Here is a 72,089-nt window from a genome sequence, read left to right as displayed (position 1 = left end):
ACAAAAAGAGACCAGTGAGGTAAACATACTGCTCAAAACAAGGCAATATGAGACAAAAAGTTTTCCAAATAGAACACGGAGTTCATTTTGTTTTGGCCATCTACTTTGTGCATGGGCCCCCCCTTAAGGGTAAATATCCAGTGAGACTCTATTGGGGAAAACTAATTCTTTCTTTTGCAAGCTGCTATCAATTGGAGGTAGGTTCTTGGTTAGGGGTGGAAATCAGTGTCCACATCCCCCCTCTCAGGGCTGGGTCCCATCTAGCTTGGACCAATGGATATGATGCCACAGTCTGAGTTCATATTGCATCAGTCATGTTGTGTCTAGAAGACACCATTTCCTTGGTGTCATCCATCCCCTCTGACTCTGACAATCTTTCCACCCCATCTTCTTCATAGATCCCTGAGGTATGAGCAGAGGTGTTTGATGAAGACAATTATCTTCATAGCACCATTGGTAGAACTGAGGATCAAGGTCATCTGTTCTTAAGGTCACTTTGAAACATTGGCACACTTATGAAAGACATCTTTTTTACATTGAGAAAGTATTTCATAGACTGAAATATCTTTGCTTGACTCTACTTAGAGTGAAGACATGACCCCAATTATGACCTAATTATTTGAGGAAACAGGAAGGATAATGTCTGACAATGTCACACTTCCTTGATAAACCCAAAGGCTGACAGAAGTAGCAGGGAGCATTCTCTTGTATCCTTCACTGGCCAAAACTACTGGAGGCTCACAAACCCCAGTGGACCTAGTCTTGATAAGAGCAGCTCAAGGGTCAGACCATTTCTACATCCCACCCCACAAACAGGTTTGACCAATAGTTCTGAACACAGCCATCACTCCAAGTCTGCCTAGAGACTCATGTTAAAAATGTTCTAGATCTAATATCTGCTCTAGCAGCCAGTTCCATACTTCTGAGCACTGTTGGTCCAAACTCTGGATTGAGCATGGCAGGCCCACCATTTCCACATCATGGAGACAGAACTGACTTTACAATCCTATTTTGACAAGACAATGAACCTTTTCTTGGTGAAATGTGAGCAAATGGATACAAATCATGACCAAAACTATCCCTAGGTATTTGAAAACAAGAGAGTAAATATCGATTACATTAAACAAGAGAAGCTTCTAGTTTGGTGTTCTATTTTTAGCTCATTACTTCATGAATGAATTTCCATCTCACCATATGCCTCTGAGAAACAAATCAGATACCTATGTCCCGAGGAGGACAATCTGCTTCTGGCAGGTACACCAGGACTCAAGATAATCTGATGTGCTCAGCAGGCCAGGGGAGGGAAGGGACTCAAAGAAAAAGACCTATGGGGATGCAGGCTGCATCATCATCACCAAGACCTCCAGGGGTTCCACAGGATGAACACACAAAGCCCACTGACACATGCTGCCAGGGATCCCACTGCTCTTCTGTCAATAGTGCCTCAGAAAACTTGAGTGAAGCCTAGACCATGCACAGAGCAGAAGCACTGTGTTTTCAATCATTAAATTCTTCCTCAGTTCAAGGCCTCAGGGTTTCTAAGGAAAAGAAATACTACTCCCAGGCCAGGCCCTCAAAGGAGTCAAGGCCACCCCAGAGAATGCTCCAGTTTTCTGCTATGGAAACCAAGCAATACTGTTGCAGTGAGACACATCCTTTCCATGTTTCTTTAAGGAATCCTCAAAGCATGGCATCTTCTGGAGAGGAAAGGTAGTGGGGGAGGGTGAGGGATTCCATGACATCTCCTGGACTCCCTTGCTATAGGCACCACTGTGGAGGATAGCATACATTTCCACTGACCATCTCCTCCAGACACCTTCCTCCAATATCAAAGACACTATTTTCGAGATTCTCCAAAGTGTTCAAAGGCAGCCAACCTCAGGCATGAAGGCATCTCTCAGCGTGTAGAAAGTAGATTATCATAAGTGAGGCCTTGAGGGGATGGAGTAGTTGTCAATTCTTGGACTCTGTTTCCTTTGAGATATATCCTGAGACATCTTCTGTACCCTTCTGATGTTCCAATGGGACCACTCCATATACAGGCTTAGTTGACCACCTCAAGGCCCAGACTCTCCCCTCACCCTACCCTTCCACAGCCATTTCCATCCTCTGAGGTTCTGGGACTTGATTCTCAGAACACCATCTGCACAAACACAGGTCTCTGCCTTTATGGTTTTTTTTAGTTCAAGAAATAATGACACTCAGGTTGTATTTAATGTGTCAAATGCTAATATTTAAGTATTATTAGGAGGAGTGACCAGTTTCTAAAAGGGCAATTCCAAGCCAGCCAGAGGTGGCTCACACCTTTTATATCAGCAGATAGGAAAGACAGAGGCTGTCAGATGTGGATTCAATGCCAGCCTAGTCTACAGACTGAGTTCTGGCACAGCCGGGACTGCACAGAGATCTTGTCTCAACAAAAGGATATATATATAATAGCATATATATGCAGTTCCCTAACCTGGGTAAGTATTTTTGTTAAAGTTCCTAATAAGCTATGTGTTCAAATTCCAAAACGTCCAGGCATGTGTTTAATAAAAAACTTAGCCACTTTAAACAAAGACACAGTGTGTAGATGTACAGGTTGATATGACTCCAGAATCGTCAATGTTCAAGGCCAGATACTATTCTCAAACTTTGTAGTAAAGCAACATTCAGACTCTTACAACAGAATAAAAATTGGTGAAATTTCCCTTTTCTTACTGATAGGAAATGATGAGAAAATAGAGCAGCACATCCTGTCCATTAAAGGGACACTGTTAGCTGGTGTGATGGCTCAGTAGCCACCTTGCTTGATCAGAATTTAATCCCTGGGATCCCACATGCTAGAAAAGAGAAAAATCCTGCAAAGTTTCCCTCAAGAGCCACATTTGCCCTGTAGTTCCCTTCTTCCCTAACCCCCACATAAAGAGAAACAGTAGCAGCCTCCAATTGAGCCTATGACCTTCCCAGGCACAAGCTTCTGACTGGGTTTAGAGTACAAGATGCAAATTCCCTCCCCTGGAGCAGACCTGAAATACAAGAGAAAAGTAGTTGCTTGTACTCCTATTATTCATGCCAACGCTACAAGCAGTGGGCACTTACTGGCTTGCTACTATTGCTTGAGGATCCATACATAGACTGTTAATTCTTCCCCCAAAGCTATATAATACTTTCTGGAACTATGAAAGCTATCCAACAGAAAGAAGCTTCCAGTTTAGTTCCAGGTTGATTTTTTGCCATGTCTTCAAACAAAAGTATGTGTCTTCAACATGAGGGTCTTATCACCTCGTTCTGGCTGGCAGCCAACAGCCAAGGCAATAGACCGCGTGGTTTACTGGGTCTTCAGGCCTCCCATACTCAACCTGTGGTTTTCATTTAATAACCCATGAATCTGGGATTATTTTATGCCCATTCAGGCTACGCCTTTGCACAGGCTTTGTAATCCTTGTTTTACAAAAAGCACAAGCTGCTGAAGGATTTTCTTGCTCCCTTTTCATCATCTATCTTATGGCTTTGCTTGGACCTGTACACTAGTTAGCAATTTCCCATCCTCACTTAGTTGTACTTTCATGTCATCTAGATGCCTTTCTATGTCTGTAAAATACTCAGGCTAGCATTAGATCCATAAAACAAACCTTTGCAAATGATGCAAGAATCTCTGAAGGCTTTCCAACATGCTAAGCAATTGCAAGATCTTTTGAGGAATCAACTCTGAATGGGATACTGAAGGAAAATTTCAAAGTCCAACATAGAATCCAATAAATTCCACTGTGTCCAATATTTCCTTTTAAAAAAATCTATGTTGTGTACAGAGGTATGAGTGGCAGGTCCCACCTAAAATAGCTCTATAAAATTCATAATCATTCTCTCATCTCCTCACTCTGGGTGTGCTGCCACAGGGCTGTCATGTTTCTGCCCAACCTCCAGATTCAGGGTTAAGGCTGCTCACCTTGCTCTGAATTGACTAGTCCAGCTCTAAGGAAGAGGGTAGTGTGACTGTACTTTCTCAACAGCTGTGCCTGGAGAGGCTTCCTGAGTCATCCAGTCTCTTTAGGCGGAGTGGCGGCTAACTGCTACCTCTCCATCAGTCATAACCTGGCTGCTAACAGGGCTCTGGACTTGGTGAACACATTCAGCCCCAGGATGCTTTCTTGTAGGAAAGAAAACACAGCCTATTCTAGGGATGACAGCCTACTCCCAGGGAAAGAAGAGTCTTCCCTGTGCTTGGCTCTGTGATGTATACTGCCAGTGAATACTTGCTCAGGCTTCAAACCTTCCAGAGGCTCAACGACTTAATTTTCTTAGAAATTGTGGCTTAATGCAATGTCTGCATATTCTGTTCTTCCTATTCTTTGAATAGACTTTCAAATGATTCAATGCGAGGTGGGTAAGGCTGAAAGCATTGGATCATGCCTTAAGCAAGCAAAGAGATGTGACATGCACAGAGAGCACTCTGGCTAGAACAAACTTGACCCACAAACTCCAAACTGGAAGGTGATGATGTACAGCCCCAGAACCAACCAAGAAATCTCACAGTAGCTAGAAGCAAAGCCTGCCAAACAGCACTCACATAAAAACCTCAGTCCTTCATTCAGTAAAGGAGAGATTGCAAGCTTCCCAGAGTCTGTGTCATTGATTCTTCGTCTACCCATCCACTGCCCATTGGATCAGGGACAGCAAGACACCAGCTGCAGAGCCAGCAACATTCTGGCCCCCAACATAGGTTGCTTTTCTTTTAGTGCTGGCCTACTTGCTGTCCCAATCCCAGAATCAATATAGCACGTTAAGATGCCCCCTTTGGTGTTCTCCCATTTTCAATGAGTAGACCCCTCTTCTCAGTTTTCTGTTTTCCTACCCCAAGCAGTGAGTATTGGGGTCTTTTTTTCTCCCTATCTTTTCATTCTCCTCCTCCATTTGTTTTGCTTTTAGGGCACACCTTGTTAAATATTATCTAGGAAAAAGGAAGTGCAGGAAGAGAAAATCTCCCATGCAGCCATTGTCCCGATACTTTTGGGAATCATAGCTTGTATAAAATCAGGTACTACAGAGGAAGTCATCTGGTCTTTTAATGAACATTGTGAGGAACAAAAATCCTCCTCACTCTCACAACCCACATGATCATTATTGCTAGGGTTGTGGTCAGAAAGTTTACTTTCACAGAGATTGTCCTAAAGTTCAACTCAATGCCAGATGCCTCAAATGCCAAAAAAGTTTTCATTGGTCACATGATTGCATAAGCTCTCCCCAACTGTCTTTTAACATAAAGAGGGGAAAACCTCAGCCCAGAAAGTTAGAGGAGGATCCTCCAAACCCAGACTGTTCTGGACCTTTCCCTATTCCCCCATTCTCCCATGAAGGCCATACACCTGGATGACAGATCCACCAAGGGACTGGTGGATACAAGGACAGAAGCCACTGTAATATCATTTAATGATGCCCAGGCCTTTCCACATTGGAAACTTAAATATGACTCAACCATTACTGGAGTAGGAGGGGATAAGCCTTCTAAAGCAACCCTTCACCCAGTTCACTGGAAGGACCTTGACAGCAATCGGGTGATTATAGCTGATACACCCCCATACTCTTTGGGGTTGTGATTTATTAGAGGAAATGGAGGCTATGCTTGCCACAGATAAGACCTTTTATGAGGATAGTAACACATGAAATGGCCAGTCAATCTGGTAGAAATTCTAGACTTCACCCCCAATTCTAAGGGCCATAGAACCCGCACATATAAATATTCCAAGGCCAATACCATTACATTGGACATTGCATTAGCCTGTGTGGGTGTACCAGTGGCCTATTATAGAACTCAAAGAGCAATTGTCATTAGGCCATATTGATCCTTTCTGCAGTACATTTAACACCACTATTTTCATAATTAATTAAACGTCAGGAAAATTTTACCTCCTTAAGACTTAAGACAAATCAATGCACAAATGGAAAAAATGGGCTCACTTCAGGCAGGGATTCCACACCCAGCTGCTGTTCAACCAGGGTGGCATATTCTTGTAACAGATGTTAAAGATTGTTTTTTTTCAATACCACTGGCTCCAGAGGACAGACAGCATTTCACATTCACTTTCTGTTCAAACACCTTTTTCCCATTATCACTGGGTATTACAACAAAGTATGAAAAACAGTCCAATCATCTGCCGGTTTTAAGTTCAACAGGCCTTAGTTAGGGTCCCTGGTGAGATATTAATGATTCACTATATGGATGATATCCTGTTGGCTCTTCCAAGTAGAGAGACTTCAGGAGTTACCACCCCAGCTCCTTGAGGATTTAGGAGCTCTTCAACTCAAGGTGGCCCCAGAAAAGATACAATGGCTACCCTCATTTGCCTTCTTGGGTTGCCAAATTGGCAGAGGCGTCCTACCCCTTAATGCCTCTATTATAATACAAGAGTTCTATGCCCTTATAGGAACTCAGTGGCATGATTAATTGGCTCAAAGAATTTCTCTGAATTCCTGATGACGACATGAGACAACGGTTCTCCTTTCTTGGGGGGCATTCCTCCCCCTCCAAAAAAATAGAGTTGGCAGAGGGGGCCTGGAATCTCTCAAAGAGAGCTAGTAAATTTGCCTGTAATGTGTCCCTGAAGAAACATGATCCAAATGTTCCCCTGACATCCCTAGTCCTTTGGACTAAGGGCAGTGTATTGGAAGCACTGGGGCAATCAGGCCCCCTAATCTGGATTCATCTATCACATTCTGAGCTATCCCATGTCACCTCCAAGTTTGATATTGCTTTTGAGATAGGCATTAAAGCAAGAGCCACTGCCAGGGCAATCATGGGCCATGAACCAGACAAGATTGTTCTCTTTTTCTCCCTCCAAAATATCCAGCCCTTATGGGCAGACTTTTTCCATTCCAAAAAAAAAAAAAAAAAAAATGATGATGGGTTTTCCAGGGACCTTAAAGCACTTTCCCTGTGGAGCGTTTACCCACCACCCCCACAGTTCCCCAGAGTTTTCTTGAGTGTGAGCAGCAGGAAATATTACATAGAAGGATTTATCGTGTAGAATATTGTGGAGATAAACAGATAGAAAATAAAGGATAGCCTCGAGAGGGCCTGGAACCTATTCCAACAGGCCCCAACTGTCTCTGCCCCAGGGTTTTTATGGAGATGCCAAGGGGTGGAGCAAATGACCTCCTGCCCCAGCACAGTCAAGTGCAGACCATCTCAGACACCTGCACTTAGGCCCGTGGTCCCAATCATCCTCCATGTAGACCTGCTGGGTAAAGCCACAAGGAACCCAAAAACGGGCTCCCACTATTCCCAAGATGAACATTAGTCAGTCTTGTCACTCCTTGAGTTAACCTTAAGCCCGGGTGCTAATCCCTCAAATGTCGCTCTCCCTCAAGAGGCTATAGTCTTTATAGATGCCAATAAAATGAACTTTGGCCTAATGATCACAATGCCCAATTGCAAAGAAATAACTCACATTCAACTCAACCCAGGCTCTGACCAAATGGGAGAACTCCTAGCCATCCTTAAATTCCTAGAGTTGAGCCAGTTAGTGCCATAAACATTTTTTTTTTCAGACAGTCAGTATCCGACCCAGGTATGCAAGCTGTTGTCCTTTGCTAAGCTAAAAACCCTTAGAGATCCCATCTCCGTCACCATCAAAGTGATACAAGACATGCCAGACATTAGGAGGCATCCCTGGTCTATAACCCATATCTGATCTCATTTGGGCTGCAAGGAATGCTTGATTCAGGTAATGATAGGGTTGACAAGCTCATCATAACAGTAAATGTGCCCCGATTGGAAATGGCTCGACTACTGCAACAATTTCTTTTGTCCCCTCATAACGTGCACAAAAGTTGCGGCCTAACTGCCTATAGCACAATGCAAACATCTAACCCAGATCTGCACCACCTGAGCCTCCAATAGGACCACTAAATAGAGCAGGAGTCAACCCTAGGGCCCTAGTGTTGCTGGAGGGCTTCTTTCCAGGTTCCCCAAGCCCCGAAGTCCCACAATCCACTTATAAAATAATCACTCAGACACTTATATCACTTATAAACTGTATGACTGTGGCAGGCTTCTTGCTAACTGTTCTTTTATCTTAAATTAACCCATTTTTATAAATCTATACCTTGCCACATGGCTGGTGGCTTACCAGAGTCTTTACCTGCTGCTTGTCCTGGCGGTGGATGCAGTGTCTCCCTCTCCTTCTTTCTGTTTCCCCAATTCTCATTTCTCTTTGTCCCGCCTATACTTTTTACCTGGTCACTGGCCATCAGTGTTTTATTTATATAGAGTGATATCCACAGCACCCTAGTGTCCAATATGCTCTGGCAAATGGATATTACCCATCACCCCTGCTTTGGCAACTTAAACTGTATACATATTATAGTACGTACATACTCCTCATTTACCTTTGCTCTAGCAGACTGGGGAAAAGGCCACCCAGCCAATCAAGGCCTTAAAAACTGCTATGATGATCATGGGAGTGCCTTGGAGCAAAAATACAGATAATGGCCCAGCATACACCTCTCAACAATTTAAGGATTTCCTCAGGCAATTAAAAATAGAACACACCACAGGTATTTATATAATAGGCAAGCCATTGTAGAAAGAACAAACCTCTCACTAAAGGATGATTTATGAAAAAACACCCAAGGAATTGAAGAGGGATCCACACTTGGCCCTGGTGGAAGATCTGTTGAAGAGGAATGTCTTGTCATTTGATGATAAATGCCAGACTCCAGCCTATAAGCATTGGGCCTCTCTCCCCAGAGAAACACCACTCCCTCTAGTCAGATGGAGAGACCCTTTATCTAATCTCGGGCAATCTCCTGCCACCTTATTAACATGTGGGCGAGGATATGCTTGGGTGTTTCCACAGGGTCAAGCTAAGCCAATATGGATGCCAATCAGAGACATAGAGCCTGCTACAGATCAAGAACATCTCAAGGAGGACCTCTCCCTTTGCTGATAGTTCTGCTACTGATCCTACCAATGATTATTAAGGCCAAAGATCTTTGGACACTTGTCCCAGCCCCTCCTATACCAATGCTGGTTTCAGTAACTGCCCCTGCCTTTCCCAGTATATATCCAACCAATAGAATCTTGGGCCTCCCATTTAGCTCGCTGCTTAAGGCAGTGAGTGAATTACACTGCTGGACCTGTAAACCTGGTAGAAGCCATCTCTTTTGATGTGTGCCCCAATAATACAGGCTGCATTCCCCTTTATTCCTACTCCACAGGGGATTTTAAAGGAAATGGAACTACAGGAACTGTGCAAGGCCTCAATTTAACAGCGCCCGCCATTACAAATTCACATACAAAGGGCACACATGCCACTAAACAGCCCCTTGACACCTTTTGTCAAAAAATGCAAGACTACCCCACTGATGCCTAGTTGCCAACCCACTGGGACCCTTGTCTCTCTGCCTCTCTGCCCTACAAAGGGAAAGGGGAAAAGGACCTACGGATCTGGCTCTGAGCACCATGGGCCAATGATACACTGGGCCCCTTTAATTTCTGTCCCAATACCTAGAGTTGCCATTAGGCCTATGTTTGGCAATTGGTCACTATGGGGACCCAATGCTTGCTTACATATGAGAGCATTCCTATTTTTAAGTGGGGGGTGTTATTTTAATGGATCCGTTACTGCTAATGAATCAGTTGAGTCCTCCATTTCTATTAAACAACAAAAGAATTTTACCTTCAAGGGCACCCCCATCTGTGTAAGGACCCTCTTTTTCTTTATATTAACCAATTCTTCACAGCCTGAGCTGAATTGCACAGACAATATTCTGTCTCCGTACCTGCTGGAGTAGGAACGAGGTCACACACTGTTGCTATGTATTCCTGCTTCATTTGGATATCACTAATGTAACACACTATCATAGAGTGGAACAGAGGGAGCAGACTAGAAGAAAAAGAGACTTTAAAGAACACCAGCCCTAATGACCACCATCTGCTAGCTGTGGCACGTGGGGTGGCGGACACAGCCTTCCTGATCCAAATGGGCCACCGCCTCTACACTTAATGCTCAGGCTGATTCTTCTACGGCCATATTAAGTACTCAATGGCTGATCAATGCCCATTTTCGTTCTGCTATGCTTAATTTACAACAAATAGACTTATTGGATGAAGAAATCCAGACATTAAGATGGCTGGTAAGAGGAAACTTTGATCCCCTATTCTTTTATTTAACTGCTTATCGGGTATGGAATATAAAACAAGCCAGGAGTTGGTGAAGGGAAATCATTATTGGGACCATGGAACAAAGAGTTCTTAAACCTTATAGTACAACTCTCTAAGGAAATCTTAAGGCTGTACTCCACACACGTGAAACCACTGGAGGTGTCTACTAAAATCTTTGCTAAAATTTGGGATCACATAAAATCAATCTTTGACCCTTCAAAAATTATAGCATGGGGAATGAGGGGGGATGGTCCTCTTGATAATTCTGTTATTTAAGTATTTCCTACAGTACGAGTGAGACCCTGGACTCAGGCTGTGCAGAGTCAACTACTAGAAGAAAGCATCTTGTGGTGGTGACAAACCAGAGTATATATGTCAGACCCATAAGCTCTTGCGTTCCACTTCTCACAGCCTCCTATAAGAACCTCTGAGCCATTTCCCCAGAACCAACACACACAGAATCATCCCTAAGGGCAGAGCTGACAGTCTCTTCTTATAGATTATTGTAATGGAATCAGTCTCTTATGCTTCATACCATAGCACCACAAGGGCCCAAAATTCCTCATGTCACTTAGGTATGACCTGATTGCCCATAGTAGATACAGGTATCGACAGTGATGGTGACATTACCTCACCTGTTTGACACAATAATTTTATATGGAAAGCCACAGAGGTTTCCTAGTGAAAACTTACTCAAGGTCCAACAATCTGAGCTTGCTTTACCCAGCAGGGCTGCATAAGAGGATGATTTGACCACAGGTGTGGTTATGAGGTGTTTGGAAGGATCTACACTTGGCTGTGCAGTGTGCTTTGATCAAGCAAGGGGGAGGTCTTTAGCCCTACCCCTTGACATTGTTATGAAAAGCCCTTTTAAATAAATGGAAAAGGCCTTTGGATTTTGACCCTGGTCTTCCTGAAGCTATCCCTGTGTTTCTTTCTTCTTGAAAACTAGGTATTTCCAATATTTCTTATCCCTCTCTCCTCAAAAGAGCTGAAGGATGCTCACACTCAGAGCCTACAATGCAAGAGGTAGCATCAGCATCATAAAGCCTCTTGCCTGATGAGAGAGGATGGAGCAGATTTCTATATAAGTTACAGAAGAAAACAACCCTAGGATTCCCTTAATTTGGGCTTCTGTTCAAGACAGATTTCTGTTCTTCAGGCCACTCAGGTTTGGAGTTATTTGGTTATGGTTACCCTTGTCAACCAACATTCCTTATTCCTATGCAGACCTACAACACAGTTCCCCTTTCACATAGAATACTTAGCTCACAGGGAAGCAGATCAGAGTTCCTCTTAGCAGCAGGCAGAGCTCAGATGAAAATTAACTATACTTATGCCTCCCCCTAGGCAATCTATGGGGCAGAGTTCCCTCCTCTTTTTAGGAAACAAGAGGAGTAGAGAAGCCTGGAGTGGATGGATACTCCAGCTCATCAGCATCCCTTCTCCGTGGGAGCTAAGGCCCCCCTATAGATGTGCTTTGGGAAGGAACAGGCCTGGGGAGAGAGGACAGAACAGATTTCTCTATTTGTTTCTTCCATTGCTGCTCCCGTCAGTTGCTGGTCTATTTTCTACTGTTCTCAGTTCCATTGGAGTTTTAGTTCTGTTGAGCTTCTGGACCCATTAGTCTTGATCAAGCTAAAAGAATATGCACATCACCAAGGGACACAAGAGGAGAGCATCCAAATAGATAACATGTGTCCAGTAGCCTCATTGGTGTCTAGAGTTGCAGCAACTGGCTAGACAAATGACTGAAAATACTCCTTCCATTTCAAAAGAAGTTAACAACCTCACAACCAGAAAACTAGGCAAACACTGAGGCCTGTTACTGACCCTGCATTGAAAGCCACAATCAAAACAGGAAAATTAAAATACTGGAAGACCCTGGTATTAAATCCAAACACAGGACCAGATCAAGAACTTTAGAGCAGGGATAAAGCATCATAAAACTTCAGACATCCATCAGGGGATGAGCTCTGTCCTTCTTGGAGTCATTGAAGAGCACAGTGCAGTGGTCAGGTAGTTTAGGGAGCAGAAGCTGAATATGTGAAGGCCTGAATGGGACTGTTAGCACGAGCTAGACATGTCAGGGACCAAAGCCTCAGTCTCACTGAAAAATAGCAACACCCCATCCTCACCCCGCACAACAGGGATGAGACTGATGGATGGAAAATATCTCCTCTGGTCTGTGTATAAACATTGACAGCATGTACAGAAAAAGTACATCCTATCATTGTCTCCTGGATATTTAGGGCTGAAGACGGCTCCCTATAGAGATTGTTCCTATGGAGATTAGCTCAATTTACTTTCCTGGTTCATATGTTTATAACAAATACCCTGAGCTTCCATTGAGATTCTGACGCTTCTCCATCAGAGAACCCAGTCCATCCCATCTTTTCTGCCTTGTGGATGTCTTCTCTCCATTTCTTGCCACCCCACTCGGGTTCATCCCTGGAGTTGTGCTGACTGTGGCAAGAAGTATTCATCTTAATGCAAGAAGTACTCCTCTTTTGATGAAGAAACACAGGCAAAAGGCTACATTAATAGCAAAACAGTTCCTGTTCAGATCCCATATTTTAAAGAAACTTCTTCACTCAAATGCACACACCAAATTTCTCAAAATGGAGCTTACTGAGAGCCAAACAGACTTGTGCAGCATACTTGATTGTTGTTCCCAACAAAGGGCCTATGAAAAAATTTTGGCTTTTTAGGTGGGTGGTTTTCCCAGCTGAACAAAGAACCCATGGAATCCTTTGAAAGTCTCTTCAAAGAACAGTATGATACCATCCATCACTTGGAAACAAATTGAGGAATGTTGCTCAGATGTGTGCTCACCTTTTCTAAACAGACTCACTTCCATGGATGTAGTGGGTGGCTGTCTGAGCCATGCCCTGATGCATAGCTTCTAGTGAGGTGGTAGGTGACTACACCTGCCTATGACCTGGAAGTACTTGCTCCATGGTGCATGGCCGCAGTGGAGAGGGGATCCTTAAGACCTGGGATGATAAACTATCAACTCCCCAGTGACAAGCCTCCAAACCTATGAGCCTGTGGGGGTCATTCTCATGCAAACCACCACCCTGAGACTGCTCAGATTCAGAAGAAATGAATGTAGTTTTAGAAGCCTGCATAAGCAAGGAGTGCGTCCAATATGGAGGGGAAACAAAGGCCTCAGGGGACTTCAGTGTCAACCCCAGAACAGAGGTGTGTGACACTGGTGAAAACACACGTCAGAAGCCTGGCCCCTGAGCTGACACCCCATCTCAGTGCACACTTGAGCTGAAAGCTTCTAGGCACTGCTTCCTTCCAAGCTCCCCTGTGAGTTGAGGCAGAACTAATTACAGTCTTCAGACAATAGGGACTCTTCTTGGTGTCGGAACATGAAGAAAAGTTCTCAATGTACAGCAATTTTGAGATAGTGTTTCCACATGTAGCCCAGGTTGGCCTCTACATTCTGGCTATCCTTCTGCTAATCGAGTGTGGAGATTCCAGGTATGAGTTCACATGCCCAGCTTCAACTTTGAGCTTCTCTTGGCATATAAACTGTTGTAATGGTCACCTATTTTGACATTTGAAATTTTCCTTTTTATTTAAAGATTTTAATACAAAGAAAATTTCTAAAATATGTTTAAAACCAGTTATTTTCATATGTTATATTCCAACCATGGTTTCCCCTTAATCATTTCTTTAAAACTTACCCATAATTACAATTACACTGCTTAAGAGGGGTTTAAAGACAAAAAAAAAAGCAGCTCTGAACTAGCTGCTTCCAGATTTCCCATTTCAAAGTCTGAACCATCCCATTCTGGATGGTATTTCTTGGAAGCAGAAGGGAGAAAACACCTAAAGAAAATGCACTACCTGAAGAGCATCAACACAAGGTGGATACTGGGGATTTGGGGATGTATTAGGTGTCCATCACTCTTCCCCCAAGGATGCTCACATTTCAGAGACCATGATGCAAGAGGTTGTATCAGCATCATGACTGCCCCTCAAACCCACCCTCATAGCAATTTCCTCTTTTTCAGGCCTCTGATGGCCTCCCATCCACTGGACCACTTCAGTGGCCACTTCACATGGCCACTCAGCCTCAGGCACAAAGCACTTTCTTCTGAACCAGGGCAGACACCATATGTTCACAGGGGTAAATTTCAGAAACAAGCCCCACCACTGAAAATGGCCCAGCTCACAGTTCTGAGGAAGGGTGAGTCTCAGAATGAGGAGGCAGATTCAGTCCTTCACTGTCATTGCAGTGTGCTAACCTGCCATGTGTGTAACCCTCTGATGAAGCCGGTCCTGTTTGAGGTCCCTTGACCCCTCCCTGTGGGACTTTAGGCTCAGCATTTCAGGCTTCTCCCTGAAGTCTAGAACATGTTCTATACCCAGTGGTTGCATTGAACACAGCTCCAGTGTATGAATTAAGCCTGTGAGTGGTAGCTATGATGGGGACTGATGCCAGGGTCCCATGTGGAGACATATCAGATACCCTAAGTGCATGTGCCAATGTTGATTGTGATGGGCACAGTAATCAGCCTCTTGGAGTCTAAGAAAGCAAAGCCTTATAAAGCTTCTTCCACTAGAGGGCAGCACAGATTCTGCTTTAATATACCACAGTTTTGCTAGGGCCAATATTTCAGAGGATCAGTCTCTCTCTTCCCACACTACCCTAGGAATTTTTAAATGGACCAACCAACAGAACTACCACGGATCCCTGACCCTTTCAGGCACTGAAGTAGAACATTAATGAAGTGGAGGCTAGCACAGGCAGGTTTCATAAGAAAAAGGGATGGCCAATTTCATTTGCCATGACCACAGATTCAAGGCTGCTACTAGCCTTGCTAGCACTTCAGATGATTTAACTCCTGTACAGTCATCAGTGGCAAGCTCAGAAAATAGTTCTCCATTTCTCTACATGGCTGCACTGGCCATTTGTAGAAAAACTTGGCTGCACCGGATTTTTGCAACCCAAGCAGAACCAGGGCTTAGTTTTAACCTGACCCATGCATCCTAGTAAATATCCTCGGCTCAGAAGCTTCACCTCCTTCTAATTACTTAGAACATTCAAACCCAAAACACAGCTCCCATGCAGGATGAGACAAGACATCCAATTGAGTGGAAAAATCACAGGAATGATCAATAACCATGGAATCTACACATCCCCTGCCTCAACCTCAAGGCAGAATGCTCTATATACTTTGAATTCTGGAGGAGTAGATAGTTTATTACCAGTTATTTTAGGTCCCCCTAAGTAAACCCAGGACTATCCCAAAACCTTTCTACCTCCTTTTTGAATGCATATAATGTAACATCCTTGTGCTTTGCAGTAACTTTGGTGACCACAGTAACACATCTAGAACTCTGGGACAAAGAGCCTTCCTCACTGGTAACCTGACTTGCATAATCATTCCACATTATCTTATTGTGATTCACTATCACTTGAAATATAGCCTGAAAAGTTTAACTTGACATATATAACAGGCTTGCAGAGGAGAAAATGCATCAGATTCCTCCCTTCAAGGAATTTATTCTTTCAACTGTGGGAATGCTGTCAGCAGGTAGGGATGGTCTCAGCTGGAGAATACCACCTCCCCTGGGTAAAGTCTTCCCAAGAGCATTCCATGCCTGGTGACAGAAACAGACTATCATGTTGCTTTTAAAAAGACAAAAGAGTCATGCAATAAGCAGTTTCAATTGGGATGGGAAAAGAGTCTTTCTCAACTACACCTGACCTGAAAAAGTTCAGGACAAAAACCAGGAACTCATCCCTGGGGCACAAATGGTTTTGTAATTCTAAAGATAAAATAATGCCACCTAGCTGGACATGGTTTTTCTTTTGGGTGGGGGACAGAGGATGTAGAGGAAAGAAGGAAGTTGTTATCCCTGCCATCCAATATGTGGTGCCCAGTTTCAGAGAAACCCCAAGGATCCAGAAGTTTCCACAGAAAACTTATTTGCAAACACCGGAAATAAACTTGGTCAAAATGAGAGATCCCTTTAGCAACAGTACTTGCTATGAAGGACTGAGTCACAGAAATGAACCATTAACACATGGAAGAAGATATAAGAATTGCTTTCATAGTTCTAATGGTCATTTTGGGGGGTGAGGTGGTCGTGGTTAAGTACATAAAAATACATTCAATGGTAAAAATATAAAATCCATGTGCAGTTCCACACCTTCAGAATGGCTGTTCTAACTGTACAGAAGTTCACTGGGGTTTATAGACTTCGGGCCTTGATAGCTTTATGGCACACTTTATTTGCAATCATTTTATAATAAAGTTTAATGAAACAAATGCCACCTCCTCAGTTCCTCCCCAAGATGGCATCTGTTATCTTCTTTACATTCTGCATACACATCAGGTATCACAAGCAAACAGAAGGTTTAGACTTGAATGATCACAAGGCAAACAGACTCACAAATGGAAAGCTCACCTCAAAAACACATTTAAATTCAGCTCACAGGGAGATTGTTTCCCTAGGTAAAAGATGCTGCCAGATCTAACATCTTATGAAGTAGCTCATCTTATGAAAGATCTAGACTTACAGCATAGCCAGAACTTGGTGAGCTACAAAGGAAATAAGCTCACATCCCTACCCAATCAACGATAGGACACAAATGCCCATTGTGCACAGAATACTCCTAGAAACTCACCAGCAGCAGTGTCATCCTCAAATGTCAGAATGCCAGCATGGCAACCAAATGGTTAATTATCATGAGGAATTATGATAAAAATTAGATCTGCCACTTGACTCAAGAGGCCAGACAGAAGACATGAGTACTCAGATGGAGGCAATAGGGAATCCCACATGCTACAGCCTGCACTGTGGCTGTGAGGGTGCCTTACGTACTCAAAAAGTTCATACCAAAGGCCAAACACTATTGCCTGACAAAGCAGAGAAGTATCTGCATAATTCTGTACCAGCATTAGTGAGAGCACTCCACTCTCTAGTGACCAATATTGAGAGCTCTTTATCTAGAAGGCTTCTATGAAACACTGCTTATCACTATAGCATCTCATTCCTCTGGTTCCTCTGGTGACAGCTGACCTCACCAACTACCTTAAAGATAAAATATTCTCCCCTATGTATGGTCGTTCCTCATCTAATCAGTATCACTTCCTTCCAAATACTAAATGGCCACTGGGAAGTGCATACAGAACTTGAGAGATCTAGACAGCAATTGTCCTGACAACACTGACTTCCAGTGATTCACAAGAAGCCAGTCACTTCTGAGGAGACTAGCATTTGGGGACTATTCAGTATGACAAAAATGAAAAGTTCTCAGACACATACAAAGTGAGAAAAAAATCCCTGAAGAAGCTCCTGAGGGGCAGGAGGACCTGCATAATCTTTCTGACAGTGCTCATCTAGAGTCAGAAAGAGCAATATTGCTCATTCCCTCACTACGTCCAGCATCTCATGAGGTCATTTCAGCAGATACTCAAATTCCAGAGTCAATGAAGGTACAAGTCACCACAGGTTTCAGTTCATCACCTCAGATGAGACATTAGCACAAAGGTGGCTGAAGTTGTGTTTTCAATCACTCCTGTGACACTCACAGGAGAGTCACATGATTATGGAAATTATTACTAATTAATGAAATTAAAAGATATCTACATGATTTTCAGAATTGTTTCTTATGGGGCGTTTACCCACCACCCCCACAGCTTCCCAGAATTTTCTTGAGTGCGAGCAGCAGGAAATATTAGATAGAAGGATTTATAGTGGAGAATCTTGCGGAGATAAACAGATAGAAAATAAAGGATAGCTTCAAGAGGGCCTGGAACCTATTCCAATGGGCCCAGACTGTCTCTGGCCCAGGGTTTTTATAGAGACGCCAAGGGGTGGAGCAAAAGACCTCCTCCCCCAGCACAGCCAAGTGCAGACCATCTCAGACACCTGCACTCAGGCCCGTGGTCCTGATCATCCTCTATTCGGACCTGCTGGGTAAAGCCACGAGGAACCCCAGAACGGGCTCCCACAGTTTTCTAAAGTGACCTCTTGGGCAGCCAAACTCCCAGGTAGCCTCACCCACTATCAGAAAGACACCATGGGTTCTGTAGACTCAGACATCCTCATTGCAGTAGTAACTGTGTGACATGCATCAGTGAAGCAAGTGTTGTAAAGGATCTGACACCAACTCCCACCATGAAAAGTTGTGTTTCCTTGAGGTTTTAGTCTGTAAGACAATTCCAAAAATGTCAAACAGTAGCAGAACCAAGAAGCTGTCAGATTTCAATGGAGGCGATGTCAAGAAAAAAATTATGATAATGGAGCCTTCCTAAATGTCATTTTGTGAGTTTCCACATGTGTCCTGTCAAAATACTCTCATTCTAGCAATGAATGGGTGGGAGATACCTGCACAGTATCATGGCATCCTCTAGAAGAGAGAGTCAGACAAGGCTTCCAGATAGGGCCATGCATTAACAAAGTTTCTACAGCTATCCAATTATGAAATATTGTTTGTTTGAATATAAACTTAGAACATCTAGAAAGATCCATTGCAGACAACTTTAATACAATAGTAAAGTGTGACAAGGAAACTACCCTAGAGAGAATTTCCCACTAAAAGGCTGTGGAGAGAGTGGAATGCTAGATTCAGGTTCCAGGATCTCAAACTCCATGGTCCCAAACAAGTACTCCACTTTTGAAAACCTCAGGATGGACTCTGCCTTCCTTAGTTCCAGGCCAGCACTGACCTAGGCCCTTCCTAGAGTCAGTTCCAAGTTGGACTTTAGGAGAGACCAGGGCATGGCACTCAAGGTTGGAAAGCTAATGACCTTTTCTTTCACAGGAATACCAAGAGCAGCAATGGTCCTAAGACCTCTGTGACAGGAGGACACACTGATACTTCCAACAGAGGTGCTATTGTGAAACTCTACATTGAGGCTGTATTGTGCAGCTGGACATAGTGCACATAGAACTTTACTTGTCAGTGTCTACTAGGTTCTGAAATCCTCGCTTGTGGCAAACAGCCCACACAGGAAGGACACAAACAGAACTCCCACATCTAGTGAGGCTTGAAAGCATTCCAGAGCCAGCACTTTCTCCTGCTCCTGAAGAACACTATGCTCCTGGTCACCTGACACAGTCCCAAAGGGATGGAAACCAGGACCTTCAGAAGAAACTTCCTGAAGTCTCTACACAACCCAGGGTTAGATAGCCCGCTCAGAGCTTCTAGCTCTGAAATTCAACATTGCAGCCACAGGCACCACACAAAGCTGTGAAAATAATTTATATTCCAAATGGCATAAGGTACAGAGATCCAAGGAAACAATGGAAGGGTCTATTTCATGGCCTTCAAAGTGAAGGCTAAATTCTACCTAGAAAGTTAAGACTCTGGCTGAAATCCTAAGACAACCAAAGCTGACTTGAGTGGGACTCCAAGGAGACTCCTAAACACAACCAACATCCAAACATTGTCCTGAAATTAGGAATCTAGACATGAGGTTGTTAGGGGTGGACAGTGAAGACAAAGAAGGGAGGTGTTCCCAAAGAAGCATTATCTAATGAGGAAAAGGCTTTGCTCACCCTCTGTGGAAGAGCCAAGAAACAGAGGCGAAGGCACAGTGATGGAAATATACAGTGATGGACTACACAGACCATCTTTGGGTTCTTGGATCAGCACAGATGCCTGTAGCAGAGCCTGGTACATGATGATGTCTGAGTATTTATTACCTTAATGAGAGGAAATGGAAAGGCAAAAACCCACCAAATGTATGTTGACCTGGGCTATGTTCTTCTGGAAGTCATGAAGCATTCTCAGGGATAGCAAGGAAAAGACATAGATATAATAGTCTGGGTGTTGCAAGATCCATAAATGGCTGCAGCTGACATCTGTACACAGCCAGCTTTGCTGACTCCAGGATCAGCCATAGTGACACTGTCTAATGAGGGCACAGAATACACAACCTGCAAGCTAGCACAGCTTAACTATGGTAAGGGACATGTCTGCAGCCATCTGTGTTACACAAAGCTATTAGAGATGAGTCATGTAGTCTGTGGTGATATTTGGCTTGTGGTCTAACAAATAAAGCTTGCCTGAAGACCAGAGTGCAGAGCTAAGCCATGTGTTAACCATAGGGGCCAGGCAGTGGTGGCACACACCTTTAATCCTAGGACTTGGGATCTCAGGCCTCTAACCCCAGCACTGGGAGGTGGAGAAAAAGTAATATGGCTGGACTGAGAGGAATATAAAACAGGAGTTCAGGTCCCTTTTAGCTGAGGATTTCGGGGAGGTAAGTACTAGTAGCTGGATGCTCTGCTTCCCTGATCTCTCAGCTTTTACCCAATATCGGATTCCAGGTTTTTATTAATGAGCACAATTAGGTATCATGCTAGTTGTTTATTCTCATTACATTACAACAGTGAAGGCCACTTAGCATGCTATATGATAATCCATACCACTTCCACATAGACATGATGGCAATGTCACAAATGGCAACCTGTCCTGTTCACAAATTCCCTTCTAGAACAATGTTTGGTCTATAGAGATTTTGTTTTCTATGACTGGAGTAAGAAGATCATAAATCTATAGGCTTTTTTTAAACAGAGATAATCATGGCCCAGCCTGCCTTTTTGAGCATCCACCCACAGCCACTATCATGTGGGGCAAATGTGTACTTGTCATGTATCAATGTCTCTTGTTCTCTGGTGAAATTTAAGTGATAAGAGTTTCCACATATGTGCATTTTTGTCCCCCATGACAAATTATGACTTCAACCAAGCCACACCTTGTGTAGAAACCCATTAATCACAGCTTCAGTCCATTCCAGACATACAGCATTCACTAGTCTTTCCCTCAGCATCTACACAAAGTACATATGGACCAGGGAGTCAGGTTATAACATCAGATCCATACCCTGGGCAGAAATATGTGCAAGCAGGTGTCAGCATAGTAGAGGTCACTGCCATGTCTTCAAGTCTAGTGATCACTATCAAGTGGCAAGAATTTTCAAAGGGAAATAATGGATGAGAAGCCTATTCTAGGCCATAGGAAGTAAACTAAGAGGAAGGAAGGGCCCAAGCACTAGTGAGGGAATCATCCTGTATTTCATAAGCATATACATTCCCCTAATTCTAACATAATGTAAGAGTGGCACAACTATTCAGAATCCCACCCGTGAAAGCCCATAGGTGAGTTGGAAATATCTAGGAGGTCTAGGAGCATCAGTGACCTTGCTTTCCCAAACTAAGAAGAGATGGTGCCCCTGAAACATTGTAGCAGTGAGGAAGGAAAAACTTTCTTCTTCTCACATCTGGACGTGCTAGCAGTAACTAGGAAGAATAGTCCAAGGAAGTTGATAACCTCTTATAAGTACAGGATACCTGGCTACAAGAATCATCCATCTGAGTTTCAGCACCATAAGGTTGAGTTGAGACAAACTGGTAATTTTGGCATCAGTTACCAACAGTTTAGAACTATGGGCAGCTACAGAGAAGCTACAGGAATCTTGAACATGTATCAAGTCTTTCATCATAAGGAACCACACAGAGACAGAACTCACACCATGTTGAAGCTTGTACTTCCACACCTGAGAACTGAGCCACATTCCTTCTCATACCTCAACATTTTCTTGGGGGGTGGGGTTGTCACCTGTAAACCATGCATGCCCACTTTCAAGAACATAAACAGTTTGAGTTGTTTCTTGGGCTCCTTGATTTATCAAAGCTTTGAATCTTAAGCCCCAAGTGCTTAGTTTCTTCCCTGAGTCTGTCTGTCATATGTGTAGACAATAGTCGACACAAATCTTTGCCCATTCTAAACAGGCATTCCTGAAATCAGCTTAACTTCAGGGGATATAGGCATATGGAATGCTTCTGTTTCACTATAAGCAATAAAGTCATTCATACTAGGTCCTAGACTCAGACAGTGGGACATATGTGCAGCCTACATCCTAAATGGTGTCTCATTTTACAGCTTACATAATCCCAGTGGAATTTCTCAAATAAATATGGACTGTAGTTAGTCCTTTCAGGGCAGACAAGACACATGTCAAAAATCAGGGAGAGATGTTCCCCAATACATTTCAGAGACTCTTAAATTATTTCACCCAGTAGATCCCCAGTTCTGCGAACTGAGCTCTTGAATGGTGCCACCACTTGTCAGTATTATGAAGCTGAACAGGATCAGAGTTGTAGTTTTCTCTCATGTAGAGAAGTAGTGGCCTCACCTGACCACTTTCTTCTAGAAATCCTGCTTACAAGCAGCCCAGGGTTAAGCAAGCCAAGGCTTTCAGCAGAATACACTTTTGGCTGTCCATGATGCACAGCAATGACCACCCCAGCAAGATATGCACAGTGGTGCAGTAGTGGCACTTTTATACAGGAAGTAACCAACAGCTATGAAATTAGATGAAGTTCCACTCAACAGAAGGAAATTAAGCCTGGGACTGGAAAGCTGGCCAACTTCCTGTGGCTGGAAAGACCATGGATCTGGGGAAAAAAACCTACTACCACCACTTTGCTAAACCATTTAAATCTCTAATAATATTCTAGATGTGGCCCCTTATAAGCATCCATAAGTGTAAGCTCTCAAAGAAGCTTCTTTCTGAGGGACAGAATCTCTTCAAGAAACTTACAACTGGACAAAATGAAGAGAGTAACTGACCATGGGCTCTCCAAATAAAAATCCACTCTGTATAGTACAACTGCTATAGCTGAGGCTCACAGTTCATTACAAACCAAGAGATTAAAAGTTTAGAAGAGCCAGAGGGGTCATGACTTCTTCTGTGAGGTAGTTGTTACAGCCCTGTCAGGTCTGGAAAGCCCCAATTCCCAACAGTATGGTTGCCTAGATAAAACATGAGAAATAAAAACTCCAGTTGGCATGCCAACAAGGATGGTGGAAACATCACAAGGACACACTCTACATTAAGAGCTACAGACCATCAATGTCTACTTAGAAAAGGAGAAATCAGTCTGTTGTGGAGACAAGCCTCCAGATGATTTTAGGGCTGACCACCTGAGAGGGAAAAACCTACTTACATACAAGCAATACTAAATGGACTCAGGAGGTTACATATGTGTGAAACAATAAAGAGGTCATGAGTTTGCGAGGGAGAGTGTCCTGGATAGTTTTATATCAACTTGCCAAAAGTCAAAGTCATCTGAGAAGGAAACTCAATTTTGGAAATGCTTTCATAAGACATGGCTGTAGGCAAGCCTCTAGGACATTTAATTAGCGATTAATTGGGTAAAGTACCAGACCATTGTGGTATGGCCATACTTGAACGGGTGGCCCTGGGCTCTATAAAAAAGCAGGCTGATCAAGCCAAGGGGAGCAAGCCAGTAAAAGAAGCACTCCCTCCCTCTCAGGTCCTGCCTGCAGGTACATGCCCTGTTTGATTTACTGTCCAAGCTTCCTTCATTGATGGACTATGGATGTGGAAGCATGAGGCAAATAAACCCTTTCCTCTCCAACTTGATTTTTTATTACACTGTTTCATCATAGCAAAAGTAATTCATACTAAGAGGGGGACTGAATGGAGTTGTAGAATGGAAAAGGACAAGTGGAAATGATTTTTTTTAAGTTTCAACTCAAACACAGAAGAGGCATACCATCAACCTTGAGATGTAATAATGATCAGCCCTTGGTTGACATTTCTAGCTCAGAAGGGGAAGAACTAAATCCACCTGCCATAGCACTGACCCTCTTTGTGGAACACTGTACCTATCTTAGGCCACCTTCCTTAGATGGGTGCTACTCTAGGTCATTGAAAACCCTTGGACCATAAGTACAAAGATAGGAATTCTCCTTAGGAAGACCCTCCTCCCAAGAGACAAAGCTTGGATCAAAGTTAAATCAATTCCTGGGAAAACACTGCCCACAGCCAATCAAATATTGACTCACTGTGATGCCAATCCCAGTAGAAATCCCTGGTGGATCATTAGGAATTATAGAGTCAACAGACTTTAGTGTGATACTACATCATCAAGTGATTATGTCCAGATAGGCACTGTCACACAATAAAGTTCCTGCTAGGCTGTGAAGATATGTAACGATCATGTTGGGTGGAGAAGGTATACATCTAAAATAACTCTAGATGCTCCTTGGACTTCAGCACAGAAGAGATGCTATCTTCTGCTGCACTGCACTCAAGTTAGTTATGAGCCACATAAGCACAGAAGTAGCCTATTTTGGCAGCTGGAGTTTGAGAATGGAGGAAATTATTGCATGAGTGCACTGTTTCATAAAAGCTTAACCATCAAAGGTCTCCCTCCCCTTGAATTCATGTGCAAGATTCAGTCATCTTTCCTCTCTTCACCAAGGTGCATGGGAACTTAGAGATAAGAATGCCATCCTGAACATGCCCCACCCTATAGCCCAATGCAGTAGCTTAGGATGAGGATGCATTCTTGAGTCCAGTTAGGATGAGACAGACCACTAGCTATAAAATGGCGCCAAGCTGTCCATTAAAATGTCATGATTCAAGACCCTGCCTAGACTGTTTATTTTTACATAAAATCTTGTGTTACATTCTTTATGGTCAAGATTGCTTTTAAAAACCTAGACAGATATGAAGTCCAATTTAAAGCTTGAAACTTTGAAGTGGATAATGTTGTGGACTCTCCATGATATTTATGTTCTAGAGAATTAAGGACATGATCCTCAAAAGAATCTGGCTAGGACTTCAATGTAGCAAAGAAGCATTCAAAGGGAAATCAGGTACTGAGACCCAACATGCGCCAGGAAGCACTCAGAAGTCCACAGCCACGAAACATCCACACATCCGTTGTCATTAAAACAGAAGTCTATGGTCACCAGCTTCCTGAAGATAGGATGTCACCTGTAGAATACACTGCTACCATTGTATGAATTCTTCTGTAGCCCTGCAGTTTTTTACAAACCATTTGTCCCCTGGGTTTCACACATCCAGACCTCAGGCTTTAGGGTCCAAGGTGTGCATAGAAGGAAAGCATTAGCATGGCAACAAGCATACTGCCCAGAGCTTGGGATAAGCCACCTCTACTTAATCTCTGAGTTTTCTGAACACCTTGTGCTTTGCCACTTTCAATGGTCCAACTAGACATGACAGAGACTGAGTATGGATGTTCCATTTCCCTTCAGACATTGAATACAGTGGCCATTAATGATATCCACAAGCTATGATGGGGCAAGCAGCCTCCAGCACTCTCTCCCCAGTTGCTCCATAGCCATCTCCCATGACAATGATCTCTGCTTCTGCCAGGTGCAGTTTCTATGCTAATGCTGGCTTATACTACCTGCATTTCATCCAAAAAGACTCAGCAGTTTGTTCAAACCAGGAAAACTTAACTGGGCAAATCTAGCTTTACCTTTAGTGACAATACCCAAACAAAACAACTTGTTTCTTCATATGGGGTAATGTCAAGATGCTGCTGAATCCTGACCCTGCTGGGTCCTGACCTTTTTATGTAAGCCATCTTCATAGCCTCCAGAGCTTTTATCCTGAAAACACCTTAGCAAGGCATCCTTCAACAGAACAGCCTTCAATGCACTGTGCCATGGGACAAGATGGACCAAAGTCACTAAACTCTGAGGTCAGATGGAGCTGGACAATCAGCAATACCTTTCCCATAGCTAAGTTCTTAGGAAACTGTTGAATGTTCTGAAGCTGAAATAGGAGCCCAGCAACTGCCAACAGCCATGCCCTTGACAGCAGAAAGTAAATGAAGGACAGAGATTTGTAGTGGATATCCTGTTCCAAAGTCAGGAATTCAGTCTCCTCCAACTAGAAGTCATGAGAGCAGAAACAGATGAGACAAACTGCCCACCACAGGTGGACACAGAGTCACTCAATTCAATCCTTTGTGATATAGGATTTCAGGACCCTTGTCAGCAGCACACAGATGTGACATGTCTGTTGACTAAGACATAAGAATCAAAGTACCAAGTCTTTTTCTGAGAAAACCTCACCAAAGTTGTGTCCTCTGTCACTTGCTATAGGACCCCTACCCAGATTTACACCAATCAAATGGCCAACCTATCTTTTGACATCTGGAGAGAACAAAGTCCATGCCCTTCTCTCAACTTCTCCAACCAGAAACCCACTTCTAATGAGTGCAAAGGTAGATGCTTCCTGACAGAAACTAACAGCTCATCAGTACCAAAAACAATCTCAGAGGATACTAGGAAGGACATTCTGAAGTCATCTCTATTGGGTAGCTGTTCCATCTTTGACCTGGAAGTACTACCTTAGTGAGTTTCTGGTGCCTACCACACCTCCCTCTGACATGCATGGGGCAGGGCCGTGTTGAGAGTCCTTAAGACACAAGATCCGGATGTGCCAGCTCTCTTGGTTCCTTGTGATGCTAGATGGCAGACCAAGCAGAGTTCTCCAGAGAACCCAGCTATACTACAACTCACCTCTCCTGGTTCCCTTAACCAACTCTTTACTGGCTGTAAGTTATCCCTAAATAAACCTCCTTTTCAACTAGGTGGAGTTGCCTTGTTAATCTCCACAATACTCATCTGTCCACCCCAATGGCTTCTTGATTAGGTGAGCCTAGGCACTTTATTACTGTATCACAATGCCTTAGTGAAGGCTACTTAGCCTGTTGTAGAGAACCCATGTTGCTAGCTTAAACCATCGTGTACTATTAATCTTAAGGACTAGCTCTCTAAACCAAGCTGCTCTTCCCAGGATCATTTCTTCCCAAGTGAAGCCAGCCTGTTGCAGATACTCCACAGCCATTTCTATGCACACAGAAACAATCCTCCCTTTGGGACATCATCCTACTCCTGTGATGGAGATCAAAAGAACTGGCAATTAACTGACAGCTTCAGGATGCTGCCCTATAACAAAACTGACAGGACTCAATTTCCTGCTGCTTCTAAAATAAGAGAAAGTCATCACAGTGTCTACTCAAGGATAGTTTTCAAACTCCAGACCACTCTAATGTAGGCAGGATCTGCCAAAACTGTAGATTGCCTCAGCCATAAACTGACTTTGAGCAATTATTCTAGTATTGGTGGTAGGCCAGTGCATAAAGTTGAGGAGCCTCAACTGTAGACCAAAGATACTCCTTCCTGAAGACTGCCCACGAACAGATCTGGCTCCTGAGTCTTCATTTTCTGGTGCCAATTTGAATGAAATACCCTCATAGACTTGGACATCTGAACACATGCATGACCCCAGTTAATGACCTTATTTGGGTTCGTCCCAGGTAATGACACTTGGGTATATTTGGGAGATGCAGCCTTGCTCAAGGTGGTGGTGTTTGAGTTTGAAGGCTCCTACCATTTTGAGTGTCGGCGGTTTCCTCCTGCGGTTTTGAGGTGTCAGCTCTCAACTTTAGTTTAAGCAGCCTGCCCCATTCACTCTTTCCATTTTGTGGCACAGTCCAAAGGTAAAGAGGATTTCCCAAAGTGAGGGGCTAGCACAGTCCACTACCTGAAGTGTTAGAAGTTTAGTTAAGGGTAATCTTTTAGCATCTGATCAACTGGGCATGTCCTGTTGCCTCTGACCAAAGTCATAGCCAAGTACCCTCTCCTGGCAGAATCTTGGAGACCTTAGTTTCAATCATTCAGCCTCTTCCCATGAGCCATTTTTGAAGGAACTGCATATATCCTAGCACAGCTCACCTCTTCTAGGACAGTTAGCTTTTCCAACTTGCCATCTTTGGATATAGGGGGACATTCTAGGTTTCACTAAATCTGGAAGTCAGCATCAAGAGACACCACTAAAACCCTTCAAGTACACATGTATATATGTAATGTATCCCAAGTTGGATGTGATGAAGCATCCTATCATGGGAGGTTTGAGATGCTTGAGAGCAGACACTGGGTCCATCCTTTCCTAGACTCCAGTGTATTTAAGTGTCCAACACCCCTAAAGTTCCAGATGTGCTTGTCTGCACCATGTGGTTCTGTTAAACAAGGGAGAAAAAATGCCACTCTAGCCAGGCTGTAAAAGTGTGCCTTAAAAAGGGCTGAGTGCATGGGGTAAGCCATTTCCAACAGAGCTTACGAGGGTTTGTCCCATGATCCAAAAATGCCTATAGTGAGAAAGCTCATCCTTGGTACAGGACAACAGCACCCACTGCCTTGGGCTCTCTACTTTAAGCTTCATCTGACTGCCTCAGCTTCCCCAGGCACCTCCTTGGAATCTCATAAGCATACTTTTAAGTGAGGTATGCCTTAGGACACTTGGAATTCTTCTTGAGAAAGTACATCCAACTTGCAAACCATGGAACTTGAGCATTGTTGGTTGTAATATTCTAAGTTCGGGGCTTTCATGCCTGACCTGAGCCAATGCTCCCAGCGCCTCCTCAAGGTCAATTTCTGTGGAAATAAACTCTCTCTGCCTGTCCTGAAACAATTCTTGTATCACACAGAGATGACAAGCTGATCAAGCTGGCCCAGGAGCTGTGCTCTACCCCATTACAGTGCTATGACATCGGTTGCAAAGTACTTGTAGACACACTTGGCAAAATTTGCCCCAAGCAAAAAGCAATCCAAGAAAGTCTCTTGATTACGAGCATCTACTAAAGATGTTTTCAGGTCTTTCTCTGACTTGGAGAGCACACATTGTCTTTGCTGACAATAAATTGTGGAAGGTTGCTGCTTAGTAATGAGATATAGAAGACTAGTGTGGGGGGATGATCAAATTCTCTAGGATCATTGCGGGTGGAGATTGTCTCCAAGAGAGATCCATACCATGAATAGCTGTACCCTTCTGTACATTGCGTATAATCAATATGCTGTGTTTAAGGGTTGCTGCTGTGTCTCCATCAAAGCACACATCACACTCCTTCCAGCATTTCTCTTGCATTTCTATTAAAAAAAAATAAGCACAGCTCTAGTTTATGGATTAAGCCTGTGTGTGACAGCCATAATGGTGACCAGTCTTGGTGTTCCATGTATCAATATATCAGATGCCAATTCTAAGTGCATGAGTCAATATATTGACTGTGATGGGCACAGTACTCAGCCTCTTGGAGGACAAGTCTGCAAAGCCCTATGAAGCTTCATCCACCAGAAGGCAGCACAGTCAGGATTAATATACCATAGTCTGGCCAGGGGCCAAATTCCAGAGGTCAGTGTCTCCCTTTCCATATGAACCTACCAAATTTTAAATGGACCAACCAAGAGAATTTCAACAGTTCTCTGACACTTACAGGCACTGAAGTGGAATGTCAAAGTATCGTCACTGAATGGACATCAAGGACCAGGCACCCAGATACACACCAAGCCATGGAAGAAGTAAAGAAAGGAATATAGAATAGAGAAGATAAACCCAGGAGGCAAAAGGTAGATGGCACAGCTTAAAAGGTGGCAGGAAATTATCGAAGCTAAGCTGGGCATCTATTAGAATGAGTAAACATGCATGTATTTGAGAGATGGGTACCAGGTTCCCCCCACCTCAAAAGTCAAGAAATAAAGATTAAAAAAAAAAAACAGTAACTATATCCTTTGATCTGTTTTAAAGGGGACAAGGAGATAGTATCTATTGGGAGAGGAAGGGGGACAATCCACATGAGGTGAGAGGAACTTTACAAGGAAAGCAGCAGAAAGCAGCTCAGGAGAGGACTGAGCACACCACAGCCTTTCACTTGCTTCACCTGCCTGGTTTAGTTCAGTATGACTGCAGGAATCCCTCAAGAGTCAGAGCTGGGCATGAGACCCTGGTCTCAGGCTGTGCATAGTCAAACTGCTAGAAGAAAGCATCTTGTTTCATTGACAAGATTGCATATGTCAGTCCCATGAGTGCTTATGTTCCACTTCTCAGAGCTTAATAAGAACCTCCAAGCCATTTCTCCAGTATCAACAAAAGACAGACTCATCCCTAAGTGCAGAATGAAAAGCTCTTCCCTGGTTCACAGTGAGAAACATGCACAAAGTCGTGCTATAGGGCATCGCAAACACCATGAGTTGGCAAGATTCTGAAGAGCTGAAGAGGAGCACATTGGAGTCTGGGTAACTGGGAAAGCACTGTCTCTAGCATCTGTTTTTTAAGAGGTAGATTTTTTTTTTTTAATATTTTATTTTACAATACAATTCAGTTCTACATATCAGCCACGGATTCCCTTGTTCTCCCCCCTTCCATACCCCTACCCTTCCTCCCAGCCCACTCCCCATTCCCACCTCCTCCAGGGCAAGGCCTCCCCTGAGTACTGAGATCAACCTGGTAGACTCAATACAGGCAGGTCCAGTGTCCTCCTCCCAGGCTGAGTCAAGCGACCCTACATAAGCCCCAGGTTTCAAACAGGCAACTCATGCAATGAGCACAGGACCTGGTCCCACTGCCTGGATGCCTCCCAAACAGATCAAGCCAATCAACTGTGTCACCCATTCAGAGGGCCTGATCAAGTTGGGGGCCCCTCAGCCATTGGTTCGTAGTTCATGTGTTTCCATTCGTTTGGCTATTTGTCCGTGTGCTTTATCCAACATTGGTTTCAACAATTCTCACTCAAATAAACTCTCCTCTTTCTCGCTAATTGGACTACTGGAGCTCCACCTGGGGCCTAGCCGTGGCTCTCTGCATCCAGATCCCTCAGTCGTTGGATGGGGTTTCTAGCACCACAATTAGGGTGTTTGGCCATCCAGCATCTTTATGTAATATAAATGGTATGATGTTCTAATAGGCTGCCTTACAGAGTGGCTCAGGGGCAAAAGAAGCACTTGGAGACCCTGTGCACCACTTATGGCCACCTCTCACAATCAGACTAGGATAGGTTTACAAAAAACTCAACCACAGCAAGTACAAACCAGGAGAGATCAATAACATTAATGATTTTCAAAGACTGCTGGGAGAGATTAACTGGATACAGCCCACAACTGGATTACCTGCTCAAGAGCTAAGTAATTTATTTCTAACCCTATCATGCAGTAAGGACGTAAATAGTCCAAGAATATTATCAGCTGAGGCTGGCAGAATATTGTCTCTGGTGGAAAAGAAATTACAAGGTGCAAATGTGGATCACTGAGACCAAAGCTTGATTATATTTTAGTTACTTTAGCTTCTAATCATTTCCCACAGGAGTTCTCAAGCAGAGAGAAGGTATCTTAGCATGACTATTTTTAGCACACTGTAAAATATTTAAGACCTATGTAGAAAAGGTTTCAGAATTGATTCTGAAAGGAAAATGAGACTTTATCAACTTGCAGGTACAGATAGCATAAGTTGTAGTACTTTTTGCTAATGCTGAAAATGCCTCATTATGAGCAGAAAATGAACATTGGCAAAGAGCTTGCAATAAGTTCTTGGGAGAGATTAACAGTGTATCCCAAAACAAAGAGAATTCAGCCTATAAAAAGAACTAATTGGATCCCCCCTCATATACTAAAAGGGAAAACAATTCATAGAGCCTCTACATTCTATAGGGATGCAAATTAATCAGGAAAGGTGGGTTATAATTCATGAAATAAGTAAAGTGGGTCAAAGTCAGAACAAGGATGTGGCAGAACATGCCTTGCCTTCCCCCTTGCTTCTGAGTAGATTTATCCTGTTGCTCAAACAGAACCAGCTTTGAATGTCTTCTATTGTGGACTCATGACTGGAGAGCTCTCCAAGAACATTTCAGGTTCAGTATGACAGCTTAGCACTGCTGAGGCACCAAGCCTCACAGACTCCCAACTCACTGACAGATGCTGTGAGAATACTACAAGTGCTGAGGTCCTTGACCACCTCCAAGATCCAGCAACTACTGGCTTCTCAGCTTCTCAGATGTGATTCAATCCACTGTTGCTATTTTGATGCAAACTGACTCAATCCTTGAATATCATATCTACTCATCTCATTGTTTCTGCTCCTCTAGAGAATTCTTACTCAAAGTGCAGTGCACTCAAGTTGCAGCACCAAGTTGAACCATCATTATAGAATTCTAGCTATTCTAACTATAGGTAGAAAAATTTTTTGGACACAATTAACTTCACAATAGAACCACCTAGGAAGGATGTTCTAGAAACTTGTAGGAGAGTATACAGATCAAGGCAGACACAGAATGTCTAAGGTATTTTCTTGATTAATGTAGGGAGATGATCTGAACTGCAAATAGCACCATACCCTAGGAATAAAGTCTAGGTTTGGGATCGTGACCTTTTCAAGATAGAAAATAGTGGAGCACTAAGCAAGCCCACATGGATTACTTGGCATTACTCTGCTTAAACATAGATATACATACATATGACTGGCTTCATCAAGCAAGCTCCTGCTCTGTCACTTCCATGCTATGGTGGACTGTACCACTGAACTGTGAGATAAGACCTCTCCCTCTCTCCCCTAGAGTTGCTTTTGTTCTCAGTATTTTATCATACAATGGGAAATAAAGACTAATGGAAGAAGTCGCTTCTTGTTATCTGCAGTGAGTGATTGAGTTGATTGGCGCTGTTCATTCACACACACTCAGGGTAGTCTAATTGTTCTTGTTGTGGGTACAGACAGGTCATCTGAACTCTTGCCTAGAACAAACTGTTCCTAGTGCAGAAAAGGCAAGAAATACAAGACCCATGACTTTCAAAGGGTGTATCTTCTCTAGAATTGGTGTTGAAGGGTGGTGAGAATTCATAGAATCCATGAGACTGATGAGGGCCCAAGGTTGTTAAGAAACTTGGTCTTCTTAGGAATGAAGTTCTTGCTTATTCCACCATTTAAACCAATGTACTGATTATTCTTGTCATTCGAACTAGTCACTTGGGAAGATGGGAACCTGAAGAACTTCTCAGATCAAATTAGCTAGTAGATACATCTGTAGGAGATTGTCTTGACTAATGTGGAGGGCCCAGCCGACTATGGATGGCAGCATCCCTAAGTAGATGAGGCTCAACTAGATCAGAAAGCCAGCTGAATACAGACCAGACAACAAGCTAGTAAGCAGTTTTTCCCCAGTGTTCCTGACCCAGCCTCCTGCCCTGACTTCCTTCAGTGATGGACTGTGACATCTAAGTACAAGTGAAATAACCCAGACTTCCTTGCTTAAGGTTCTTTTGGCTGCACAGTTTTGGTTAAATCAATAGATAACACTAAAACCATGAAAGTGCTAGCCATAATGGTCCTTTCACAGACCAGCAACAGCAGATGAGACGAACTGCTCATCACAAGTGGACACAGTCATGTGATTCAATCCTTTATCATAAAATCTTTCAAGACTCTTATCAGCAGGACACAGACACTACATATCTGTTGATAATTAAAATACAAAAATCAAAAGAACTATGTCTTTGAGACACGCTCATCAACATTGTTTCCTGCTGGTATTTGCTGCAGGATCCCTTGTCAGGTTTACACCAAATGGCCTACCCATCCTCTGACATCCACAGACAGCAAAGCCCATGCACCTCCTCAAAAATTCTCCAACCAGAAGACCCTCCTGACGAGTGTAAAAGTAAACACTACTGACAGACTGGAACTAACAGCCCATCAGTACCAAAAACAATCTCAGAGAATAATTGGACAGACAATCTGAAGTCATCTCTCCACACAAATGGTTGCTTCGTTAGCTGAGCAATAGGCATTTTATTCTTACATCCCAATGCCTAAAGACTACTTAGCCCACTCAAAGGAATCCAAATCGCTAGCTTAAACCATCATGCCCTACATGAATCTTAGATCAGCTTTCAAGAACAGGCTGCTGTCCCCAGAATCATTTTTTCCCAAGTGAAACCAGCCTGTTCCAGATACTCCACGGCCAAAGTGGAAGCAATGACATTAGTCATTTCTAAGCACTCAGAAACAATTCTCCCTTTGGGGTGACTTCCAACTCATGTGCTGGACATCAAAATATACCTGCAAGGTACTGACAGCTTCAGGATTCTGCCCTATAAGAAAACTAACAGGACCCCAATTTCCCTAATGCTTCCAAAATGAGACAAAGTCATTGCAGTGTCTACTCGAGGATAGTTTTCAAACTCCAGAAATCACAAATCTAAGTGATTCCTGCTGAACCTGTAGATTGCCTTAGCCATCAACTGACTTGGAGCAATTATCCTAGTATTGGTGGTGGGCCAGTGCACAAAGTAGAGGAGCCTCCACTGTAGAGCAGGGACATTCCTTCTTGAAGACCTTCCCATGGACAGATCTGGCTTTGAGCCTCCAACTTCTTGTGCTGGTTTGGATGAAATGCTCCCATACACTTGGACATCTGAATTCAAGCATGTCTGCAGTTACTGACACTATTCGGGTATATTTAGGAGATGCAGACTTGCTCAAGGTGGTGGTCTTTACACTCAAAGACTCCTTCTATTTAGAGTGTAGACTCTTTCCTTCATGCAGTTTTGAGGTGTGAGCTCTCATTGCCATTTAAGCAGCCTGCCACCTCCACTCTTCACATTCGTGGGCACAGTTCAACAGGTTCAGAGAATTTCCCAAAGTGACAGGCAAGCACAGCCAGGCCAGTTTAACTACATGAATGCTTAGGATTTCAGTCTAGGTTACTCTAGAGTCTGATCAATTGGGCAAGTACTCTGGCCTCTGACCAAAGTTATAGCCAACTGCTCCCTCCTGTCAGAATCCTGGAAACCTTATTTCATCCTCTTCTCATGAGCCACCTTTGGAGGGACTGCAGACACCCTAGCACAGCTCTCCTCTGCTAAGCCAGCTTCTGCAACATGCCATTTTTGGACATAGGGGGACATTCTTAGTTTTCACTAAATCTGGAATTCAGCATCAAGAGACACCACTAAAGCCCTCTAAGTACACATGTGTATATATTATATATCTACAGGTGGATGTGATGAAGCATCCTGTTGTGCTGTTTGAGATTCTTGAAAGCAGACTCCTGGGCCATCCTGTCCCAGACTCCAGCACATTTTCAAGTGTTCAACACCCCTAAAGTTCCAGATTGCTTCCCCTGCCCCATGTGGTTCTATTAAACAGGAGAGAAAAAATATCAATGCAGCCTGACAGTAAGATGTGCCCTTAAAAAGGGTTGCTGATGGGGGTAAGTCATTTCCAACAGAGGTTGCTAGTATTTGCCCCACGATCCAAAAAGGCCCACGCTGAGAAAGCTCATCCACAGAAGAGGGAAGGAGGACCCGCTGCCTGTCACTCTCCATTTGAACTCCATCTGACTGCCTCAGCTCCCCCAGGCTGTCCCTGGATTCTCATAAGCACACTGAAGTGTCCTGTGTCTTAAGCCACTTGGAATTCCTGAGTACCAGCTACTTTGCCAACCCTGGATCTGGAACAGTGGTGACTGGAGGATTCTGAGTTCAGTGCTTCATGACTGCCCTCAGCCGATGCTCCCAGCTCCTCCTCCAGCTTAATTTCTATGGAAATAAACTCTCTCTGCCTAACCTGAAACAACTGCTAAACCACACACCAATGCAGAACAAGCTGGCACAGAACCTGCATGCGGCCCCTCTGAACTACAATGACATCTAAGGCAAAGCACTGTAGAGAGATTTCACAAACTTTGCAAATCTGTCCCAAACTCTTGGATATACTAAGGTCAAAAAGAAAACCCAAGACAATCTCTTTGGTTACAATCATCTGACATAAATGCTTTCACTCCTGTATTAATGACAAGGAGAGGAAACATTTCCTTGCAAACAACAAATTGTGGAAGGTTGCTGTGCTTGGTAAGGAGATATGGAAGCCTACTGTAGAGGATGGGAAAATCCTCCCGGGGATTATTGCAGTTTGAGACTGTCCCCCACTGAGACCCCCTACCATCAGGAGAGGCAACCTGCTGTCCACTGCATATATTCAAAGTGCTATGATTCTGGGTTGTTGGTGTGTCTCCTTCAGAGCACACAGCCCTCTCATTCCCAGCATTTCAAATCTTTTTCTAATTTTTTTTTAAAAAAAATCCATACCTCCAGATTATGGTTTAAGCCTCTGTGTGACAGCTAGAATGGTGACTAGTGTTTGGGTCCCATGCAGAGACATATCAGATGCACATTCTAAGTGCATGAGTCAATATATTGACTGTGATGGGAACAGTACTCAGCCTCTTGGACTCCAAGTCAGAAAAGCCCTATGAAGTGTTTTCTACTAGAGGGCAGCCTAGAGTTCAGTTTAATATACCACAGTCCTTTGGGGACCAAATTCCAGATGGTCAGTCTCTCCCTTTCCCACATGATCCTAGGAAGTTTTCAATGGATTAACCAATAGAATTGCAACAGTCTTCTGACACTTTCAGGCACTGAGGTAGAATGTCAAAATATTGTCACTGAAATGGACATCAGGAGCCATGCACCCAGATACACAGCAAGCCACAGAAGAAGTAACGAAAGGAATATAAAACAGAAGATAAAAGCCAGGAGGCAAAAGGTAGATGGCATAACTTAAAAGGTGGCAGGAATCTAGTGAAGCTAAGCTGGGCTTCCATAAGAATGAATAAACCTCCATGTATTTATGTGGGAGACAGGTGGCAGCACCCTCCCCCGAAGTATCAAGGGATAATAAATTTAAAAACAAGCAGTAAATACATCCTTTGGTGAGTTTTAAAGGGAACAAGAGGACAGTATCTATTGGAAGAGAAAGTCAACAATCCATGTGAGGTGAGAGGAACTTTACAAGGAAAGCAGCAGAAAGCACCTCAGGAGAGGACTGAGCAATCCACAGCTTTGCACTTGCTCCTCCTGCCTGGTTTACTTCCGTATGACTGCAGGAATCCCTCAAGAGTCAGAGCTGGACATGAGACCCTGGTCTCAGGCTGTGCATAATCAAATAGCTAGAAGAAAGCATCTAGTTTCAGTAACAAGATTGGATACGTCTGAACCATGAGCACTTGCGTTTCACTGCTTACAGCCTGGTAAGAACCTCTGAACCATTTCCCGAGAATCACCAAACAAGACAGACTCATCCCTAAGGTCAGACCAGACAGACTCTTCTTACAGACTGTGTTGGGATCAGTCTCTTATGCTCCTACCATAACTCCACAAGAGCCCAAAATTCATCATGCCACCTGATTGCCCATAGCAGATAAGGCATTATCAGTGATGGTGGCCATTATACCACCAGTTTGGCACAAGCATTCTAATGCCACCAAAGGTAGGAAAACTAAGGAGGACTCCTGAGACCGAGTTTTCTTAGAAAACATTTTAGGGAGAGCACTCGGAGGCATCACAGCTTTTGAGAGCATCCATCCACAGTGTGGCAGAACTGCCTACCCACACGGGCATGGATGCAGATAGAATTATTGGATTATATCTTTCTCGGGAACTCCAAGCTTAGAAACATGGTAACAGAGTACCAGAAGCAAAGTATGAATGCCCTGGCTCTCAGAGCTCACAAGCTTCATCCTCCTTGGAAAGTTACAGCCCTAGATCTTCTAGCTCTTGGGCTTTATCTTTATGGGGAATTACAGTCACAGCATACATGGGCTGTCAGGCTGTATCTTCATGTGATAGTTACATAACCAGTTGATCCACTACTCTGAGGCTTTCATAGTGGCTATTACATTCCCTGGTCCTTTGACTATCTGGTCTTCTTCCTCACAGTGGGAGCTACATCCCAGATCCTCTAGCACTCAGATCTCCATCCTCATTGGGTTATGATTCCAGATTCCCTTGGCTCTCAACACTGACCCGGACTCAATTGCTCCCATCAGCATCCCTGCTTCCCAGCTTACAGGAATCTTAGTTAGGACTAGGCTCCATGCTGTGTGATCTATTTTCAGTAATAAACCTAATCTTAACCGGGAGGTTCCTGGTCCCCCCACCCCAACCAATTCTGAAATTGACAATGAGATTTAACTCTGTAACAGACAAGGGTGTTGCTAATTTTAGGTCGCTTTGTACCATGAGGTGCCAAGAAGCAATACAAAGTTGTTGGAGTCCTGTGTACAATACACACACTTGGTAAGCCCGAGGAACATGGACATTTATATGACTAGCACTGAAATGTGCACTTCAACATTTAGTATGAGAACAGCTCATATCTTCTTACAATTTTTCCAAATTTAGGAGAAACTTATCTGATCCAATACAGTGAAGAATTCCATACGAGATGGGTGACAAATTTATGCCTAAACATCATTATAGCCATCCTTGCCCACCAGAAAGGTCATTTATCAAAGATATATTCAGGCAGCCACACTTTAGCAGACAGAAGGCAAGAATATTGGAGTGGGGCAGAATCAAAATATTCTGAAACCTGATACAAAATCCTGCCATTCATAATGTATTTTGTATTCAACCTGATAAGATATGAAGCAAAGGACAGTGTATGTCAGTGAACTAGCAGTTGATGGCACGCTAGTTGGGAGCTTCCTTCCCTGGGCAGTAAAAATAACACACTTTCATGAAGTTGATGACACCACCCACCATGTATTCTATGTGTTACCATAAATCTACAGCCACTGCTCACAGGATTACCAAGAGCAGCAATGGTCCTAAGACCTCTGTGACAGGGAGACACACTAATACTTCCAACAGAGGTGCTACTGTGAAACTCTACATTCAGGCTGTATTTTGCAGCTGGACATAGTGCACATAGAACTTTACTTGTCAGTGTCTACTAGGTTCTGAAATCCTTGCTTATGGCAAACAGCCCACACAGGAAGGACACAAACAGAACTCCCACATCTAGTGAGGCTTGAAAGCATTCCAGAGCCAGCACTTTCTCCTGCTCCTGAAGAACACTATGCTCCTGGTCACCTGACACAGTCCCAAAGGGATGGAAACCAGGACCTTCAGAATAAGCTTCCTGAAGCCTCTACACAGCCCAGGCTTAGATAGCCTGCTCAGAGCTTCTAGCTCTGAAACTCCACCTGAAGCCACAGAAACCACACAAAGCTGTGAAAATAATTTATATCCCAAGTGGCATAAGGTCCAGAGATCAAGGAAACAATGGAAGGGTCTATGTCATGGCCTTCAAAATGAAGGCTAAATTCTACCTAGAAAATTAAAACTCTAGCTGAAATCCTAAGACAACCAAAGCTAACTTGTGTGGGACTCCAAGGAGACTCCTAAACACAACCAACATCCAAACATTGTCCTGAAATTAGGAATCTAGACATGAGGTTGTTGCTGGAGGGCTTTTCTCCATGTTCCACCAAGCCCCGCAGTCCCACAATCCACGTATAAAATAATCACTCAGACGCTTATATTACTTATAAACTGTATGGCCGTGGCAGGCTTCTTGCTAACTGTTCTAATATCTTAAATTAACCCATTTCTATAAATCTATACCTTGCCACGTGGCTGGTGGCTTACTGGTGTCTTTACATGTATTTGTCCTGGCGGTGGCTGCAGTGTCCCTCCTTCCTTCTTCCTGTTTCCCCAATTTTCCTCTCTCCTTGTCCCGACTATACTTCCTGTCTGGTCACTGGCCATCAGTGTTTTATTTATATAGAATGGTATCCACAGCATGAGGTTGTTAGTGGTGGACAATGAAGACCAGGAGGTGTTCCCAAAGAAGCATTATCTAATGTGGAAAAAGCTTTGCTCACCCACTGTGGAAGAGCCAAGAGACAGAGGCGAAGGCACAGAGAGGGGAACACACAGTGATAGACTACACAGACCATCTGTGGGTTCATGGATCAGCACAGAAGCCTGTAGCAGAGCCTGGTACATGATGATGTCTGAGTATTTATTGCCTTAATGGGAGGAATGGAAAAGCAAAAACCCACCAAATGCATGTTGACCTGGGCTATGTTCTTCTGCAAGTCATGAAGCATTCTAAGGGATAGCAAAGAAAAAATGTAAGTAGATATAATAGTCTAGGTGTTGCAGGATCCATAAATAGCTGCAGCTGACATCTGTACACAGCCAGCTTTGCTGACTCCTGGTTTAGCCATAGTGACACTGTCTAATGAGGGCACAGAATACACAACCTGCAAGCTAGCACAGCTTAACTATGGTAAGGGCCATGTCTGAAGCCATCTGTGTTACACAAAGTTACTAGAGATGAGTCATGCAGTCTGTGGTGATATTTTGCTTGTGGTCTAACAAATAAAGCTTGCCTGAAGACCAGAGTGCAGACCTAAGCCATTTGTTAGCCTAGAGGCCATGCAGTAGTGGCACACACGTTTGATCCTAGGACTTGTGATCTTAAGCCTCTAATCCCAGCACTAGGAAGGTAGAGACAGAAAGTAATATGGTTGGACTGAGGAATATAAGAGAGGATTCAGATCTCTTTTGCCTGAGGATTTTGTAGAGGTAAGAACTAGTGCCTGGATGCTCTGCTTCCCTGATCTCTCAGCTTTTACCCAAGATCTGACTCCAGGTTTTTATTAATGAGAACAATTAGGAATCATGCTATAGTAGTTTATTCTCATTACATTACACAAGTGAAGGCCACTAAGCATGCTATATAGTAATCCATACCACTTCCACACAGACATGAAGGCAATGTCACAAATGGCCACCTGTCCTGTTCACAAATTCCTTTCTGGAACAATGTTTTTTCAATAGAAATTTTGTTTTCTATGACTGGAATAAGGAGATCATAAATCTATAGGCTTTTTTTTAAAATGAGAGATAATCATGGCCCAGCCTGCCTTTTTGAGCATCTACCAACAGCCACTATCATGTGGGGCAAATCCTTGTCAAGTATCATTGCCTCTCATGAATGATAAATTTTACCAGAGAGGTGAAATGTAATTGATAAGAGTTTGCACATATGTGTCTTTCGGTACCCCATAAGAAATTATGACTTTCGTCCAAGCAGTACCTTGTGTAGACACGCATCAATCACAACTTCAGTCCATCCCAGACATACAGCATTCACTAGTTTTTCCCTCATCATCTACACAAAGTACATATGGACCATGGTGTCAGGTTATAACCACACATTCATACCCTGGGCAGAAATATGTGCAAGCAGGGGTAAGAACAGTAAAGGTCAGTGCCATGTCTTCAGGTTTTGTGATCACTATCAAGTGGCAAGAATTTTCAAAATGAAATAATGGATAAGAGGCCTATTCTAGGCCATAGGAAGTAAACTAAAAGGAAGGAAGGGCCCAAGCATTGATGAGGGAATCATCCTGTATTTGATAAGCATATGCTTTGCCCTAATTCTAAGACAATGTAAATGTGCACAACTCTTTAGAATTCCACCCATGAAAGCCCATGTGGGACTTGGAAACATCTAGGAGGTCCTGGAACATCAGTGAGCTAGCTTTCCCAACCTAAGGAGAGATGGTACCCCAGAAAAATTGTAGCAGTGAGGAAGGAAAAATTTTCCTCTTATCACATCTGGAAGTGCTAAGAGTAACTAGGAAGAAGTCCAAGGATGTTGATAACCTCTTATAAAGTACAGGATCCCTGGCTATGAGAAACATCCATCTGAGTTTCAGCAACATAAGGTTGAGTTCAGACAAACTGGTAATTTTGGCAATCAGTTACCAACACTTTAGAGCCTTGGGCAGGTACAGAGAAGCACAGGTATCTTGATCATGTATCAAGTCTTTCATCATAAGGAACCACAAAGAGACAGAACCCACCACCAGGTTCAAGCTTGTAGTTCCACACCTGAGAATTGAGCCACATTCCTTTTCATACCTCAACATCTTCTTGGGTGGGGGGAGGGAGGTGTTCACCTGTGAACCATGCATGCCCACTTTCAAGAACATAACAAATTTGAGTCATTTCATGGGCTCCTTGATTTATCAAAGCTTAGAATCTGAATCCCCAAGTGCTTAGTTTATTCCCCGAGTTTCTCTGTCATATGTGTAGACGATAGTGGACACAAATCTTTGCCAAGTCTGAACAGGCAATTGTGAAATCAGCTTAACTTCAGGAGATATAGGCATATTGAAAGCTTCTGCTTCACTGTAAGCAATGAAGTCATTCATAGCAGGTCCTAAGCTCAGACAGTGGGACATATGTGCATATACATCCTAAATGGTGTCTCATTTTACAGCTTACATAATTCCAGTGGAGTTTCTTGAATAAACATGGACTGTAGTCAGACCTTTCAGGGCATACAAGACACATGTCAGAAATTAGGTAGAAATGTTCCCTGATACAAGTTCAAAGACTCTTGAATTATTTCACCAAGTCTAGACCTGCTGGGTAAAGTCACGAGGAACCTGAGAATGGGCTCCCACAGGTTGCCTAAACAACACCTGAGTAATGAAAACACCAGTTGGTATCCCAACATAGATGGTGGAAACATCACAAGGACACACTCTAGATTAAGAGGTACAGACGATCAATGCCTACTCAAAAAACGAGAAATCAGTCTGTTGTGGAGACTATGTATTGCTATACATAGTCATTATTCTCCCAATCTTATAACTCAAAGCAAACCTTTAACAGAACCCTTTAAATTAATATAAATGGTGCTATATATAGTTAAGAATTTTCTCAGTCTTACAACTTTAACTCTTAATAGAATCATTTGAATTTTCTTGCTAACATAGGAAAAACTTCTGATGTATTCACATGAAACTTAAATATTTCCTTAACTCCACAAAACCAGGGTGCATTAATATCAATAGGTTAAACATAATTTCTGCAAAAATACATTCAACCTTAATTCTCTCATAACTGCTCCTTTTTATAATTTTTTAAACAAAATCTCAAACCTAGTTAGAAGAAAACCCAAACTTTCACAATTCCTACAAGCCCATATTGAAAAGCAATATTCTCAATCTAACCATTAACACTTTGAAAACTTAGCAAAACATCTAAAAGCTGTTTCATAATAAAACTCTCTACACTTTAATCTTAGTATACCCATTTGCATTTCTTACTGACAAAACATAACATTAATCCACTCAAGAAATTTTTTAAATTAAGTAGAGTAAGGAATATTAACTCTCCCTTTTCTTTATAATGTTTTAAGCAAAATCTCCAGCCTAGTTAGAAAAGCCAAACAGTTCCTTTTAAACACTTCCATATGCAACACAAAAACAATTCCACAAATAATTTCATTTTTACATAAACATGGAACTGTTTTATGGAACTCTTTAAGACAAAACTCCTCAGGAATCACCAGCATATATGCCTACACAAAACTGCATCTTGAGTCGAGGTAGAAACAGTAAATTTTGTCACTTAAACAGTTCCATTTTCAACAAAATTTTCAGAAAACAGTTCCTAGGTCACCACTTTAAGTAAATTCAAAATTATTCCATTGCAATGAAATCACTATTGTTCATTTCTTTTCTTAAGTCCCAAAATTCAAACAATAAATTCTGCTACAATCCTTCCAAATATGAAGAACTCCATAACAAAACCCTTTCTGTAGTTTTATCTCTTTTTTTAGGTTCAAAAAGTTCAAAAAAGTAAATTCTGGTATCAGATCTCAACTTCCAAACATGAACAGACATTTTACAACCAAAACTTTTGCAGTGAACAATTTTAGTTCCAACAAGCATCTCTGCAACTTTCATTCTCAAGTCAAGAGACATTCTTAGTGACAGTAGTAGTTTAAACTGCACCGTTTTTCTGTTAGCTCAGGCTTTTTCTGTGTTGTGTTGATTTTCCATAGATCAAAGTTGTGAATGCCTTGTGCTGGTTCTGGTGGCCACCACTCTTAGCGGCTTCTGGAGCTTTTGAAAATCACTCATACTGCCTCCTTTGCAGTATGCTAGGATACCAACTTCTGTATCTCAGATTTTTTTTTTAAACCATGTACATTAAAGCATAGATTCACACTCAACTTTTACACTTTACAAACTCACATATAACATATTAACATCTACTTATTTATACTCCTTAAGCAAACTATAGAACTACTTCAACAAATATATTTCTTATTACTTATCATATTCATCTTATACTCTTTATATTCATTCCATCTTCTTATTTCTTATTTAAACTTAGATTTACAACTAGCATCTTTACTTCTTATAAGCTTAGTACATGTCTTAAGACTACCTTAGATGCTTCTTGGAAGCTTATATACTTAAAGAAACTATACATCTATTTCACAAACTTATACAGGGCTAGCCTTAGCATATATCTAACTTAGTAAACACCTAAATGTTTAACACTTAGAAAATGTTAAATCTCTTCTAACAAGACAGAATTTTCTACTTCTTACTCTTAATTATCATCACTATCCCTAATAGAAAAATTGTCTTAACTAGACAGAAAGTATGCAAATAATTTCTAAAGTTCAGAGCTTATAGATAGCTTTGATATTCTCAAAGTTCTCGATAGATTTAAACAAGAGTAATTCTTTAATAGCTCACTCTTAACTCTGGGACTTAGTGACTTCTGTTGCTATCCATTTCAGATGTTTTAGAACAACTATTAAGAGCTACCTCAGTTTACAGAAAACCCAAAAGAAAGAGAAGAGAAGGAAAACCTTGTAAAGAATATACTGTTTCTGTATTGCCTGACTGGTAACTCAGTCCATTTCCCAACAGGAGAAAAAAGTTGTCTAAATTGGAATGGGGTTCTAGACCTGCAGCTTTCAACAGGTCTGAGAACATTAGAATCAAAATCTCAAACTCCTCAGCAGTCTGGAAGCCTCTTTATTCTCCTACAATCCCCACACTGCAGGATGGAACCTCAATATCAAAAAAAAAAAAAAAAAATGATTTAGCTGCTTTCATGCTAAAACTCTGATACAATTTTCCCTCTTAACATTTTTAAGGCTGTATTTACCATGAGTTCTTTAACAATGCTGATGTTTCTAATAGATTTTTATTAACCCACTATTTTCACCCAAACTGCTACTATTCAAAGGAATCAAGATCATAAATGTATCTTTCATTAGCGTCCTCTGAGGAAAAGCACTGTCAAGACTTAATACACTCACTTCATCATTAGCTTTAACCCCTGATGTTATTAGCAGCTGTGATATTTAGCATCGATTTTTAAATAAGGAACTTTGAGGGGAAGCAACTATTTTGTAAGAGATATTTTGAAATTTGTCTCCCATCTATAAAACAGTCATCTCTTTTTGAATGCCCGTTTCCTTTCTCCTTATTAGATTTGCAAAGGAATTACTCATTGCAGGCTGTTTGTTCAAGAGGTAAATAACTTCAATTTCCCATAAGTTTCTTCATATATCAAACAACATTCAGTGTATAAACTGCTTTCTCAAGGATTGTAAAGGGGTTTGTATGCTCTTATAGGTAGCTTTTTGACTGATCTGAGGTCAAGAGGTAAGATTAAGCTTTGTAGCATTGCTTTGAGAAGAAACTTCATTCTGAGCTGAAAAAGTTTTTGGACACTAACGCCATTTTTAGCTGAAAAACTACATTTCCCAGAACGTATTTTTCTTCATCAGCCTCACTGTTACTAGCTAGTTTATGGACTTCATTTCCCATAGTTCTTTTTGGGTCTGGGAGTCAACTTCTAGTTCTTTTACCAACTTGCTTTAGGTGGTTTTGCTTTTGCAACAGGAGATTTGAACGAAGCGTTTTAAGTTTTCAATTACGGGACATTGGGAGATTTCTGTTCTCTCCTCAGCTGGCTTCAACAGATGTCTCTGCTTTACCAGACAGACACTGCCTCCCCTAATCCCTGAATCAGAACTGCATCTGCCTCCTTAATGGGCATTGAGGCAGGCATTCCATTTACCAGCTTTCCTCAGGGCTTGTGTTTGCTTTAGCCAGTCAGTAAAAAACAAAAGCATTTACAACAAAACTTTTCCATAACTCCTTCAAAGAGATTTTCTCCCACTGATCTTATTCTCATGTGGCTGGTTCCTTTCCCCCACGAGATGCAAGGCTTTAGATATATCTCAGGCTGCTCTGTTCCTCTGCTAGCTGCCTGTGGAGATAGGGGCTCCCTGCCCCCCAAAAATCTGCCTCAAATTCTAGCAGCTTTTCTTACATCTTGCATTTTCTGGGAAAGGAATCTGTCCCTTCTCCATTTCTTCAGAGTGTCTTTCTCCCTGGCAGTTCCCACTTCAGTCTCAGTTTATCTCCTCTGCCTCAGAAACAATTTGACACTACAGTGGTAGCTTTTCCTGCTACTGAAGGTAGGGGCTTTAGTCCATCTCTATTTGCAGGGTTTGCGTGGTTTGCATACAGATTGAAAATCAAGTCTCTGCTTTTCTAACAAGGGAGGTTTGCCATCTCTAAGCTCACATTACAAGAGGCGTTTTTCCTCATCAGGCCTTCACCTGGTCCAGTCCCCCAGTGGGTTGCATTTGTCTGTCAAGGACAGAGCTTAGGCCAGAGGCAATCATCCCTTAGTGCTAACAGTCATCTATCTCACCAGGAGTCAGTTGAAACAAAGCTTTTCTCAAAAAGATGCTTTCTCTGATAGAAAAAGAACTTTACTCCTGGAAAGTTCTCTGTTCTGCCCTGGCTGGGCTCTTTCCCCAGACAGCCTTCTGACCTGGCTGACCAACTACAGAAGCAGTTTGGCTTTACACTGCTTTCCCAGAAAGGTCTTTTATCTGATAGGAAAGCTTTTCTCAGATCTTCTGGCAGCTGTAGACATATCAACCTGAGACTTGTAGGAGTTGGACAACTGTGCAGTTCCCATCAGCTTTAGTTTTGTTTGTCTGTTAGCAGTTCACCCTGGGTCCTGCACCTTCCTGCCTCAGCTCTGTGCTCCAGAGTTTACAACTGCAGGAACTCTAGTATCCCCCAATGCACTCCAACTCGGAGGTACTGCCTAGTTGCTTCTCAGTTGTTGGTTAGAAGCTAGTTGGTTAGAAGCTAGTTAGTATACAATGCTTAACAGAGTTTGCAATGGTTCAGGGGATCTTTGGCTTAGGGCAATTAGGAGCACATTTTCTTTCTGAAAAGCTCACTCAGAAACAAAACCCTTGATGTCTCAGCTTAGCTCTAACTGAAAAGCTTGGCCTTTTGCTTTTCCCAAGTAAACATTTTCCTGCCCTATTGGGCTCTGTATGACTCTTCACCCGCACTCTCCCAAGTGTTTCTCTCAGGGTACTCTGACCCACTGTCTTTAATTTGAAGAGACAGAGCTGAGAAGAGTTTTTTAGGAACTCCATCTCTGCCCCCTGTGTTGCAAGGGAGGATTTTTAAAGCTTGAAATTCAGAACTTAGAGAGGTTTTGCTGTCTTAAGAGGTTTGTTCTTTTCCCTTAGAGCTAATCACAGGTGATTCCTGTACTAATATCTTCAGGTGATTCTAATTGTTGTCCTTCTGGGAGGGAGAAAACTAAAGGCTTTAGTTTTTAAGATTTTTTTTTCTTTAAGAGCTTTTAGTTTGAGAGAGAAAGAAAGGCATTTTAGAGAGATGTTTCCACCAAATTTTCCAAGAAAAGCTTTTTAGTTTAAGAGAAAGATTTTTCCCAAGACAGAAAAGCCAATTTTCCCCAAAACTTCTGAACTTCAAACTTTTTGGTTTCTTATCCCTCCCACCATTTTTGCCCCAGGGAGAAATCACTTTCTCCTGTAGCTTGGACTTAGTATTTCAGCTGTTCCTAGGACAAAAGCTTCCATAGGAAACTTTTTTCTTCCCAAAAAAGCTCAAAGAGCAGCTTTTTTTTTTACTACCTCATAAAGCTCAAAGAAAGAACTTTCTTCCCAATTTGCGTTCATAACACACAAAGTTAGAAAATTGAAGAGTTTTTCTGTCTAGTGGCCTTAATTTTTTTCTACACAATCTTACACTAAGTTTTTCCTACACTGTATTACTACACGATACCTTATACTTATTTTCACACATAAATTAAGAGATAGAAGATAGAAAATTTTGATAGAGAATTTTGCTCTGCAGCATCAGACATCCTTCCAGTCTGTTTTTTCCTTTTCTCTTGAGATTAAAAACCCATGCCCCTTATTGATATTCATATTCCAGTACAACACCGGATTATTTCCCTTTCCACTGGCAGGAACTGACTCAACACTTACACCAAATCTCTGTAAGAAAACTATTATTTTCCTTTGTCTTAATCCCTGTTCATTTGTCTTTAGTCCCCCCTTTTTTCCCTTAGTCCCTGTTCATGGTGCCATTTTGGGGGGCATTTACCCACTAACCCCACAGTTCCCCAGAGTTTTGAGTGCGAGCACCAAGAAATATTAGATAGAAGGATTTAGATTGTGGAGATAAACAGATAGAAAATAAAGAATAGCCTCCAGAGAGCCTGGAACCTATTCAAACCAGCCCTGTCTCTGCCCTAAGGCATTTATAGAGATGCCAAGGGGTGGAGCAAAAGACCTCCCCCCACCCCAGCAAAGCCAAGTGCAGACCATCTCAGACACCTGCACTCAGGCCGGTGGTCCCATCATCCTCTTTATGCATACCTGCTGGGTAATGCCACGAGGAACCTGAAAACGGGCTCCCACACATACACTTTCGCCTAATTCTAAGATAATACAAAAAATGCACAACCGTTCAGAATTCCACCCATGAAAGCCCATAGATGACTTGGAAACATCTCCGAGGACCTCAAGCACCAGTGAGCAGGCTTTCCCAACCTAAGGAGAGATGGCACCCCAGAAAAACTGTAGCAGTGAGGGAGGAAAAACTTTCCTCTTGTCACATCTGGAAGTGCTAAGAGTAACTAGGATGAACAGTTAAAAAATGTTGATAACCTCTTGTAATGCACAGGATACCTGGCTACAAGAATCACCCATCTGAGTTTCAGTATCATAAGGTTGAGTTGAGACAAACTGGTAATTTTGGCATCAGTTACCAACACTTTAGACCCTTGGGCAGCTACAGAGAAGCACAGGTATCTTGAACATAAATCAAGTCTTCCATCATAAGGAACCACACAGAGAAAGAAGCCACCACCAGGTTGAAGCTTATAGTTCCACACCTGAGAACTGAGCCACATTCATTCTCATACCTCAACATTTTCTTCGACGGGGAGGGGGATGGTCACCTGTAAACCATGCATGCCCATTTTCAAGAACATAACATGTTTGAGTCATTCATGGGCTCCTTGATTTATCAAAGCATAGAATCTGAATCCCCAAGTGCTTAGCATATTCTCTCAGTATGTCTGTCATATGTTTAGACAATAGTGGACACAAATCTTTGCCTAGTCTGGACAGGCACTCATGAAATCAGCTTAACTTCAGGAGATGTAGGCATATTGAAAGCTTCTGCTTCACTGTAAGCAATGAATTCATTCATAGCAGGTCCTAAGCTCAGACAGTGAGACACATGTGCAGCCTACTTTCTAAATGGTGTCTCATTTTACAGCTTTCAATACCCCAATGGGGTTGCTCAAATCAACGTGGACATGACAATGATCTCTGTTTCTGCCAGGTGCAGTTTCTATGCTAAGGTTGGCTTTTTTGTTTATTTGATTTTTGGAGACAAGGGTTTCTCTGTATAGCTTTGCCCCTTTCCTGGATCTTGCTCTGTAGACCAGGCTGGCCTCGAACTCACAAAGATCTGCCTGGCTCTGCCTTTCGAGTGCTTCAATTGAAGGCTTGCACCACCACCGCCTGGCTTTAAGGTTGGCTTTTACTACCTGCATTTCTTCCAAAAGTCTCAGCAGTTTTTCAAACTAAAGAAACTTAACTTACAGATAGATGTAGCTTCACCTTCAGAGACAATATGCAAATAAAACAATTTGTTTCTTCATATGGGGTAATGTCAAGATGCTGCTGACTCCTGACCCTGATGGGTCCTGACCTTTTTATGTAAGCCATCTTCATAGCCTCCAGAGCTTTTATCCTGAAAACACCTTAGCAAGGCCTCATTCAACAGAACAACCTTCAATGCAATGTGCCATAGGACAAGAGGGATAAAGTCACTGAATTCTAAGGTCAGATGAGCTAGACAATCAGCAATAACTTACCCATAGCTAAGTTCTTAGGTCACTGTTGAATGTTCTGAAGCTGAAATAGGAGCCCAGCAACTGCCAACGGCCATGCCCTTGACCACAGAAAGTAAATGAAGGACAGAGATTTGTAGTGGAAATCCTGTTCCAAAGTCAGGAATTCAGTCTCCTCCAACTAGAAGAAGTCCTGAGAGCAGCAACAGATGAGACAAACTGCCCACCACAGGTGGACACAGAGTCACTCAATTCAATCCTTTATGATAAAGGATTTCAAGACCCTTGTGAACAGGACAGAGATGTTATCATATCTGTTGACAAGGACATAAGAATCAAGAACCAAGTCTTTATCTGAGTCACCCTCACCAAGGTTGTGTCCTCCTGTTACTTGCTGTAGGATCCCTACCCAGATTTACACCAATCAAATGGCCTACCTAGCCATTGACATCCGGAGAGAACAAAGTCCATGGCCTTCTCTCAACTTCTCCAACCCGAAACCCACTTCAGATGGGTGCAAAGGTAGATGCTTCCTGACAGAAACTAACAGCTCATCAGTACCAAAAACTATCCCAGAGCATAGTAGAAGCAACAGTCTAAGGTCATCTTTATTGGGTAGCTGTTCCAACTTTGACCAGATGTACTAACCCTAGTGAGGTTTCTGGTACCTGACACACCTTCCTATGACATGCACCTGAGGCGGGGCCAAGCTAGGGGCCCTTAAGACACAAGATTTGGATGTGCCAGCTCTATTGGTTCTTTGTGATGCTGGATGGCAGACCGAGCAGAGTTCTCCAGAGAACCTGGCTATACTACACCTCACCTCTCCTGGTTCTCTTAACCAATGGCTATATTGGCTGTAAGCTACCCCAAAATGAACCTCCTTTTTACCTACGTGGAGTTGCCTTGTTAATCCCCACAATACTCATCTGTCCACCCCAATGGCTTCTTGATTAGGTGAGCCTAGGCATTTTATTACTGTATCACAATGCCTTAGTTAAGGCTCCTTAGCCTGTTGTAGGGCACACATGTTGCTAGTTTAAACCATTGTGTACTTTTTATCTTAAGGACTAGCTCTCTAAACCAAGCTGCTCTTCCCAGGATCATTCCTTCCCAAGTGAAGCCAGCCTGTTTCAGATACTCCACAGCCATTTCTATGCACACAGAAACAATCCCCCTTTAGGACATCATCCTACTCCTGTGATGGAGATCAAAAGAACTGGCAATGAACTGACAGCTTCAGGATGCTGCCCTATAACAAAACTGACAGGACTCAATTCCCTGCTGCTTCCTAAATAAGAGAAAGTCATCACAGTGTCTACTTGAGGATAGTTTTCAAACTCCAGACCACTCTAATGTAGGCAGGATCTGCCAAAACTGTAGATTACCTCAGCCATCAACTGACTTTGTGCAATTATCCTAGTATTGGTGGTGGGCCAGTGCACAAAGTTGAGGAGCCTCAACTGTAGATCAAGGACACTCCTTCCTGAACACCGGCCATGGACAGATCTGGCTCTTGAGTCTCCATCTTCTTGTGCTGGTTTGAATGAAATGCCCACAAAGACTTGGATATCTGAACACATTCATGTCCCCAGTTAGTGACCTTATTTGGGTTCGTCCCAGATAATGACACTTGGGTATATTTGGGAGATGCAGCCTTGCTCAAAAGGTGATGATGTTTGAGTTTAAAGACTCCTACCAATTTGAGTGTGGACGGTTCCCTGCCTGCAGTTTTGAGGTGTCATCTCTCAGCTGCGGATTAAGCAGCCTACCCCATCCACTCTTCATAATTTTGGGGACAGTCCAAAAGGTTAAGAGGATTTCCCAATGTGAGAGGCAAGGACAGTCCACTACCTGAAATCTTAGAAGTTTAGTTAAGGATAATCTTTTAGAGTCTCATCAACTGGACTTGTCTCCTCGCCTCTGACCAAAGTCATAGCCATATGCTCTCTCTCCTGGCAGAATCTTGGAGACCTTAGTTTTAATCATTCAGCCTCTTCCCATGAGCCATCTTTGGAGGAACTGCAGACACCCTAGCACAGCTCACCTCTTCTAGGACAGCTAGCTTTTCCAACATGCCATCTTTGGGTATAGGAGGACATTCTTAGGTTTCACTAAATCTGGAATTCAGCATCAAGAGACACCACTAAAACGCTTCAAGTACACATGTAGATATGTTATATATTCCAAGTTGGATGTGATGAAGCATCCTATCATGGTGGGTTTAAGATTCTTAAAGGCAGACTCTGGGGCCTCTTTTCCCAGACTCCAGCATATTTAAGTGTCCAACACCCCTAAAGTTCCAGATGTGCTTCCCCTGCCCCATGTGGTTCTATTAAATAAGGGAGAAAAAATGCCACTCTAGACAGGCAGTAAAAGTGTGCCCTTAAAAAGGGTTGAGGTCAGGGGGTAAGCCATTTCCAACAGAGCTTACTAGGGTTTGTCCCACGATCCAAAAATGCCTATAGTGAGAAAGCTCACCTTGATACAGGACAACAGCCCCCGCTGCCTTGGACTCTCCATTTTAAACTTCATCTGACTGCCTCAGCTTCCCCAGGCATCTCCTTGGAATCTCATAAGCATACTTTTAAGTGAGGTATGCCTTAGGTCACTTGGAATTCTTCTTGAGAAAAGTACAGCCAACTTGCATACCCTGTAACTGGAGCAGTGTTGGCTGCAGTATTCTGAGTTCGGTGCTTTCATGCCTGCCTTGAGCCAATGCTCCCAGCTACTCCTCAAGGTCAATTTCTGTGGAAATAAACTCTCTGCCTGTCCTGAAACAATTCTTATACCACACAGACAAGACATGCTGAGCAAGCTGGCCCAGGAGCTGTACTCTATCCCACTGAAATGTTATGATATCAGTGGCAAGGTACTTGTAAGACACATTTGACCAAAATTGTCCCAAGCAAAAGGCAATCCAAGACAGTCTCTTGGCTACAAGCATCTTCTAAAAAGGTTTTCATGTCTTTCTATGAATTGGAGAGCAGACATTGTGTTTGCTGACAATAAATTGTGGAAGGTTGCTCCTTGGTAATGGACATAGAAGCCTAGTGTTGGGAATGGATGAAATCCTCTTTAGGATCATTGCAGGTTGAGAGAAAGGATCTTAGAATGGGTATTTTTAGCACACTGTAAAAAGTTTAAGACCTGTGTAGAAAAGTTTTCTGAATTGATTCTGAAAGGATAATGAGACTTCATCAAATTGCAGGAACAGACAGCAGAAATTGTAGTACCTTTTGCTAATGCTTAAATTGCCTCATTATGAGCATAAAAGGAACATTGGCAGAGAGCTTGCAATAAGTTCTTGGGAGAGATTAACAACATATCCCAAAACAAAGAGCCTTCAGCCTATAAAAAGAACAAATTGGATTCCCCCTCATACAGTAAAAGGGAAACTAGTTCCTAGAGCCTCTACATTCTACACAGGTGCAAATCAATCAGGAAAAGCGGGTTGTAGTTCATGAAATAAGTAAAGAGGGTCAAAGTCAGAACAAGGATGTGGCAGAAGATGCCTTGTCTACCCTCTTGCTTCTGAGTTCATTTATCCCGTTGCTCTGTCAGAACCAGCATTGAATGACTTCTATTGTGGACTCATGGCTGGAGAGCTCTCAAAGAACCTTTCAGGTTCAATATGACAGATTAGCACTGCTGAGGCACCCAGCCTCACAGACACCCAACTGAGTGACAGCTGCTGTGAGAATACTCCAAATGCTGAGGTCCTTGACAACTTCAAGACCCAGCAACTACTGGGTTCTCAGCTTCTCAGATGTGATTCAGCCACTGCTGCTATTTTGGTGCTGACTTAATCCTTGAATAGCATATCTACTCATCCCATTGTTTCTGCTCATCTAGAGAATCCTTATACAAACAACACAGTGCACTTAAATTGCAGCACCCAGTTGAACAATCATTTTAGAATTCTAGCTATTCTAACTATAGGTAGAAAAACATTCTGGACACTATCAAACTCACAATCTAGTGTCATCCAAGAAGGATGTTCTAGTAACTTGTGGGAGAGTATACAGATCAAGGCAGACCTCAGAATGTCTAAGGTATTTGATTAATTAATGTAGGAAGACAATCTCAACTGCAAGGAGCACCATACCCTAGGAATAGAGTCTAGGTTTGGGGTCTTGAACATTTCCAAAATAGAAAATGGCAGAGCACTAAGCAAGCACACATGGTACTTGGCATTACTCTGCTTAAACATAGATATACATGTATATGACTGGCTTCATCAGCCAGGCTCCTGCCTCTGTCACCTTCCATGTTATGGTGGACCATACCACTAAACTGAGAGAAGACCTCTCCCTCTTCCCCCTTAAGGTGCTTTTGTTCTCAGTATTTTATCATACAATGAGAAATAAAGACAAATGCAAGAAGTTGCTTCTTCCTGTTATCTTTAGTGAGTGATTCAGTTGATTGGGGCTCTTCATCCGTGCACATTCAGGATAGTCTAACTGTTCTTTTTGTGGCTACAGACAGGTCATCTGAACTCTTGCCTAGAACACAGTCCCTAGTGCAGAAAAGGCAAGAAATACAAGACCTATGACTTTCCAAGGGTGTATCTTCTCTAGAGTTGGTGTTCAAGGCTGGTGAGAATTCATAGAATCCAAGAGACTGATGAGGACCCAAGGTTGTTACGGATCTCTGTCTCCTTAGGAATGAAGTTCTTGCTTTATTCCACCATTGAAACCAATGTACTGATTAATCTTGTCATTGCCATACGAACTATTCACTTGGGAAGATGGGCACCTGAAGAATTTCTCAGATCAGATTAGCTAGTGGACACATCTGTAGGAGATTGTCTTGACTGATGTGGAGGGCCCAGCCCACTATGGATGGCAGCATCACTAAGTAGATGAGCCTCAACTAGATCAGAAAGCCAGCTGAATACAGACCAGGCATCAAGCTAGTGAGCAGTTTTTCCCCAGTGTTCCTGACCCAGCCTCCTGCCCTGACTTCCTTCAGTGATGGACTGTGACATCTAAGTACAAGTGAAATAACCCAGACTTCCTTGCTTAAGGTTCATTTGACTGTACTGTTTTTGTTACAGCAACAGATTACACTAAAATCATGAAAGTGCTATGATCCTTTAACCGACCAGCCACAGCAAATGAGATGAACTGTCCATCATAAGTGGACACAGAGGCATGTGAGTCAATCCTTTATAAGAAAATCTTTCAAGAACCTTTTGAGCAGGACACAGACGCTACATATCTTTTGACTAAGAAAAATATAAAAATCAAAGAACTACGCCTTTGAGACACCCTCAGCAGCATTGTGCCCCATTGGCATTAGCTGAGGATCCCTTCTCAGGTTTACACCAAATGGCCTAACCATCCTCTGACATCCACAGACAGCAAAGTCCATGCACCTCCTCTCAACTTCTCCAACCAGAAGCCACTCCTGACCAGTGTAAACATGGACACTTGCAGACAGAATGTAACTAACAGTCCATCGGCACCGAAAACAAACCCAGAGAATAATGGGACAGAGTTTGAAGTCATCTCTCCACACAAATGGCTGCTTGGTTACATGAGCCTTAGACATTTTATTCTTACATCCCAATGCCTAGGAAAGGGCTACTCAGCCTGCTCAAAGGAATCCAAATAGCTCTGTTAAATCATCATGCCATACTGAATCTTAGATCAGCTTTCAAGAACAAGCTTCTGTCCCTAGATTCACTTCTTCCCAAGTGAAGCCAGCCTGTCCCAGATACTCCATGGCCAAAGTGCAAGCAATGACATCTTCCATTTCTATGCACACAGAAACAATTCTCCCTTTTGAGTGACTTCCAATTCATGTGCTGGACATCAAAAGATACCTGCAAGGTACTGAGGGCTTCAGGATGCTGCCCTATAAAAAAACTAATAGGACCCCAATTTTCCTAATGCTTCCAAAATGAGATAAAGTCATTGCAGTGCCTACTCAACAATAGTTTTCAAACTCCAGAAATCACAAATCTAAGAGAGACCTGCTGAACCTGTAGATTGTCCCAGCCATCAACTGACTTGGAGCAATTATCCTAGTATTGGTGGTGGGCCAGTGCACAAAGTTGAGGAGCCTCCACTGTAGAGCATGTACACTCCTTCCTGAAGACCTTCCCATGGACAGATCTGGCTCTGAGACTTGAACTTCTTGTGCTGGTTTGAATGAAATGCCCCCATATACTTGGACATCTAAATACAAGCTTGTCTCCAGTTACTAACACAATTGCACTATATTTAGGGGATGCAGCCTTGCTCAAGGTGGTGGTCTTTAAACTCAAAGGCTCCTACCATTTTGAGTCTAGACTCTTTCCTTCCTGCAGTTTTGAGGTGGGAGCTCTCGCTGCCATTTAAGCAGCCTGCCACCTCCACTCTTCACATTTGTGGGCACAGTTCAACAGATTCAGGGGATTTCCCAAAGTGAGAGGCAAGCACAGCCAGGACAGTCCACTACTTGAACACTTAGAAGTTCAGTCTAGGTTACTCTAGAGTCTGATCAATTGGGCAAGTCCTCTGGCCTCTGACTAAAGTTATAGCCAACTGCTCCCTCCTGTCAGAATCCTGTAAACCTTATTTCATCCTCTTCTCATGAGCCACCTTTGGAGGGACTGCAGACACCCCAGCACAGCTCTCCTCTGCTAAGACAGCTTCTCCAATATGCCATTTTTGGACATAGGGGGACATCCTTAGGTTTCACTAAATCTGGAATTCAGCATCAAGAGACACCACTAAAGCCCTTTAAGTACACATGTGTATATGTTATATATCTACAGGTGGATGTGATGAAGCATCCTGTTGTGCTGTTTGAGATTCTTGAAAGCAGACTCCTGGGCCATCCTGTCCCAGACTCCAGCACATTTTCAAGTGTTCAACACCCCTAAAGTTCCAGATTGCTTCCCCTGCCCCATGTGGTTCTATTAAACAGGAGAGAAAAAATATCAATGCAGCCTGACAGTAAGATGTGCCCTTAAAAAGGGCTGCTGGTGGGGGTAAGTCATTTCCAACAGAGGTTGCTAGTGTTTGCCCCACGATCCAAAAAGGCCCACGCTGAGAAAGCTCATCCATGGAAGAGGACAGGAGGACCCTGCCTGTCACTCTCCATTTGAACTCCATCTGACTGCCTCAGCTCCCCCAGGCTGTCCCTGGATTCTCATAAGCACACTGAAGTGTCCTGTGTCTTAAGCCACTTGGAATTCCTGAGTACCAGCTACTTTGCCAACCCTGGATCTGGAACAGTGGTGACTGGAGGATTCTGAGTTCAGTGCTTCATGACTGCCCTCAGCCCATGCTCCCAGCTCCTCCTCCAGCTTAATTTCTATGGAAATAAACTCTTTCTGCCTAACCTGAAACAACTGCTAAACCACACACCAATGCAGAACAAGCTGGCACAGAACCTGCATGCGGCCCCTCTGAACTACAATGACATCTAAGGCAAAGCACTGTAGAGAGATTTCACAAACTTTGCAAATCTGTCCCAAACTCTTGGATATACTAAGGTCAAAAAGAAAACCCAAGACAATCTCTTTGGTTACAATCATCTGACATAAATGCTTTCACTCCTGTATTAATGACAAGGAGAGGAAACATTTCCTTGCAAACAACAAATTGTGGAAGGTTGCTGTGCTTGGTAAGGAGCTATGGAAGCCTACTGTAGAGGATGGGAAAATCCTCCCTGGGATTATTGCAGTTTGAGACTGTCCCCCACTGAGACCCCCTACCATCAGTAGAGGCAACCTGCTGTCCACTGCATATATTCAAAGTGCTATGATTGTGGGTTGTTGGTGTGTCTCCTTCAGAGCACACAGCCCTCTCATTCCCAGCATTTCAAATCTTTTTCTTTTTTTTTTAAATCCATACTTCCAGATTATGGTTTAAGCCTCTGTGTGACAGCTAGAATGGTGACTAGTGTTTGGGTCCCATGCAGAGACATATCAGATGCATATTCTAAGTGCATGAGTCAATATATTGACTGTGATGGGCACAGTACTCAGCCTCTTGGACTCCAAGTCAGTAAAACCCTATGAAGCTTCTTCTACTAGAGGGCAGCCTCGAGTTCAGTTTAATATACCACAGTCCTTTGGGGACCAAATTCCAGATGGTCAGTCTCTCCCTTTCCCACATGACCCTAGAAAGTTTTCAATGGATTAATCAACAGAATTGCAACAGTCCTCTGACACTTTCAGGCACTGAGGTAGAATGTCAAAATATTGTCACTGAAATGGACAGGAGCCAGGCACCCAGATACAAGGCAAGCCACAGATGTAGTAAAGAAAGGAATATAGAACAGAGAAGATAAAAGCCAGGAGGCAAAAGGTAGATGGCATAACTTAAAAGGTGGCAGGAATCTAGTGAAGTTAAGCTGGGCTTCCATAAGAATGAATAAACCTCCATGTATTTATGTGGGAGACAGGTGGCAGCTGCCCCAGCCCCTGAAGTTTCAAGGAATAATAAATTAAAAAACAAGCAGTAAATACATCCTTTGGTGAGTTTTAAAGGGAACAAGAGGACAGTATCTATTGGAAGAGAAAGTAAACAATCCACATGAGGTGTGAGGAACTTTACAAGGAAAGCAGCAGATAACAGCTCAGGAGAGGACTGAGCAATCCACAGCCTTGCACTTGGCTCCTCCTGCCTGGGTACTTTCTATATGACTGCAGGAATCCCTCAAGAATCAGAGCTGGGCATGAGACCCTAGTATCAGGCTATGCAGTCATACAGCTAGAAGAAAGCATCTAGTTTCAGTAACAGGATTGGGTAGGTCTGAACCATGAGCACTTGCGTTTCACTGCTTACAGCCTGGTATGAACCTCTGAACCATTTCCCCAGAATAACCAAACAAGACAGACTCATCCATAAGGTCAGACCAGACAGACTATTCTTACAGATTGTGTTGGGATCAGTCTCTTATGCTCCTACCATAGTTCCACAAGGACCCAAAATTCATCATGCCACCAGATTCCCCATAGCAGATAAGTTATTATCAGTGATGGTGGCTATTATACCACCTGTTTGGCACAATCATTCTAATGCCACCAAAGGTAGAAAAACTAATGAGGACTCCTGAGACCGAGTTTTCTTAGAAAACATTTCAGGCAGAGCACTTGGAGGCATCACAGCTTTTGAGGGCATCCAGCCATAGTGGCAGAACTGTCTACCCACACGGGCATGGATGCAGATAGAATTATTGGATTATATCTTCCTCAGGACTCCAAGCTTAGAAACATGGTAACAGAGAGTACCAGAAGGAAAGTATGAATGGCCTGGCTCTCAGAGCTCACAGACTTCATCCTCATGGGAAAGTTACAGCCCTAGATCTCTAGCTCTTAGGCTTTATCTCTATGGGGGAATTACAGTCACAGCATACATGGGCTGTCTGGCTGTATCTTCATGTGATAGTTACATGCCAAGTTGATCCACTACTATGAGGCTTTCATAATGGCTATTACATTCCCTGATCCTTTGACTATCTGGTGTTCTTCCTCACAGTAGGAGCTACATCCCAGATCCTCTAGCCCTCAGATCTTCATCATCCTCTTTGGGTTATGATTCCAGATTCCCTAGGCTCTCAATATTGACCCTGACTCAATTAGTCCCATCAGCATCCCTGCTTCCCAGATTACAAGGATCTTAGTTAGAACATAGGCTCCATGCTGTGTGATCTACTTTCAGTAAAAAACCTAATCTTAATGTGGAGGCTCCTGGTCCCCCCACCGCAACCAATTCTGAACTTGACAATGAGATTCAAGTCTGTAACAGACAATGGTGTTGCTAATTTTAGGTTACTTTTTACCATGAGGTGCCAAGAAGCAATACAAAGTTGTTGGAGTCCTGTGTACAATACACACACTTGGTAAGCCCGAGGAATATGGACATTTACATAATTAACACTGAATTGTGCATTTTAACATTTAGTATGAGAACAACTCATATCTTCTTACATTTTTTCCCAAATTTAGGAGAAACTTATTTCATCCAATACAGTGAAGAATTCCATACAAGATGGGTGACTAATTTATGCCTAAACATCATTATAGCCATCTTTGTCCACTAGAAAGGACACTTATCAAAGATATATTCAGGCATCCACATTTTAGGAGACAGAAGGCAAGAATATTGGAGTGGGGCAGAATCAAAATATTCTGAAACCTGATACAAAATCCTGCCATCATAGTGTATTTTGTATTAAACCTGGTAAGATATGAGGCAAAAGACAGTGTATGTCACTGAACTAGCAGCTGATGGCACACTAGTTGGGAGCTTCCTTCCCCAGGCAGTAAAAATAACACCCTTTCATGAAGTTGCTGACACCAACCACCATGTTTTCTATGTGTTACCATAAATCCGCAGCCACTGCTCCATCACTGAGGGATTTCACTCGACTACTGACCAATAAGCAGCACACACATTAGGTGGTTGAATGAGGCCTGAGGACAAGTTAGAAAATATCCATCTTCTAAGAGTCAAGTCCTGCTGTATCAGTGGCCTTGGCCTATGAGAACACACACACTCTGCAGTGGGTGGTGAGTTGCTATTCCTTGTACAGCACAGAAAGGTAGCCCGTGCTTGAACTCTTTTCCCAGCAGTAACGAACTCATATTTGAGTGCTCAGACCCATTTACTAAGTGATCCATAAAATGTAAGTCAAAGTGGAATGCAGAACAAGCCAGAGTGGACTTGACAGCTGGTGCAAGCTGCCCTGCCACTTGGCCTTATGCAACAGAAGAGCTCATTTCCCAGGATTGTTATTAATAAACATAAGTTCCATGGAACTTTATGCAGTAACAGTAAGAAAACCATACTCTAGACACCCAGTGCACCAGAGAAATTCCATTCCCTATTGTCCAAAAGAAAGGTTTCCTGGTTCTGGATTACTACTGGGTCACAGGAGGAACTGAGCTGTCTATGGCACCCCACATGATGGAACACTTGATGATTCAGATACAAACTCAATTTATGAGGCTTTTTTCACCTTTTCTCAAGGTGAGACAAGCATCACAGTTAACCCCGAATTCTCAAAAAAGCAGCATTGCAGGAAATGTTTCAAAACACCATGGCATTCACTTCCTGATTCTCTAAGCATTCTAGAACCCACCACAGCTATTATTAGTGCTTCTGGTGAACCCAAGGGACATGCCCCCAGAGTTGGGATGCAGATTTCCGCATTTTAGCAGCACAAATCCATCGAAAGTCACTGAGTTACTGCTAGTTCAAAGGCCTGGAAAGAAATGAGGGTGGGAATCTCAGGAGGTAGAATCTCGGGACAATGTTCCATTTTCATTCAAAGGACAAAATACTGCCAAACTTGATCAGACTCAAACAAGACTCAAGGACTGCAAATAATTAACTCAGATAGGAGAATCACAAGTTGGGAGACAGCCATCCCCAAAGATGTCTTTCTGCATCAGTGTTCTCTGTAAAAGAGAACACGCAGAAGTGGGCAGTGGCTGTGTCTTGCATGGGCCCACAGTAAGCAGGTGGCCGGATGCTTATTCTCTGTGTCCATGGCAGAAATGAACACATTGGCTAGTGCAGAGACAGGACACAAGGATGGGGATATAATTTCAAAAGTGGCATCATGGTGGTGGAGTACAGGCTAGCAGAGGGGATTTTACATTAAAAAATGAGGGAGAGAGAAACTATCCTGGCCAATTTCACATATTAAGGCACTATATGCCATGACTACTTTTACTATCACTTCAGATGATTTAACTCCAGCACAGTCAGTGCCAAGCTCAAAGGAGAGTTCTCTATTCCTCTAACATGGCTGTATTGGCCATTTGTGCACAAATTGGCTGCCATAGTTCCTTGCAACCAAAGGAGGGCCAGGATGAAATTGTAAGAGGACACACATATCTTTCGTAAATACCCTACGTTCATAAGCTTCACCTCTCTTCTCCCTAAGCCCTTGGAACATTCAAACCCCAAACGCATCATCCCATGTAAGGTCAGACGAGACATCCACTTCAGTGGCTTTGAAGTGGCAGAAGCATAAGAATCATCGATAACCATGGACTCTACTCATTACCTGCCTCAACCACCAATTCAGAAGACTCTGTCAACTCAGAATTCTGGAGAAGGAGGAGATTAGAGGGGATGTAAGAGTGTGCCACAAGAAGACAGAGTTGTTTTTTTATTCAAGTATGTTAAACTGCACTGTGCTACTATGGAGTACATCTGTAGCAGTGACCCCTTTGTGTTACTATGGAGCAATCTTTGTACATCTCCTTCCCAGTGCACTCTACTGCAAGCGATATTCCAGTTGCCACTCATGAGACGGAACCCTTACCCGGGATAATTGAGGCCAAGAACCTGAGATTATACAGGTCATGGGCCCGGGAGGAAAACTATTCCGCTAAAATGAACATAGAAATATGTCTTCTAATAACATATTGCCAGACCCATGGAGTAGTAGGTCCTTCTACCCTCAGAGGTTTATTAATGAGGACCCACAAGTGGACAATGTGCAGAGACTGAGACTTCAGAGGACTCAGGATGTCTTTATCATCAGCCCCCCTACCCACACCCCTCCTGTGTTCAGAGACCTATGTTGCAGAGGGTGCAGAAAGATTCTAAGTTCCACAGAATGATGATTCCAAGGAAACAGCATCCTCCAGACACTGACATGACTGATGCTCATATACATTCAGTGACTGATGAGCATGCACAAACCTCTGCACAAGTTCAAGCCAGACAAAGATCCCAGCAGAGGGGAAGGAAGCACAAAGTCCCTCCACAAGGAAATTATTCACAAAGGACAGCAGCTAGGAGAGGGGAAATTAGTAACAGGGTAAAGAGGCAGACCCTATGTCTCCCTCACAGATTCAGACCTCTAAGTGGAAGAGTCTGCATGTGATGATTTCTCAGTGAGCACTTGGGCTTAGGGCTTTAAAAGTGACTACTCTCCAGCTGTGAGGGAGTCAAGGTAAGGAGGGACTAGCCAGGAACTCCATGCCTAGTAACTAAACTGAGATGTGGCTTCTCTAAGGAAACAGTTAACATTTGAGAGAGAGTTACATTTTCTCCAAAACGAAATGTGGAAAAATCCAACATGCCATCTATGGAGGAACTAGTTTGCTTTTCCTGCCAGAGAACTGGCACCCAACAGAACTGATAGCAATGGACAGGCTTTTTCATTGGTCACAACTGAGGACCACCAACAGCTAGAGTGGTCACGTGTCCCTGGTTGGATGTCACTGTCAGATGACAACCTGCAATCACCTGAGCAGGGAGTGTTGGCCAGTTCACATCAGAATAGCCTATGGGTGTGTCCTTGGGGATTGTCTTTTTAAATTGATGTAGGAGTACCCAGCCCACTGTGGGTAGCACCATCATGAGGTAGGGCCTCTGAGAATAAAGGAGGGAGCTGACCAAGTATTCCTCCATGATTTCTGTTTCAAGCTCCTTCTTGAGTTTCTGCCCCCACTCCAGTGATGGACTGGACTGTCACCTAGAAGTGTAAATGGAATAAACTTTCCTTTACCTGCGTTGCTCTGACAAACACTGACAAAAGCAACAGACAGGAATCTGGAGAGGGAGAAGCTGGTTTTGTCTCACAATACACAGGACAGATCTCCATATTTCTGTGTATCCCAACAGTGGTAATGAGGATCATTGGCCCTGATCAAGCTGGCAGTTTGGCACAGAGTCCTCAAATGCCTTGAAACTTGAGCAAGATGCCCAGGTGCACTGCTAATACCATCTAGTTTCTCTGATCACATGTCAGAAATGCAGACCAAGAAAAGCACAGCATGAAAACAAGCATACTGCCTACTTGGGATACGCCATTTCTACTTAATCTTTGAGTTTTGCAGACAACTTGTGCTTTGCTGATGGTTGTGGACAATCTCAGTCATCACCATGGATTCAGCAAACTGTCCCTAACTGACACTTATGCCCTTTTCCCATGAAGCCTTGATAGTCAGGGCAGTCCCACCTTCATAGGAATGTTCCAGATATCCAGCCTTTCCCAAGAACCATCTATGGAATCTCCTCAGATGCTAGCTCCACATGTCTCCTCAGATGACTACATTTCCCAATGTACACTTTTTAAAACACTGAAGCCCTGCATCTTCTCTGGCCAAGATGATCACATTCAGTCTCCTCTAAAATAGGTTTATTCATGGTTCTTCAGTAATTAGACTTGCAAAAGGTTGGGCCAGAGCTTTGTGGACCACCAGAGAGCAGAAAGCTAAATACAGAAAAGATAGCAAAGAGTCCACCCCAGGAGGGCAAAACTAGACTTGGCAGGAGGCCACTCCAAAGGCAAAGAAACAGAACTCAAGGGACCATCCTCAAGGTCCTCTTAAAAGCATGAGACAGGAGAAAAACCCATACCCTACCTGAAATGCCAGTAGTGTCTAACGAGTCACCTGGTAGAGACTCAATTCCTTGACTAGAGAAAGGAACCAGCATTCAGAAATTCACATTCCTTTTTAGAAAAAGTGAACTCTGGTGTTCTTGTAGATGGAGAGAAGGTTGGGATGCTGACCCCACAGGAATCTAGCAGCACTAACCACCCTCCTAGTGGTTGCCATAAACATGGTTCAGCCCAAGTACATGAGGAACCTTGGTCTTTCAACTGTAACAGGATCCTAAATGGTAACCCCTGTTCTGCTGAAGAAATAGAATTTCAAGCCACAGCTACCTCACCGGATCCTCAGCTGGTCTTGTTTCCTCAGACTGGAGGCCTCTGAGTCCTCATCCAGAATGGGTCTCAGCTGAATGGCTACTTGAAAGCCTGAATGCTTAATGAATGCTTAACCAGCCAAATGTTTCCAATTTCTGGTCCTCACGCCTTATATGCCTTTCTGCTTTCTACCATCACTCCCTGGGATTAAAGGCATGAGTCACCATGCTTGGCTATATACTTAAACAGATGGATTTCTGCCTCGGGAATGCTAGGATTAAAGGTGTGAGTGCCACCACTTTCTAGCCTTTGTATCTAGTGGCTGTTCTGTCTCTGACCCCAGTTAAGTTTAAAGGTTGCACAATATTTTGGGGAACACAATACCACCACACTGCCTAAAGTATCCTGTCCAATATTCAGCAACTGTCCTGAAATCCTTCAGAGATGCACAGCAATGCTAAAGTGTGAGCCAAACAAACCCTTTCCTCCCCAAGTTGCTTGGGCCATGGTGTCTCATTACAGCAATAGGAACCCTAACAGAAACCTGAGAAGGAGCAAACACTGGTCCTGTCGCATACATGAACTGGCTCAACACAAAAGTCACACTGAAAAGGATTACACTATCATGGTCTTTGGAGAGATCCTTAAAACCAGTCATGAAAAATCCAAGAGGGCAGAAGTTCAGTCAACACATTCATGTGAAGGTAGAAGAGGTTCAAGATAAAGACACTCGTGCATACTCGTGTAGGACATAGGTTGGCTGGGCAGAGACTGGATCAGTGGTTTAATGTCCTCCTCAGGCTCATGCTTTGAGTGCTTGGACCACAGATAATAATGCTATTTAGAAGGCAATTGGAGCCCTTAAAGACGGTAGGGACTGCTACCAGATCAGAGGGCCATCTTTTAGGGATATCCCTTTCCCTTTCCCATGTCTCTTTGTCTTTCCCTGGTACTGACTTGGACTCTGCCTTCTGTCTGCTACCATGTCAATAGAGTCTGTGCCATGAGTTCCCAATACTAGAGACTCAGCCATCCCACCATGCCTTCCTCATCGTGATGCCTCTCAAAAAAGCTTTCCTGCCTTAAATTTGCTTTTCAGGTAGTACCACTGACATAAACATGATACACTGGTAGAAAATTGGCAGCAAACTCTGAGGAACAGGCATCTAGAGGAAGCTGTAAGGGCAGGAACTGAAGCACACTATACCCAGAGGTCGGTCTACTTGGGGATTAATGCATGTCTACTTTCAAGCAGCTACCTTCCTCAATTTATTGTGAGCAAAGACAGTATCTGCTCCTCAAAGGAGAAGGTCACGACCACCCCAGAGGATGCCTACAGTTTTCTGCTATGGAAACCAAACAACACTATTGTAGTGAGACATATCCTTTCCCTGTCTGGGTAGAAGGAAATCTCAGAGCATGGCATCTTCTGGAAAGGGACGATATTGGGGAAGGTGAGAGATTCCATGACATCTCCTGGACTCCCTTGCTATAGGCACAGCTGTGGAAGACAGCAAATATCCACTGACCATCTCCTCCAGATACCTCCCTCTGATATCAAATCCACTATCTTAGAGATTCTACAACCTGTTCAAAGGCAGCTAGCCTCAGGCACAAGGGCACCTCCAACCTACAGAAAGCAAATTATCATCAGTGGGAGTGGGCTGGAGTATTGGCAATTAGTGACACTGTTTCCTATGAGACACATCCTGAGACATCTTCTGTATTCTGAGGTTCCAATGAGGCCACTCTATATACAGGCTTAGCTGACCACCTCAAGGCCCAGACTATCCTCTCACCCTACCCTTCAACAGCCTCTTTCCTCCTCTAAGGTTCCTGGACTTGATCTTCAGAAAACCATCTCCGCAAACACGTCTCTGTGTTTTGGGGGGGGGTTGTTGTTGTTTTTGTTTGAGTTCAAGAAATAAAGGCACACAGTTCTTATTTACCATGTCAAATATTAATATTTAAGTACTTTATTCACTAGAATGACTGATCAGCTTTTAAGCAGGCAAGTTGTAAGCCAGGTGGTGGTGGCTCACCACTTTAATATCAGCAGATAGGAAAGCCAGAGGTGGCAGACCTGGTTCAGGGTCAGCCTGGTCTACCAGAGTTGCAAGACTAACAATACATAGAGAGACCTTGTCTCAAATATATATATATGCAAGTCCCTAACATGGGAATGATTCTTTTTGCCATGTCTTCGAACTAAAGTTTATGTCTTCATCATGAGAGTCTTAACACCTAGTTCATGTCAGCAGCCAACGGCAGTGTCTATAGGCCTTGTGTTTACTGGACTTCAGGCCTCCCCTACTCACCCTGTGATTTTCATTTAATAATAACCTATGAATCTGGGATCATTGTCTACCCATACAGGATACACCTTTGCTCAGGTTTGTAATTGTTTTTGTTTGTTTTTTTTTTTTTTCAATAATCACAGGTTGCTGAAGGATTTTCTCACTCCCTAGTTTATCATGTCATACAACTGTGCCTAGTCCTGTACCCTATGTTAAGATCCTTTCTAATCCCATCCTCTCTTAGGTGGTCTTGCATGTATGCCATCTAGATGCTCTTCTATGTCTTTAAAACACTCAGGCTAGCATTAGATCAATAAAACAATAAAACAAATCCTTATTGCAAATGATGGGCAGGATCTCTAAAGGCCTTACACTATGCTAAGCAAGTGCCAGATCTTTTGAGGAATTAGCCCCTAATGGGATACTGAAAGAAAATTATCAAAGTCTAACACAGAATGAAATATATTCTATTGTTTGTCTGTTTTTTCCTTAAAAAAAAAAAATCGATGTATGTACTGATGTGTGGGTGGAAGACACCACCTTGATTGACCCTACACAATCCAGTCATCCTCTCATCTCCTCATCCTTGGAGTGCTGCCACAGGGCTGTCATGTTTCTCCCCAAACTCCAGACTCAGAGTCAGGGCTGCTCACCTTGCTCTGAATTATCTAGTCCAGCTCTAAGGAAGAGGGTAGTGTGGCTGAGTTTTCTCACCAGCTGTGCCTGGAGAGGCTTCCTGAGTCAGCCAGTCTCTTTAGGCTGAGGGGTGGCTAACTGCTACCTCTCCATCAGTCATAACCTGGCTGCTAACAGGGCTCCCAGACTGGGTGAACAATTTCCAGGCCCAAGATGTTTTCTTGTAGGAAAGAAACATGCAGCCTATTCTAAGGATGACTGCCTACTGTAGGACAAACAGACTTTGCCCTGCTTGGCTCTATGACGTATACTGTCAGTGAACTCTTGCTCAGGTGTCAAGCCTTCTAATGGCGAAAGGGCCTAATTTTACTGTCTTTTCCTTAGAAGCTCTGGCTTCATGCAAATCTCTGCATATATCTTTTAAATTAACCCAGATAGGTTCCTTCATCTCATCCTTCTCTTTCCCTCACCATTGCTTTGGTTTCCTACAAGATCAATTTCCATGCCATTCTAAAATCTGCAGCTCTGCCAAAGCGTCTCCTGCCTCACTAAAAATTCCTTCCTACCATGGGATCAGCAAGACCACTAAATCCCTCTACCACCATCGAGGTCCTTAACTCTCCTGGGAACCCAGTCACATGCATGTACCTGGAGAACTTGGCATCAAATACAGTCTGCTCATACTAAGTTCTGAGTGACCCATGCCTTACTAAGGACATTGTTCCTCCATTCTCCAATGGTTCATGGGAGTTGTTCATCAGGTGCTGTCTCTCCTGTATTGCCTTAGATCCTGCAGACTTTCTCAAATGGACTTTGCTGTAACTTTTCCTGTTTGCACAGCATTCAGATTCAGGGTATCTGCCTCCATCACACTGCTCCCCTTCCACTCACCAGCCACAATGTAGAGACTCAATCATATTTAAAGGTCTTTCAAAATGCAAGCAGTTCAAGGGCAGAATGTTCCATGGTTACTACACTTTCTTTGAGGACTCATCTGCATGCTGTATCATGGATCCCTCCCCACCTCTGTATTGAAGGTAGAAGTGTTGACACTTCTAGGTTCCCATCTCACTATGCAATACTGCCCATGGATTCCATGGCATGGGATACCACCGAGCTTCATTCTCCTCTTGTGAAAAAACACAAACATGTCCTCGACCCCATATTAACACAGGATCGGGACCCCTTCCATAATCCCGAGCAGGGATCTTTTCATTTTACTTGAGTTTCAGGATTTAGTATTTTCACTTCATTAGCTTTAACTCCTGATGTTATTAGCAGTGGTGATATTTAGCATTTATTTTTTATAAGGAACTTTCATGTAAACCAACTCTTTTGTAAGACAGCTAGATTTTCTGAAGTTTGTTTCCCATCTAGAAAGCAGTCATTTCTTTTTTGAATGCCTGTTTCCTTGTCTCATTCGATTTGCAAAGGAATTACTCATTGCAGTTTGTTCAAAAGGCAAAGAACTTTTAGTTTCAACATAAGTTTCTTCATATCTAAGACAACGTTCAGTGTATAAACTGCTTTCCCTTGTTTTAAGGATTTTAAAGTGGCTTGTTTGCTCTTATAGGTAGCTTTTTGTCATCCAACTACTGTAAAAACTTTTCACAGCTATTAGGGTAAAGGCATTTTACCAATGGAGCCCCAAACCATGAAGCGCCTAGTTCCGTATCCTTTCAATTTTTCATTGGAACTGACACTTAAACTCTTAGATGATTTTCCTCCTTATTCTTTTTAAAGGCTGTATTTTAAGTTTACCATGAACGTATTTTTGAGCTGACAAAAGTGTTTCAGGGCAATGTCGCCATCTTTAGCAGAAAAACTACCTTTCCCAGAATGCATTTCCCTTATATCAGTCCATAATAATCAGTCCCTTATATATCAATCATCAATCAGTCCCTTATATATCAATCATCAATCAGTCCCTTATATATCAATCATCAATCAGTCCCTTATATATCAATCATCAATCAGTCCCTTATATATCAATCATCAATCAGTCCCTTATATATCAATCATCAATCAGTCCCTTATATATCAATCATCAATCAGTCCCTTATATATCAATCATCAATCAGTCCCTTATATAGCTATCAGTCCCTTATATAGCTATCAGTCCCTTATATAGCTATCAGTCCCTTATATAGCTATCAGTCCCTTATATAGCTATCAGTCCCTTATATAGCTATCAGTCCCTTATATAGCTATCAGTCCCTTATATAGCTATCAGTCCCTTATATAGCTATCAGTCCCTTATATAGCTATCAGTCCCTTATATAGCTATCAGTCCCTTATATAGCTATCAGTCCCTTATATATCAGTCCCTTATATCATTTCCCATAGTTCTTTTTGGGTCTGAGAGTCAACTGGCTCTCTTTTACCAGACTTGCTTACAAATTCTTGCCCGGGAGGTTTGAACAAAGTTTTTTGCTTTTGTAATGGGAGATTTGAACAAGCATTTTCCATTTTCAGCTATGGCACATTGGGAGGTTTCTATTCTCCTCAGCTGGCTTTAACAGGTGTTTCAACTTCATCAGACACTGGCCCCCAAATCAGAACCACACCTGCCTTGTTAGCCTGCATTGAGGCTGGCATTTCTGATAGCAACTTTCCTCGGGGCTTGTGTTTGTTTTAGCCAGTCAGTGAAAAACAAGATCATTTACAACAGCTTTTCCATAGCTCTTTCAGAGAGATTTTCTCCCACTGATCTCATTTTGCTTGCTCCTTCCTTCCCCAGATGCAGAGCTTCAGTTATCTGCGGCTCTGTACCTCTGCTAGCTGCCTTTGGAAGAAGGGGCTTTTCTTCTCCCCCCCTCCCCGAATCTGCCTCAAACTCTAGCAGCTTTGTCAGGTCATGCATTTTCTGGGGAGTATTATGTCCCTTCTGTTTCTTCAGAGTCTTTCTTCCAGACAGTTCCCAGTTTGGTCTCAGTTTATCTCCTCTACCCCAGAAACAGTTTCCAACACTACAGCGGTGGCTTTCCCTGCTTACTGAAGGTAGGGGCTTTTTGTCCGTTTGTTTTCTGGGTCTGTGTGGTTTGCGTACAGACTGAAAAATTTAACAAGGGAGGTTTTTGCCATTTCTAAACTCCCATTAGAACAGGTGCTTTGCCTCATCAGGCCTTCACCTGGCCCAGTCCCCCAGTGGGTTCTTGCTTGTCTGGGTGCTCAAGGACAGAGCTTATGCCAAAGGCAATCACCCTTCATCAGGGCTACACTCCCTCATCTCAGGGAGTCAGTTGAAACAAAGCTTTTCTCAAAGAGGTGCTTTATCTGACAAAAAAAAGAAAGCTTTACTCCTGGTTAGTTCTGTCCTGCCCTGGCTGGGCTCTTTCCCCAGACAGACAGAATTCTGACTCGGCAGCACGACTGCTTCAGACAGTTCAGCTTTACTGTTTTCCCAGAAAAGTCCTTACTCTGATAGGAAAGCTTTTTCTCAGATTTCTTTTTGTAGTTGTAGACCTTTCAACCCGGGACTTGTAGGAAAGTGGACAACTGTGCCATTCCCACCAGCTTTAGTTTTGTTTGTTAGCAATCTTCCCCTGGGTCCTGCACCTTCCTGCCTCAGCTCTGTGCTCCAGGAAGTTTACAACTACAGGGACCCTAGTATCCCCGAAATGCACTCCAACTCAGAGAAGCCCCTGGGTTTTTGGTCAGAAGCCAGGATACAATGCTAACAGTTTGCATTGCTTCAGGGGATCTTTGCATTCATTAGGATGATTAGGAGCACCTTTTCATTCTGAAATGCTCACTCAGACAAAACCCTTGATGCCTAAGCTGGGTATAACTGAAAAGCTTGCCTTTTTTGCTTTTCTCAGGTAAAGTTTCCTGCCCTTTTGGGCTCTCTGTAGCTCTTTCCCCACACTCTCCCAAGTGTTTCCCTCAGGGTACTCTGACCCACTGCCTTTTACTAGCTTGAAGAGACAGAGCTTAGAAGAGGTTTTAGGAACTTGTCCCTGCCTCCTGCAATGCAGGGAGGATTGTTAAAGCTTGAAAGAGAACTTAGAGGTTTTGCTGTCTTAAGTTTGTTGTTTTCCCTTAGAGCTAATCACAGGTGGTCCCCATACTAATATCTTCAGGTGATTCTAATTTTTGTCCTCTCAGAAGGACAAATTTAGTTTTTAAGTTTAAGAGAGCTTTTGAGAAAGATTGAGGCTTTTTCGAGAGTTTCTTCCCCCAAATTTTCAAAGAAAAGCTTTATAGTTTAAGAGAAAGATTCTTTTCCCCAGGAGAAAGACCAACTTTTCCCAAAACTTCCCAACTTTAAACTTTGACTTCTTACACCCCCATTTTTGCCTCAGGGAGAAATTACTTTCTCCTGCCTCTTGGACTTACCATTTCAGCTGTCCCCAGGTCAAAAGCTTCCATAGGAAACTTTTTCTTCCCCATAAGTTCAAAGAAGAGCTTTTTTACTACCCGTAAAGCCCAAAGAAAGATTTTTTTCCCCCAGTTTGCGTTTATAGCTCCCAAAGTGAGAAAATTGAAGAGTTTTCTGTCTAGTTGCCTTACTTTTTCCTACACAATCTTACACTTCTAAGTTTTTCCTAAACTATATTACTACCCTATACCTTATTTTTCACAGATAGAAATTGAGAAAGGGATAGAAGATAGAAAATTTTGACAGGAGAGAATTTCGCTGCAGCATCGGACATCCTTCCAGTCTGCTTTCCTTTTCTCTCGAGGATAAAAACCCTGCCTTCCAAATATATATATATATATAAAATATATATTTTTCATAACACCGGCATGCCTTTCCACTGGCAGGGCTGACTCAGCACTTTCACCAAAAACTCTGTAATAAAACTATTATTTTCCTTTATCTTTAGTCCCTATTACTTTGTCTTTAGTCCCTGTTCATTTGTCTTTAGTCCCCTGTTTTTTGTTCCCCCTTCTTTTTCTT

The sequence above is a fragment of the Peromyscus leucopus genome, chromosome 10 (assembly GCF_004664715.2).
Source record: "Peromyscus leucopus breed LL Stock chromosome 10, UCI_PerLeu_2.1, whole genome shotgun sequence".
In the NCBI taxonomy this organism is placed as follows: Eukaryota; Metazoa; Chordata; class Mammalia; order Rodentia; family Cricetidae; genus Peromyscus; species Peromyscus leucopus.
Note: the sequence above shows the minus strand (reverse complement) of the source record.